This window comes from Pelmatolapia mariae, linkage group LG7 (genome assembly GCF_036321145.2).
Source record: "Pelmatolapia mariae isolate MD_Pm_ZW linkage group LG7, Pm_UMD_F_2, whole genome shotgun sequence".
Classification (NCBI taxonomy): domain Eukaryota; kingdom Metazoa; phylum Chordata; class Actinopteri; order Cichliformes; family Cichlidae; genus Pelmatolapia; species Pelmatolapia mariae.
This window is the reverse complement of record NC_086233.1, coordinates 34,990,385-35,062,182: the sequence shown is the minus strand read 5'-3', so window position 1 is coordinate 35,062,182 and position 71,798 is coordinate 34,990,385. Positions and strand designations below refer to the sequence as shown.

Sequence of the window (71,798 nt, the reverse complement as noted above, 5' to 3'; positions counted from 1 at the left end):
GCACTATGCAATGATCTAGAGATTTCAGACCTACCATTTATCAGCTCAAACATCAAAAGATATGAATGCTTCAAAAGTGTTAACATCAGCTCTTCTCTGACAGCATGGTGGGAGTTTCTAAAAATAACGGAGTCTTCATTAATCCCATGCAAACGTACACCTATCTGGAATAACCCTGACATATTACAAAACAATAATATGATTAATTTTCCAGAATGGAGTTGTAAAGGAATTAAATACTTAGAACATATATTAGAGGGAACAGAATTTATTTCATTTGACAGACTAGTTGCACAATATGGGATCAACAAGAAAAGGTTTTTAGAATATCAACAAATTAAATCCATAGTAAAAAAGAAATTTTACCCCAGTCAAGCTGAATTACAAACACCACCAAGTGTGGTACATTTTCTTACTCTTAAATCCCCCAAATTATTATCTAAAATATACAGAACACTTTCTAAAATAGATGAATCAGTATCCCTTCCTATTGCAAAGTGGGAAGCAGATTTATCAGTAAGCTTAGACCAAAACTTCTGGTCTCAGGTATGCTTAAAAACCTTTAAATTGATTAAAAATCCCAGTCTGCAATTAATACAATACAAAATACTACATAGAGTGCACTATACTGGTCATCGGATGTTCAAGATGGGCTTTACATCTTCCAACAACTGCTCACACTGTCAAGGCAATACACCAGACAATTACATCCACGCTCTTTGGTTCTGTTCACCAGTTCAGAAGTTTTGGCGTGAGATATGTGAAGACTTATCAAAGTGTCTGAAATGTAAAATTCCAGCCTCCCCTTTAGTGTGCTTGTTGGGAAAATTGGATGATGTCACTACAGAAACTAATACAGTCCACATGGTTTTTACTGCCCTATGCATCGCCAAGAAAACGATCCTCATGAACTGGAAAAATAAAAATAATCTTAATTCTAGCCAATATAGAAACCATCTAATAGATCACATTAGTCTTGATACAGCCTCTGCCACCACATTAGATCAATCCCTCTGGGCTCCTTTGATCGGCTCCGTCACCTAGAGGGGGTGGGGGGTCGTGGTTTGGTCCCGTCTTAGCTATTGTGGTTGATGTGGAGGTTGGGACGGGCTTAGGGCGCCTGGAGGACCCCTAGAGACGTTATCCCGGGAGGGCTCAACCCGGGGGGCTGTGGTCACAACCTGGTCAGTGGCTCTGGTCGCTCTTAGAGGGTGTTCTCCTCGTGGCTGCGTGCAGCGGGGGTTGGGGGATGGTCTGTGCTGGCGGACGTAGGTTACTGGCCTGGTGGCCTGGCTGCCCCTGAGTGGATCCGGGGCAGGCGGGGGGGCTTGGGGTTCGGGGGTGCTTCGTCTCCGTGATGGGGCTCTGGCTGGGCCTTGGGGCTTCGGTCCTAGTCGGTGTGTCGCCGAGGTTGTGGGCGGGTGGGTGCACGGGGGCTCAGCCCTGGCGCAGGGGGCCTCTGGTGCATCGGCCTAACTGGGGGGCTCTTTAACTGGCGGGGAGGTTGTTCCATCCTTGCAGAAGTCCACTCTGCAGGTGGGGGAGAGACATAGGAGAGGTGGAGAATAAACCTAACCTGGGTGTCTGTTGTCTTGTGTAGTCTGGGAGATGATTGAATGTTAGGGTGGGTACAGTTTCCTCTGCGGTGGGGTAGGGTGGGCTTCCCTGGGTCCTGTGGGGCTTGGCGGTGCTGCTGCCGTAGGCCCCGGTCTGGATGGGCCTGGACTCCCTTGCCTTGGTGGGTGCCAGAGGACGGGGGTGCCTACTGGGGTCAGCGGGGGAGCTGGCCCTAGGGAGGAGCATCTTGCCCCTCCTTTCTTTTCCTCCCCATCCCCGGCCGCCTCCCTCTTCCCGCTCCACCACACCCACCCACACAGGTAGGGCCTTGGGGTGTGGGTGTGTCACCAGGGTGCAGGGGAGACATCCCCCCCCTCTGTCCCCTTCTGGCCACCTGTGCCTCAATTTTATTCCACAACTTAGACATCCACATTATTCACACTGTCATAACACACACATATATATAGGGCCTTGAGGGTGACCACGCCAACGGCGTCCAGTGAATGGTCTGAGTATTCAACCCTACCTCTGGCGCCGGTGCCCACCTCTCAATTTTAAATCCATGTAGACATTGAGGGTTCTCGGGAGGGGCCGTGCTAACACCTGCTGCTCTCCGGCAGCAGCACCATGCCCTCCCCTGTTTTAAATGCACTTTAGAACAACACGCAGCAACACTACACATGAGCGGGAGGAGGGAGGTATGGGGTCTTCACACACCCCCGTTCTCTGCCAGCCATCGGGGGGGGGGGCTGGGAGGAGGTGTTGGCTGACAGATTGGCCTCCCTGCTTCCGCGAGGCCTGGGGCGGTCTGCTTGCCTCCACCCCGGGGGGAAAGGGTCACATCTCTTGGGTCTGGGTGCCGTTTCCCCCTCTGGGGGCGAGGGTACCTGGACCCGGGGTATAGAGTATGTTTGGGGAGTGCGATTGTGTGTACATGTGCATATATGTCTATTCCTACGTTGGATGAGTGCTGAGTGTTTGTATATGTGTGCATGAGGGTGGGAATGCATGTTTGTGTCTGTGTGTGCCTGTTTGTCTGTGTCTATATGTCAGGTCGGGTCTTAGACTCCACCTCCCTGGGAACACCCAGGCCCTCCAAAGTGTGGAGGCCTATCTCCCCTCACCACACTCCCTGCCGGTAACTGATGCACTCAGGGGTCGGTGCATTGGTGGTTCTTGGTGTCCGGGGCTGGGCGCTCAGGTATACACCAGCTCACTCCCGGTGGCTACTTGGCGGGGCCTGGTGCCTGTCGCTCGGTCAGGCCTCTTCCGGGGCAAAGGGGGCCCTCGAACCTCCGGCCTCGGGGCCTGCAGCTCGGTTCACTCTGGCACAGCTGGCTGCCGGCAGAGCCGGCGGGCGCGCCAGTGCAGCCCCCTCTGGCTTCTGCTCCGTGGCTACTGGGTGACCCCTCGTCTGGGGATCTCCTCAGCCCTTCCCAGGAGGGTGGCACGGATGCCCCTCCGGTGGTACTCCTTGGGCTCTCGCACTCTGGGGTCCCTGGATGTCTGGAGCCTGGATCTCCTCCATGCCTGCTTCATGCCCTGGGGGACGGGGCTATGGCCCTCCACACCCTCTAGCAGACCGTTACATGGGGAAACCTTCTGTATACAAGTGCGCTGATCCACACGGGTGTGCACATGGGTGTTCACTGTTCGTAGACATAAACTACACCTTTCTTAGCTGCTACTTCAAAGCACATTGTGCGCTGTCTGTGCTGCACAACAACATTCAATATTTAGTATTTATTGCTGTTTACACTTAGCTAGATTAACATGATGGTGTTGTGTTTAGTATGTTACTTTGTTTTTTTTTTTGCTTGTTTTCTATTCTTTTTCTCTCAACAGGTGATCCAGGAGATTTTTTTTTTTCTCTTTGTCTTTGTAAGTGCCCTTTCTCACTGTCCCTTTTCCCTTCTGTTTTTCTTTTCCTTCCTCTTTCTTTCTCCCTTTCCTATCCCCCAATCATGTCTGTCTCATCTGTAACTACTGAAAATAAAATAAATAATAACAACAAAAGTTGATCAAATGGACCAATACGGCAATGCCATGATGATCCATTTGGCAAAATAAATCCATTTGGTATCCTTGTTGGTCTTCAGACAACAATTCTGACGGCTAAAGAACCAAATGGGACAGACAAAAAAAAAAAAAAAAAAAAAGATTAGGCTTAAAACTTTCCTTTTTGCTAAAGCATATAGTTAGGGCTGGACCAGGTGACCCTGAATCCTCCCTTAGTTATGCTGCAGTAGGTGTAGGCTGCTGGGGGACTCCCATGATGCATTGAATATTTCTTCCTCAGTCACCTTTCTCACTCACTATGTGTTAATAGACCTCTCTGCACTGAATCATACTTGTTATTAACAGTGTTGGGGAGTAACGGGATACATGTACCGCCGTTACGTATTTAAAATACAAAATATGAGTAACTGTATTCCGTTACAGTTACCGTTTAAAAAGGTGGTATTTAGAATACAGTTACTTTGTTGAAATAAATGGATTACACGGCGGTACTTTCCTGTTTCATATTGTGGCGGGTCAGGACTGTTTGGGTTTTGTTTGACAGCTACGTTCTGTTGCTCCAGGCGGCAGCGTTACGGTTGCCATGGTTACAGGGTGACGCTCTCTCTCTGCGTGTTTCCTGGGTGAGAGAGCGCCTTTTTGTTGTTGTTGTGCTAAGCTAATAGGCAGAATGCTACAGGTATAGCTCTAAAGAATGTAGCATCATGGGCAGTGTAGTCCGTGCTGCAGGGAGAATGGACTGCCATACTCGTTATGTGTCTGTGAGCGAGGGAGGGAGAAAAAGGCGAGTGGAAAAGTACGAGCTGTCATCAAGCAAAAACGGGAGCTGGAAGCATGTAAATATAATAATAACCACTGCAGCCAAGAAGAGTGCCTGACGAGCCCAGTTGTAAGTACGCTATTAAGACTCGACTGTACACTGTGTTCGTGTTTTCCTCCGAAACAATAAGTTCCGTTGGAGCAGCTTTTCAACACCTCTCTTTGTCTCTCGCTAGCAAAGTTGACCCACACAACAAAGTAAAGCTATTTTTCGGCTACGAGCCGCCCGCTGTATTAGCCAGAGGTCCCTTTACTACGGTTCGGAGCCGAGGACCTTCAGTAACAGTAATAAATCACAGCAATAGTACATTCACGTAGTTGTAAAAAGCATGATAATATATTAAGTAATCCAAAGTATTCAGAATACGTTACTCTCATTGAGTAACGTAACGGAATACGTTACAGAATACATTTTGGGGCATGTATTCTGTAATCTGTAATGGAATACATTTTAAAAGTAACCTTCCCAACACTGGTTATTAATTTCTGGCTCTCTTCCACAGCATGTCTTCTATCCGGTCTTCCTTCTCTCTCCCCAACCTGTCGCGGCAAATTGCCGCCCTTCCCTGAGCCCGGTTCTGCCGGAGGTTTCTTCCTGTTAAAAGGGAGTTATTCCTTCCCACTGTCGCCAAAGTGCTTGCTCATAGGGGGTCATATGATTATTGTGTTTTTCTCTGTATGTATTATTGTAGGGTCTATCTTACAATATAAACCACCTTGAGGCGACTGTTGTGATTTGGCGCTGTATAAAACTGAATTGAACTCAATGCCAAACCACCACCTAACCTAGTTCTGCTAGGAAAAGGGAAACTATTCAGAGAGGCCAAAACTATATTTTGTACTAGGTTTAAACATACTTTTTAATTCTGTAATGTTGGATATTTTAATATGACACCATTAACATTTGGCCCCAAGTGGCCATTAGGTGAACTGCAGTTTTAGACACCTACACTTTATTTTTCAACCCCAGAGGCGTCGTTTGTTTCAGCACAATTGTACTTCATCATATCAAATGTGGAAAGTTGTTCAGAAACATTTGAAATACCCATAAATAATACAAGCAGGGCAGTGGTAATATTGCTTAAGAGTATAACCCAGAAAGTGATGTTTTTTAAGCCTAAACAAGTAGTTTTAGTGCCAAAACATAAATATTCCAAAACATTTTGACAAGCTCTTGTCTTCTTTGAATGTTTGATTTACACTACTACCACCACTTCTCCTTACTTTTTAAAAATGACCATTTTCTCTACAAGTCAATTGTTATAATAGAACATGTGCAACTTTCTGAAACACCTTTTTGTTTTTTGGGGGGTTTTGTTTTGTTTTGGGTTGTTTTGTTTTTTTTTAAAACTAAAGTATCTGAAGCCACATCATTCATGCAGTTGACTGGTGGAGCATTTCTGCAATCCAACACCTTAGGTTCAGCCTCTGACTGGCACTTTAGACTGTGACTGAACTTCTGCTTGCCTTCCCTACAGTCTCTCCTTTTTCATGTTCTCAGAAAACAAAACAAAAGCCTGAGACAGATTTTTTTTTTTTTTGGTCTCAAATTGAAACAGTTTTAAACTGCATCAGTTTGCACTAAATTTAACCTGAGAGGTCATCAGGCACAATAGACACAAAGAGATGACCAGACCTGACTGATATGCTTTCAAGTAGCACTGATTTCCTCAGGACTTTCTAACACGGATAGAACACACACACAGTTCCACAGTGAAAAATTGGGTTCACGGTGACACAGAGGAGTCTAAATCATCAATATGTGATAAGCTGGGACTGCAACTATAAGATTTTCTGCTTTCGAAGAAGTCCAAATAAGAAGTGCTGAGTTTTTGTGATGTCTTGATACCAAAACCACTACGTATCTAGGCAGACATATAAGTGAAGTCCAGGCAGTTGAGTGCTTAAGAAAAAATGTAAGCAAAAATGTTGGAGGCTACAGTTTCACATGGGAAACATAGGATGATTCAATAGCATGTTTACAGTTTCATACAAGTGAAGTTCTTTGTTCTTTTTCTTTTGACAAGCCCAGATATTTATAAATTCTCTTTGCACTTTTGGGCCATTTTTCTTCTTCCATCACTGAAGATAAAACCATGCAACACTCAACCTTAATATTCCTGCTCAGGATCAGCGGCGCCTCGCCACTCTCCTCCGTGAGCTTCCTCGTGTCCATGGCAACACCTCAGTTTAATATTGATTTTACCATTTGAACACTTTGCAGATCTTGTTATGCCTTATTATCGCTGAAGCAGAATGTCTTTCTCCAGCCACTGGACTGCGATTTCGGTTTAGAGCCGCACAGGCTCCATTAAAAGCAGGCCTCAGCCTATTTGGGCCCCAATGAAACACTCTAATGGTACCATTAGAGCAGGTAGATTAGTCACACATGCAGGCACGCTACATGCGCTCACAGTGAGCTCCCAGCTCATGCTGTGAATGCAGTCAGAAAAAGCAAGAAAAGGAAAATGTAAAGTTGGATAAAGTTTGAAAGTGAGTCTTGATTCTGAGGTTGTGGGACAAAAAAATTGATCTGTGTCTGTTTTCATGTCCTAATATGGCACGTATATAGTAAAACAAGTGAACCTGACAAAACCACATGATTAAGAAAAGGCTTTTCTATTAACTGAGCCTGAAGCGATCGAACAGTTGAAGCAGCGGAAACAAATAACAAGAAGAATCAAGAGGAAGAGAACACAGAGGAACTTTATTAACAACAGGGGAGATAGAAACATAATTAAATAAACGGAGACAGGTCTTACTAAGCAATTTGGAAGACGATAGTGATTCTGCAGGCCTCTGCTCCTGTGGGAACCCACTATGAACATGCTCAGGAAGGGGCCAAAAGCCAAACGTGCTTTCATTTACTCTCTATTTTTAGAACTGATGAAATGTACAGACTTGTTTTTGTGTGAAACACCAACGAACATGAAAGGTATGATTGTAATGCTGTAACTGGAATACTTTTATGGGTCAAAGACTGGCTTGCCCTGGCCTCTGAAAACCATTTCAGGACATTATAAAGGATTATGAGAGCCATCAAATGTCTATCATGGTCAGTAAAAAAAAATGGAAGCAGATGTAAGAAAAAGTGTTTGGACATTTCTGTGGATGCCTGAATGTGGCAGCCATGGTTCTTATTTTAGCTCATATTATGGATTATAAAAAACATATCACAAAATGCTGCAATTTGTTGTATGTGCTGTAAGAATTCTTTTGACTAAACATTAAATTTGATGTCGTCAACAAACATCACCGTTTAAGTATTTAAGAGCAAATATTTTATCATTCTGGATCTTGATCTGTTAAAGCAAATATGCTGTCAGTGCTCACTACATTAATTTTTATTTCTCATGGGTATTTCTTACAATTTACTCTTTACTTCACAATAAATCACTTAGTTTGTTTATTTTGACCACAATCAGACCAAAGAAACAGTGTAAACCATTTGAGAGAATGAATTCAGTTTGCTGGCATGTAAACATGGTGATAAAACGGCAATACGATGGAGACAGTCTGTTACCAGTTTGCAACTGAATGGAGCCACGTTGGGAATTGCATGCAGAATGTAACCAGAATACAACCAGTTGGCAACCAGCTGATTCAAGTCCTCTGTTGCAAAGAGGTGTGTCACAGACAATGTGTTTATAAATTAGACGGCAGTTATTTGCAAACGTTCTGTCTGAAAGTGATTGTAGTGACTCTGAACTGGGATGCAACTGTTTGGAGACAGATTGCTTCCCACCAGGCAACCAGTGCAATCACTTTGTGATTGAAAAGTATCGCCCAGAGGTAGAACTTGCAACACCCTTAACCTCTGGGCAACCAGTTACCATAGTTATTTGCAATTGTGAATCTGAAAAAATCTATTCCAATGACTAGGAAACCACTGATTTTTACTAGTTCCAAGAAGTTGCAGTCCTATTTTTACTCTAGTGTGACTGAGCCTTAACTAATAAAATCAAAGATAAAATAATTTGTTTTAATTCTAGAATCTATTGTAAACTGCTTTGACACAGTCCTGTTTAAGGGTTTGCGTATAGCAGTCACACAGTGTATATGTGTAAGATTTTTTTTGTTAAAGTCATACATACACAAAGCAAATCAGGATTGGGCAGAGGGTAGTGTTTTTGCTTGAAATACAGATTCCTAGCACCTATGCAGCTTTGAAGAGCTTCTAGCATGGTTGTAATCTTTTTGTATTGTTGACTCTTCCATCTCCAAATTTCATGACATTTGTATGTTATAAATGAAATATCTTGTTTTTTATGTAATTTTTTTATAAGAGTTTGAATCAATCAGGTTTTTAATGCCATTTACTACAATTTGCATTGGCTATGTATTTGTCCATTATAAATATTTCATGAGCCAAGATTTAAAACTAACCCAGCATTATTTTTTCTGTAATGAGGCCTTTCTTCAATCATTAATAGTGTATTTGCGTGCATAGTAGATGAGATGTCTTCCACAGGTAGGAGGGAATATAAGCCAACTGGGAATTCAGCTAAATGACAGTGAGAATGTCAGATTTGATCCCTCTCCGGCTCTCGTTTCTAAGTGAACTTTTTTAATTTTTTTTTTCTCCTCTTCTCCTGTCAGCTGGGTCTCCGTTCCCAATAGGCTCCAGTTAGAGGCAATGTTTTGATTTCTTCACATGAAATATCACTCCATCTTTAAAAGCCCATAGGGTGGTGGTGTTCCCCCACTCTGACCTTTACCTGTCAATCAATAAAAGCAACCCTCCTTTCATCCGGAGACCCGACAGGAAAAATGAATACATCATTTGCTACTGCATATTTGCCGTCAAGCCATTGATTGTGGGCCACTTAATTAAAGTTACTAATTAGTTATTGCTTATAAACTTTGCACTAAACTGCTGTTTGCACATCAGCACCACCAGGTGAGCATGTTCACAGTTTACACGTTTAATGTGGAATGCTAATTTTGAAAATGTGAACAAAGGCACCCATTTAAAATGTTGTCACCCACTTGAAAAGTTGGTGTCACCACCAACATTATTGGCACTACATGACCTCCTACAGCAACTAGGGTTGGTCAAGAAATCCTCTAAAAGAATGTCACTGCTCGTTTGTTCCAACTGTCCTAAACAATCCATGTAAGCATTCCTGAAATGAAATATACACATTTAAATTTTGAAGGCACCTGCTGGCCTTATCTATGGCAGTGATTACAACTGATAACATCCATTCAGTCATGATTACAGTATTTGAAGCTGGTGAGAAACATTGCAGGAAAACCCTTTGTTGCAGCTAGAAGAGGTCTTTCTTTGTTCAGCCTTATTTCCTTCTATTTTGATCTCTGATTTGTTTATTACTAGAATTAGAACATGTCTACTCTCTGGACGACTGCTAGTCCAGTAGAGCTGTGTTTTCCCATATGTTAAATAGTGCCTAAAGAGAAGTACTGTGTGCATACCTTTTTTTTTTAGACTACATGCTTTATAGGTCCAACCTCCCATTTGATTGATTGTCTCACTTCCTGAAGGCTCAGCATTGATTTAAAGTGTGGGAGCAGGGAGTCCACATCATCACTGACAGCCCCGACCTCACCCTGATGTTTACAATTTAAGCCGCATATGTTTGCTAATGCAGCATTACTTGGTGGTGTAAGCATGCTGAATGCTCACATTATCCTACTCACTACTGACAACCGCCTGCTGCTTCTGACTGATGGGCCATCCACGTGAGGTGGAGCGGTGAGTGATAAAGAGCTCAACAGAGTTTTAATTAATGGTGTCTAGCCAAGGTCAGAGTCATCATGTCAGTGAGCTGTGGCCCCAGATTTGATTGATCACATTCTGCTCTAAAGCAGTCAGGTGACAAACATTGATCTGGCTCTGTGGTCTGTTCCAGTACTCCAAATACAACATCTACCCATAAATCCATCCTTTTACATATCCTTTATTCATCCATCCAATGCTTCCTCTGATCTTTTTACCTATCCTAGCATTTATCCAGCTACAAACCATCTACCAGTCCAATCTTACATGCATCTATAGACAAACGTTGAACCATCCACCCTTTACCCATCTGACCATATACTCATCCACGAACTATCAATCTATCTGGCATCATTCATCAACCACCTACCACTTTACTGTCCAACCATTTATAAATCTACAAACCTTTCATTCATTGAACTATCCACAATTCATCCATTCTTTATTGCTTTACTCATCCTACCATTTAGGTCCCATTGATCTGTGGATACTTCAAACCATCCTACATTCCTTTTTCCATCTAACTGTACATCCACCCTTCCATCCTTCTATGGATCCATTAAACCAGCGGTCCCCAACCCCCGGGCCATGGACCGGTACCGGGCCATGAGTCATTGGGTACCGGGCCGTGAGAGTTGAGGCTCGGGTGTGAAATTTATGGTTTTCAGGGTTTTTATCGTTATTTTTTTTAAATCATTTTTATAGTCAACTCAGTTTCCCTGGGTCTTTTCCCATGTGTTATGAATAAATCTTCTTTTTTTGGTACCAGTACTGGTTTTATTTTGTTGTATTTATTTGCAACACCTTAAAAGCCGGTCTGTGACAATATTGTCGGGCATAAACCTGTCCGTGGTGCAAAAAAGGTTGAGGACCGCTGCATTAAACTATTCAAAATGTGTCCAACCATCCATTGCATTACCCCATTGTTTCTTTTAACCGCCATCCTCCATTTACCCGTTTGCCCTTAGCACAATTTTAAAATCTATGAACCTTCCATTCCTCCTTTAAATCCTTCTAAATTTTAATTGTTTTATCCAGCCTACCATTTATCTCTCAGTGACTCAGCCAAACTTTTACCCATTCTACCATATTTATATCTGTGAATCTTCATCTTTTTTTAAACCATCCAAAATTTATCAGCCTTTATTTTGTGCAGATCCTAAGACTTATCTCTCAATGGCCCATCAGTCCCTTAAACTATCTTATCCTAAATTCATGCTCATCCTACTATTATCCATCCACCCTTATTAGCCATCCTACCATTTACAGATCTTGAAACCTTTCATCAGTCCTTTATAAACTTATTCAACCCTCAATAATTCTTTAACAGAGCCTACAATTTATCTCTCAGAGATCCAGCCATCCTTTTGATACATCCTACATTCAGTTTTCAGTTCCATCATTATCCTACCTTTATCCATCTTTTCTATCTTTTATCCTAAAATCATCCATCCACCCTTTTACCCATCATGCAGTGCATTTCTAAATGTGTAAATCCATCCATCTGTTAAACTCAAATTAATTCTTCCAACCATTTATTATTCTTTTGTCTACACTACTAATTCTCTCAATTACCAGTTCAGTTTTTTCCCCATCTTAAATTAATTTTCCATCCAACTGTCCATCTGTCACACCCTTACATCCATCCACACACAGACTTTTTATTTACCCAGTCATTTGTTTATGTATCCAGTCAATCACTTACTCAACCCTTCATCCATGACTGAGTTTTTAAATTAAGCTCAACCGAAGAAACCACCTTTTCTCTCTTCTTATCTGTAGATGGGTCCCTCCAAAATGCTGCTCTGATAGTGAAGGTATGATAACCTGTTACTAAATCTGGACCTCGGATCAAATGATCGGGAGGAAAGCACCTCTCCCTGCATGCTGATGGCCTGTTCTGTCCCAACAGTTCATCACTCTGAAGTCAGTGACACAACCACATGGCTTCAGCTAACTGTCAGGGTAGTGACCCCTGAAACCGCCTACCATTAATCACAGTTAGACAGCACATAGGGAGCCACAGTGGGCAAGAAATGAAGGTTGCTGGAGGTCAATCTGGCAGACAGCATCATTTCAAATTATCGGTTATTGCTGTATATTGGACTGTATATAAAAGATGAACATAGACCCTGAGTCTAAACCAAGATGACAGTCTAGAAGTGCCTGAAACCTGCATTATTTCTCCTGACCAGCTGGAGCAGAAAAAACCCAAAACAAAAGATAACGGTTATAGAAAGTTAGCCTACTTATTGTTTGATTTATCTCTTCAGTAAAAATTGTGCTAGTAAGTTTATGGTCTCTGTCACTAGTTTTAAATCACTTGCACAATGCTACTGACAAACCTCAATCTTCAAAACAGTATTCCACAAATCAGTGTGTGAAATCACAGTGACTTTGTACTTCTTTTACAAGGCTAAAAGATAAGGTTATTTACAGTGGTATTTACAAGTCTTACCAAATCAAATACACAGCTAGGCATGTAAGTAAACATTTTAAATTACTTTAATTAATACAACCACTTAAGAAAACTGCAGTTCCCCAAATGGCCACTCGAGGCCGACTACAAAACTGAGTGAATTTCCACTGACTGTCATGTTAAAATGCACAACTTTACAGTATAAATAAACAATTAATTTTCTATTCATGACAACTGGGTATATTTTTACTATAACTTGTATGACTGTTCATGGCCCAAAAGGCCCAGAACCTGGTTACTGACTGAGTAGTTGGCATGGAAGATGCTGACTTCTCTCCAAACATTTGCCATTTACTTTCTGAGTTCCAGTGAAATCTGAAGCAGTCCGGTGCAAACTGGAAAAGGAGCATATTTTCCTTCAAGGTAAAAGCTTTGGGTTTTTTAAAGGAGCTGGTTTTGGTAGTAGCTAGGTGGTTAGTTCACCCACTAACAGCCAGAAACAACTCACCAACTGGCCACACAATACAGATTTTTCCCTAGTAACTTGGTAACCAAACTAGCTAGCCAGTGCTAGTCTTGACTAATAACTGACCAGGTCAACCATCTCATCTAAATTGTGTTTAATGGGGAATAAATCCTATCTTGCCACTTGTCACTGTAGGTGATGCTGTTTTTGCAGTATGCTACAGTTACAGTTTTACATTAAGCCATTATTCTTATTTTATTAATCGTTTAATCCAGGGATTTCTAACTCATTTTACATCGAGTGTAAAGAAGTTTAATTGCACATTTAATCCCTGATATATCTTAATACAAGAAAAAGAAGTTGAGCTTTAATAGTACAGTCTCAGTTTTTCTACATAATAAAGAAATGTTGCTGTTGTCACAATCTGGGAGGCAGATCGTCTGGAGGAGGAGGATTTGGACCCAAACACAAGCACGGACGACAGCGTAGCTATTAACTATGAAAGGCAAAATATAAACCAAAGCAGAGCATTGCAGGGAACTACGCTAACAAAAACCTAAACTGGGAACAGCTACAAAATAATAATGAAAGGAACAAAAACCTGCAACGAGAAACCTGAAATATGAAAACCTGAGACGTGGAACCTGGAACATGGAGAAACACACAACAGAAATACAGGGGTAGACACGCGGACGAACCAGCCACTAACAGAGGGAAACGCAAGGCTTAAATACACGAGGGACGAGGGAATGAGACACAGAAGGGGAACACAGCTGGGAGGAATAAGACCTAACGAGACAGGGGGAGCGAAGCTAGAAACACTGACATAAGACATAACCCTTCAAGATAAAACAGGAAACAATTCACAAGGACGCAGAATAAGAAACACGGATTTTACACAGAGGGAACACACGGGCAGAGAAGACTAAGCACAGAACTAAACCTAAACTAAACATGAGGGCATAAGAACAACACCTAAGAACTAAACCCTAAAACAGAATAAACTGAAACATAGAATTCTAATAATAATCAACAAGGCACAACAGTCAGAATATAATACAAAATACAAAATTAAACCAAAACATGAGAACTCAAAATACTGGGTCAAAATGACCCAGAACCGTGACAGCTGTAGTAAATAAAAGGAGAAATAAATGTGTAAAAGTACGAAAAAAGTTCTGGTAGCTTGTTTACCAAACTGTCGTATATTATAAAGCACAAAGTTCTTGTTATTCACATTGTTTTTTTTGTTTGTTTTTAACTTTTTTTTTTAAACTGTGGACCTATTATGTGGAAAAAAAAAACACAAAAAACTAAATTTATATAGTTACAGTGAAAAAACAGAACCTTTCAGTAGTTTAAGTGATATATTTTTGGTAGTCTAAGAATTTGACACATTTATTTGAAGCAATGCCACTAACCCAAAAACAAATGTGTTCATACATTTTGCTGTCAGCATAAAAACACTGATTACAGCCACTGTTTAACACTAAATCCAGCACATGAAATTTATCCTAAAAGATTAAAATGTGCGGCACAAACAGCAAAGTAATACTTTAAAATTAGTAACTATTGGATAGTTAGCTAGGCATGTTTTAACTAAAACACTTTTTTGAGCATATGAATGAATTCCTTCACATTTAACTTTACTAAATGCGCTGAATCAAAAGTACTACTGCCATAGTCACCACTGTCCAGCAGCTGTCAGACAGTAGTTGGTCTTTAATATATATAATATCCATAACTTACATACGTATATTTTTTTTTTTTTTGCATAATCATTATTCAGTTGTTCAGATAATAAACTAAATGAGGAACACTGTGTGTCTTACATTTCCTTTAAACACACGTCCTGCTAAGAGAACTTCACCTCTGAGCCAGTGGGAGTTTAATCTCTGTGAAAACACTGAATTCTTAGCCGCATTAAGCAGAGCTCTCAGAAAGGTTAGACTAAATGCAATAAACTGGTATTAGAAGCGTGTGACCCGCTTAGTGCAGGACTCACACAGGGAAATACTCAACGCTGTTCCAGCCACGAGAAACCAGAATTCTGCACTGTTTTTCATGTTTTCAAGAAATCAAGTTTCTTCTGGCAGCAACCTTTCAGACTATTGAATGCATCTGTTATCTGTTATTCAAGAGATTAATCTTCAATTGACCTAAAAAGAAAAAGTTTTGAATTTCTGTGTTTTTGCCTTTACCTTGAAATATTTGAAAGAGAAGACATAAACAAAAGTGATAAACGTTAAAATAGCTGCAAGAAGAAAACAAAGATAATAAACAACTAGAAAGTCCCAAGTTCTTTAACTCAAACACAGATTTTACAGCTGGACAGGTTTCATAGATTTCTAATAGATTCATTGCCAAGGTAAAGCTGCTAAAGGTCACTGTGTAGCAATATGTTAGAGACTATCAACAGATAATCATACAGTCTCTGAAGGACCATCATGTTGCACCTTAGTGGAGCTGAATGTTACTGCTGTAGCTTCTTGTGTTGAGCCTCTACCTCCATCTAGTGGATGACATAACAGAGCACAGTGACTCACTTTAATAGGTCTGGATTCAGTGACACTCATTTAAATATTTCTAAACAACATAATTACTATTCTTAGCTCCGTGTAATCAGCAATGATCATAAAAATATTAAATATGAAGATGTAAATATTAGGGAAGGTCACACATTTACATTATTTTTCAATGTATTTCTTCAAAAATGCATCTAAAAATACACAAATATGTGGCTTGAGGAATTTTGTCACTGTTAGATTGTATTATATGATGATTTTTTTAGCCATTATAGAGATTCACACTTGAAGATTAAACAAAAAGGGGAAGATTTAAATTGTTCGTAACCGGGCTAGCTATACTAGTAACCTAGTGAAGTGCAGTTGATTCTCTTTTCCTATATCTTCATTAATCCTCCTTCATGGCTTTCTTTGACCTTATGACATTTTTCATTCAGATGAAGGTAAAGAGTCCACATTGTGTGGATTATCCAACAGCAGTCTGAGTCTGTGCATTATGAATCCAGGTTGCTGGAGTTAGCAAATAACTTCAGCACTTTGACCTCTTGTAGATAAGTATGCTCACTTCTTGCTCCAAAAACAAAAAAGTGGTTCCGATGTATCTTTTATACAGTCTATGGCTTAAGCATCATATGTATTTAACTTCATCTCCACCAGGAAGCCATCCTCTTCATCCAAAGCTATGCTGCTCTGGACCAACTGCAGTATGTTTGCCACCTTCACAAGACCTAAAGAAGCTTCAACTCTTCTTTGAAGCTTTGCCACACGGTTTAGGAGTGTTTATGGGAATTTCTGACTGTTCTTCTAGAAGTGCATTTATGAGGTCAGACATTGATGCTGGACAGAAGACCTGGCTCGCAGTATCCACTGTAACTCAGCTCAAAGGTGTTCAAAGTTGTCAGCTTGAGGTAGAACTCTGTGCAGGCCAGTCAAGTTCTTCCCCACCAAACTCGCTCATCTATGTCTTTATGGACCTCGCTTTATGCATCGATCTGTAGTCATGGTAGAGGAGGAAGGGGCCATCCCCAGACTGTTCCAGAAAGTTAGGAAAATTAAATTGTCTAAAATGAGTTGGAGCTAAGGGGCCGAGCCCAACTCCTGAAAAACAACCCCACAACATAATCACCCCTCCACCAAACTTTACACTTGGCACAATGCAGTTAGACAAGTACGGTCTCCTGGCAACAACCGAACCCAGACTTGTCCATCAGATTGTCAGATGGAGAAGCGTGATTTGTTACTCCAAAGAACACATCTCCATTGCCCTACAGTACAGTGGCAGCGTGGTTTACTCCACTGCAACCACTTTATCCAACGCTTTGCATTTGGTTTTGGTGATGTAACGCTTGGATCACTTCCACTTTGTTATAATACCACTAACAGTGGACTGTGAGGAAAATTTCACAACAGCACAAAAAACTGAAACTAAAAAACTGAAGTGTAACTATTATTGAGTTAAAAGCCACCAAATGTCAAGACTCCCCCCTCAGGCTTGTGTATCTTCCTGATAGTTTTTTTTATAAGGTTTCAGGCACAATGAAGAAGTGCTAATTAGCTTCAGTTATCTGTTTTCTTTATTTTCCCCATTTTCCCTATTTACTCCCTCCTTTGTTTAATGACAAAGGAAATTACCAACATGTAAGTAATTCGTGTAATTCCAGTAAAACCGATCGAGTGAAAAAAATATATTAAACTGAGAGCGAGCTCTGCTTTAAAAGGAAACTTAGAGTCAGCAGCTGCTAATGAAGACGTACCACTCGTTAAAAAATGTTTAACTTTGAAGAAGTTAATTTGAACAAAGTGGGTACTTTAATGATTCTCTGTAGGCAGACAGAAATCAAATTACTTCATTTGTGAATATAAGCTTTCATTTAATTATACAGTAAAAGTATTTTCACCAAAATCGTCATGCCCAAGTTTAAGAGTTAACTTTAACCCCCCCAACCTTTGTTAGGTTCTCTAACACAGTCCTTCTGATGAAGCATCTGTGTCGTCAATCAGTGATGAAGCTTTGGCTTGATCTCACATTTACCTGCTCTCTTCTGTTTGGGTTGTTTGCCACTTCGATACCGTCAAACTCTCCTCATTCTCACTTTTATCGTTACTACTCTGATCAGGTGACCTTTGTGCCAACTGTCTCTGAGCTGGTCAGTCGTTGCAATTCTTTCCTTCGTCCTTTTCGGAACATCATCTCAACTTTTTCGAAATGTTGGCCTTACTGAAATGCAACTGCAGCAACCAAAAACCTCAACCAAAGAAAGATTGTGTATTAAATGACAGACACCTCTGGACAACTGTAAAATCTCATTTGTCTCAGTTTTTATTATTCAAGCTAGAAGTGTCAGATACTGAGATATTTAAAATCTGAAAACATTGAATAATTTAAAACTGAAAAATAATCATATTATCATATCTGAAACAATCTCTGAGCTGCTGCACTTACACAGCCCTTCCTAGTTGCTCTCATCAGCTCATCAACTCTCTCCTGGATGTACCGAGGACGGAGCGGAGGCTCAAAGGGGACAGGGTTTTGGCCGTAGTGGCACCCAAATTGTGTAATTCATTGCCGTTTCACATTAGACAGGCCTCAGTTGATATTGCTGATATCTCAAACAGCCCATAAGTTTCTGCATTACCTTTGCTCACACATGGAGATGGCCTCGCTGCCAACAAAACACCTCCTCCATCAGCCTTAGTCAATCAGACAGGTGCAGTTAGGGCTCACTCACCCAGTTCCTGTTACACCCCACCCCAAATCTCCACACTAGAAAACACTACAATATATAAAAATGAAGAAGAGCATTTTATTTTTCACATTTTCTATAAATATCTACAAATTATATTGATATTAAAGTCTTTGGTAAACATTTTTTATACTCATTTAGAGTCTAAAAGATTAATACAGCTGCCATAACATCACCTGTTGGTTAGTGGAGTTGTGCTACGAAATCTGAATGTTTTCACATCAGCGACTCAGTGCTTTAAAACTGGAAGTCAGGACTGAGGGGTGAATCTACCTGTGAAGCTTCACCTTAATTGGTTAATTACTTGGGACTGACAAAGAACATGTCCTAGATTATCATCCTTTCTGACTCTAATAATGACCGTAGTTAACAGAAGTAGGTTCATGCTTTATTCAGTATGACCTGAAACTATTAAACTCCTATTAAACTGGATGGCTTCCTACAACCAGAGGAGTCGCCCCCTGCTGGCCATTAGAAAGAGTTTAAACCAATAACGAGTACAAGAAGTGACCTCACAGAGTGTTTTAGATTTTCACTGCAGTTTTTCCAGTCTGCCCCTGTCCTGCCTCCTGCAGGTGAACCTTCTGATGGGTCCTGAACACGCTGTTGGTTATGAAAGTTTTCCCACAGACAACGCAGTGATACGGCCGTTCTCCCGCGTGCACCTGCCTGTGCAGCTTCAGGCTGTAGAGCTGCGTGAACTTCCTGCCACAGATGCTGCAGCTGTGCATCTTTTCCTCTGAGTGCGTCATCATGTGTATCTTCAGATTGCTCGGGTTGCTGAATCTCTTGTCACACTGATCGCAGGCGTACGGCCTTTCCCCCGTATGCACGCTCGTGTGATACTTGAGATTGACCATGCAGCGGAATTTCTTGCCGCACACGTTGCAGACGGGCTTCTCTCCTGGTTTCTTGCCCGTGTGGATCCTCATGTGGTTCTGAAGCGCACTGGCGTGTCCACAGCGTTTGCCGCAGGTCTCGCAGACGTATGGCCTCTCACCCGTGTGGGTCAGCATGTGATGCTTCAGGGCGCTCCTGTGACTGCATCCTTTGCCACAGACCTCGCAGGTGAAAAGCTTTTCTCCGGCGTTTTTGCTCGTGTCACTGAAACCAAGGCTGAGCAGCTCGCAGTTTTCCTTTTGTGTGTGGGTAACTCGGTGAGCGGCCAAAGATGCGGACGAGAAGAAGGTCTTGCCGCACATTTCGCAGATGAAATCTCTGTTTCCTGAATGAAGATTCTCATGATCGTCCAAGCTCTGCCTGCACTCGAAGGTCTCTGGGCAAAGTGAGCAAACAAATGTCTTCTTCAACGCACAACAAATGTGTCGCTGAAACGCCTGTTTCCCCGTGAACTGCTCCTCGCACAGGGAGCACGTGTGGGTGATCGGTTTGTTTAGGTTGTGCTGACGCATGTGCCTGTGGAAGGTCGATTTGTACGCGAATTCTGTCCCGCACTTGGAGCATTTGTAAAGCTTCTCCCCGGTGTGTTTTCTCGAATGTGCAATGAGCCCGCGGAGTCCGGCAAAGCGTTTGCCGCACTCAGAGCAAAGGTGAGGCTTGGAGTGAGTCAGGCAGTGTCTGTTCATCAAGCACTTCAGAGCAAATGCTTTGCCACACGTAGGACATGTGAAGTCCTTGGTGGGCTGCTTCCTTCTGATTTTCACAGCAGTGCATTCATGCTCAGCGTCTTTTTGGACGCCATTTTCCTCAATGACACTGGAGGCTGGTTCAGGATCTGCTATTGTGACTTCAGGTTCAGAGAGGACTTCAGAGCTATTTTCCTCATGTGATGCTGGATCAGCTGAAACAAAAACAACACTAGAACTAACAAGAGAGTAACACCAACCTATCCATTTGAAAGACTTTAATGCCACACTGCAAACATGCTACTTTAGTAATACTGCTGTTGTAAAAAGTCAAACTCCTAAACAGAGGATCCCACTGTGTTTAAATGTATAACTTGATTCATTTATCTGGACACTGCAGCTAGTTTTGCTATTACAGTTGTGTGCTACACATATGTTAGATTGCAGTTACATCATGATTATGTGCTTAAAGTTCTGATAATGCTTGCATTTTTATAACGTAAATATTGGAAAAATACAGCCATAATTACTGCACAGTCCTGTTTTCAGGGACTCAAATACAAAGCCATAATTCAGTCAGTTGTTTTACAGTCAAGCATGAGCAGTTCTTCATTAAAGCTTCATAAATAAAGAAGGTAAAAGAAAGTATGAATATCAAAAATCATACACCAGATTCAGCTGAGCACAGCAAAACTAACTGGATATTGCTTCACAAGCAGATGGAAAATAGCCCAAAACATCATGAGAACAAGACGCAACCTATTGAAATGTAAAGATGTGGAATATTTTGCAGCGGCTAAGTGAATCAACCTTCTCTGAGCCCAGTGGCTTTTTCCACTTGCTGAAAACTAAAGAGCAGAAAAAAAACACCAACGACTGACACCTGAAGACTGCTTAAGTAAAGGCCTGATAAAGCCTCACAAAGGAGGAAACTCATTATCTGATGATGTCCGAGGGCTCCAGATTTCAGGATTGTCCACAAAATATTAAAAATGTGCATTTTTAAAATTATTTTATATTCTTTTAATTTTATTTGAGCCCTAAAATAGTAAAGAGTGTATAAAAACAGCTGCAGTAACTTGTAAAGAAAACATATTTACCAGGTTCTATCACAGATTCTGGGTCAGCTTCTTCTGTTGACTGTTCGATCTGTTCCTCCTCTGAAAACACACAAAAAATTCCAAACTGTTTTCAAAATTTAATTTTAAAAAAGTGGGTTTTTTTATTGGTTACTGGCTGAATACCTCTACAGTATAAGTGATCACTCATCTGTCTTGTTGCTGGTTGCGATCCTTGCATGTTATTTCTCTTTCTGGACACAGATTCTGTTTTTGCACAACAAAAGTTAAAAGCCTAGTTTAATATACAAAGAAATCCCAGAGTGAGAACATTGAAAGCCTCATAAACCATCAGCTTATTTACTTTTTCTGCACCCAGTATCGATCTGCCCTGCTCTGGGTTTCTCTGCAGCAGGAGCATCTCTGGCGTCACTCATGGACACACTGAAAATTAAGGAGATTTTCTCCACAGCAACTTCAGACCACTTTTTCATCAGGGAAGCAAACTGGTTCTGTACAATCACAGGAAAGACAGAATGATATTGCAAATATATAGTCAGCCAATCACATAACAGTATTGCGTTAAAGTTAGGGATTTAGACATGATGAATACAATCTGCTGAAGTTCAAACAGATCACCAGAATGAGGAAGAAAGGTGATTTAAGCAAAGCTGCAAGGTTGTTGGTGCCACACAGGCTGGCCTGAGTACTTAAGAAAATGCTGATCTACTGGGGTTTTGCACATGACCATCTCTAGGAGGATGGGCAGGATAGGACGGTAACAGTTGCTCAAATAACCACTTTTTACAACTAATGTGTGCAGAAGAGCATCTCTGAGCATGAGTTCACTGTACTCAAATGGCCTCAACAGTCACCACCTCTCAATCCAATCGAGAACCTTCCAAAGGTTGTGCCATCATGTCAACACGGACCAAAAACTCTAAGGGATTTTTCCAGCAACTTCATGAAGCTATGAGATGAGGAATTAAGATATTTCTACAGGGAAAATGGGTTCCAACCCACTATTAGTAAGCTGTACCTAATAAATTGTCCAGGGAGTGAACATGAGCTTGTAGTTCGTTGTAGTTTAACAAAATGTGCGGCAAAGTTTCATTCATTCATCTGCCCTGACAGGCTGAAGAAGCTAACTCATGATTAGCTTCTAAGCTGGGATTTCTGTTGGAGTGGTCGCCATGGAAACAAACGATTGGACTTTTGGGTGACGTAGTGCTCATTTGTGCCACTTATACGGTGTACATTTTAGGACACCGTACACTTAAGCTAAGAAGGGTAAGTGGAACTAGTGGAAAGTAAATTTCCTGTCATCAGTGAGACCGCACACATTTCCCGTGCGCGCGTGACCGCAGGGTTACCGTGACATCCTCGTGAAGGAGTTGCCTGCGTAGCGTCACCTCCCTCTCCTCATCCTCGCGCTTCACGGCGACTACGGAAGCCGCATTTAAGCGCTGCTGAGCGGCCACAACCGGAGCCGAGCTCCTCTCCAGAAGTCTCCCGAGTTCTGTCACGGCCGCCTCCACAAGAGTCTCCATCACAGACGACAACTGACTCTCAAATGTTTCCAGCCTGAACATGTCTGACTGTGATTTTGTTTTTAGTACTCATAAAACCAGACTTTATCCTCTGCTGCTGAAGTTCAGCAGCTCATGTTTGTTTCCTCTTTTTACTTCTTCGACTGATTTCCCAGAGAGAGTAAATGCATTTCACTGCTGCCCTCTATTGGCCACAAAGCGGTACTACTTCTTTACAGACTAGATTTTTGTGTTAAACTGGTCGAGCCTCTAAATACTAAGAAAATGTATTGTTTCATTACCTCGTTTTGCAGAGGATATACTGGCTCATGTTTTATAAAACGAACAAAATAACATCATCCCAATCCAAACAGACAAACAGCAAAACTGACAAAACAAGTAGGTCATGTGTCTTTAAATTTCCCAGATTAGACCATAATCCATAAGTCTATTAACCTAACATTATGCAGTTGTGCAAAATCTGTTTATAAAGTTTTAAATGTGCTTAAACAAGTACAAAGTGAAATTTTACATTTAATAGAATCTGGTCATAAAGGGCATAAACCATAAATGACTTTGCACTGTTTAAGACACCTTCCCCTGATTTAGCTGGGGACTGTTTCCAGAAAAGCCATGAAAAGATACAAGGTGTTTGTTTTTTCACCATTTGACCAAACCTTCCCACCAGACTAAGTGTGGTACACATTACAAATGTACCTCTGATGGGGAAATATTTTTTTAAATGTCATTTTCCCCTCCAAATCCAGGAAGTATAGACAAGAAATCAGATCTTCAAAAATGGAAAAAAAAAAATAAATAGCCTTAATACTTTAAAACATGCTGTTTTATGGACGTTCGTGGCTTCATTTGTTGAGGTACTTCACAGGTCTTCCAACTGCAATTTCCGCTGTCATGAAGCAATCGGCAGGTCCTCCATCGCTCCATCATGACCTTCCAGCAGTTTTTAAAATTGTCATTTTGTGACTTGCACAGGACAAATGTCTTGTTTGTGACCCAAAATGCAGACAGAGGGCTGGCAGGTAGAAGAATAAAGATATTTATTGGCACTTACTGATGGCACAGGTGGAGAAAATCTGGCAAATTGCAGACATGGGAAAAGAAAAGTCGTTAAAAGGAAATTGACTCCTTTCAGGAAAAGGGTAAACACCAAGATGTCAAACTGAAGATTTGGAAAAACAAACACTTCCAATTCTTTGTGGACAAATTTGCTCATCTGGCATTAAGATGATGCCCGCTGACTAAACTCTCGTTCCTGCTGAACTGAGCCAGTGTGTTTGATCAAACTGCTGTCAGCTCAGAAAGCACGAGGGGGAGGCCAGATGTTTTCTCAGGGGATCGTGAAGATGGTAAAGAGACTCCACATGTGACCCTCTGATAGTCACAGGGTGAAATTCTGCATAATGAATAAAACATGGCAGGAGTGTAATGTCCTCATAAAACAGTCTTCAACAGAGCCAGTCGCCAAGTTAAAAAAAAAAAAAAAAAAAAACTTAGACTCCACAAGATTCCTCATTACATCTTAAGCCCAGAATCTGAGTTTCTGCATGCCAATTGACTGAATAACAGCTTTATTAAGCAGACTTCATGTCCCGATCGTCTCTGTATGAGTGACGAACTTAGCCACTGTGAACAAATATTCAAGACTCCCTGTTCAGCAGTCAACTAAGCTCTACACCCAATCAGACACTGTACACATGACACAGCTAGCACCAATCCACTGACCGTGCCTCGGATGAGCTCTTTCAGACTGGTTGCTTGAAGAACCTCCAGTACACAGGTATATGCATGCCCTCCAGGAACAGTCGGAGACTCCGTAGCAGTGTAGTAATCTCTGGCAATGTGATTTCAACTTTGTGGCCCAAATCATCTTGCCAGAGACACACACAGCCACAGAAAATGAGTCGTTTCTCCGGAGAAATCCCCCACTGCTCTGCCTCCCTGTGTGGTTAGTAGTCTTTCTCCTGATACTCCAGTCCACCTTCCCCTGACAGGCTTCCATGCTCTATTTAACTTGGGGCATTTCCCTGATTAACAGTGACTCCAGAGGCCTGAGGAATTCCTAACATGACAGTGTGTTCCTCTGACGGTAACCGATCGCCCCTTTGTGTCTTAAGGTGAGCAGGTGTGAGGGCTTGGGTGGCACATTAATCCGATGGTTTGGGTATCCTCCCCCAGGAAAAGACAAGTGTCAGCCTCAATTTTTCCTGGTGGATTTAGTGGGTTTTCTGCAACATTCATGATGGAAATTCCTGCCTTCAAGTAAAGAAATCGGTCTCTAGTGACCGATTTGCTCCTTTCATATATTACCAGAGGGACAAAGGCACAGTCTAAATATTAGGGATAGCATGTCCCCTGCATTCAACCTGAAGTCAGGAGGTGCAACTCTTTTGTTCATCATGTCTACACAGCAAGAATTTTTCTGTATTTTTCGGATCATAAGGCGCACCGTCGATGAATGGGTCTGTTTTCATACACAAGGTGTCACGGTTCTGGGTCATTTGAACCAGCTTTTTCGGTTTCTTGTATTTTGGTGTTTTTCTAGATTATGTTCATTATATTTATGTTCTGATTCTTTAGCTATCCTGTGTTGATTATTATAATTATTCTGGTTTAGGTTTTGTTCTCTTGCCCTCTTGTTTAGTATAGGTTTAGTTCTGTGCTTAGTTCTGCTCGTGTGTCCCTCTGTGTAAAGTCCATGTTTCTCAGTCCGCATCTTTGTGAATTGTTTCTGGTTTCCTGTTTTACTTTGAAAGTTCATGTCTCATGTCAGTGTGTTCAGTTTTACTTCTGCCTTGTCTCGTCAGCCTAATTTCTCCCAGCTGTGTCTCCCTCCTGTTTCTCATTCCCTGATTACTTCCCTGTGTATATAAGCGCTGTGTTTTCCTGTGCGCTCTGTCGTGTTGTACCCTCAACATGCTGTGTGTTTGTTATGTCCAGTTTTCCTGCACCTCAGTTCTAAGTCTTGTTTTTGCTTTGCTTTTGTGAGTTTTATTTTATGAGAAAGTTTTGCCAGCATTAAAGCTGCATTTTGAGTTCCAGTCCCGTTTTGAGAGTCCTGTATTTTGGGTCCTTTTTTCTGCCTGCCTGCTTGCCACACAGCCAACCATGACACAAGGCACACTGGATTATAAGGTGCATTAAGCGAAACAAAACAGTCAGATAGGTCAAACTTTACTCAACTCATTCTTCTTGCTTCCTCCACTTCCGTACTATTGATTCATTAAGGCTGAATTCTCTCACAGCTGCTCTATTACTATGTTGTTGCAGTATATTAATGACTAACCTTGTATTGTAGATGAATTATCTCAGTTGTTCTCCTGACTGAAGTTTGGTCCATTTACAGCATCCTGCCACATGGGGTGCCGTTTGTAAAGTGAAACATGCTGAAATTAACGGTAACATTTTTCCACATTTAGCTCAAAACCTTACAAAAACATGTTTTTTTCGAGTCATTTTTTACAACATTTAGTAAAATATTTGTAACTTTTCATATTTAAAACACAATTTTAAATGTTAAATCTAAATGTTAAATCTAAATGTTTAATCTAAATGTTAAATCTAAATCTAAATGTTAAATGTTAAATCTAAATATTGTATTTAAATCTAAATGTCCAGCTAAATCGCTGGACATGTGCTGCAGCGATTGTGAAGTGGAGACTGCAGCTGCTGAGAGTGCACTACTGCTGAACCTTTGGATGGCCGACAAAACGGATCTTCCGATGTTTTCAGCTAAATCGCTGGACGTGCTGGTAGCCAAGAAGTGAAGCCGCTTATGGCGTTGAGAAGTGACCATCAGGGGAGAGCAGACACAATCTGACCACTACAGGCACACTTTTGCACCGGAGGTTTTCGTAAAGCTTTTATTTGGGTATTTCCGTTGAGCCACACAATTAATTTGCATGTTAGCTAAATATTTAGTTTCCTGTAACATTTAGATTTAACATTTAACATTTAGATTTAACATTTAACATTTAGATTTAAATATAATATTTAGATTTAACATTTAGATTTAGATTTAATATAATAATTAGATTTAACATTTAGATTTAATATTTAACATTTAAAATTGTGTTTTAAATATGAAAAGTTACAAATATTTTACTAAATGTTGTAAAAAATGGCTTGAAAAAACATGTTTTTGTATGGTTTTGAGCTAAATGTGGAAAAATGTTGTCGTTAATTTCAGCATGTTTCACTTTACAAACGGCCCATACTGCCAAGCAATTGCGTTTGTCCCTAACCATCGGGAACCCTCACTTTAACTTTTATCGAGTGGAAAAAAGTTAGCATTCATCTAGCTTCACTGTGTTTGTTATGCTAAAATAGCTGTGTCGCTAGCGATCACTTAGCACATCATTGTATACCAGCTAGACCAACTTCAGTAACCCTACAAGCATCACTGCTGTTTAGTTTTCTGTCTTCATTTATGTTGGAAGTGATAGCAGAGCTGTACATTTTAATTTTTTCAGAAATCCCTCAGTCAGAACATGCTATATCATGTTTAGGTGGAAACTAGCGAGCTAACTTCCTGCTAACTTCTAACTCCATTAAATTTAGTAAATTCTGTTTTCATGGATGCCTGGATGTTAGACTTGTTACATCTGGTAAAGCAGCAATGCTGATCATTTTATTAAAGGTGAAAGAATTCAGACAGTGATGCTGCAGTGTTCGTTTGACTTTGGGACCTGAAGCGGACGGAGTTTTGGACACAGATTACTCCGCGAGGCTCCTGACTATGGTGGCCGTAATGCTCCAACAATCCATCAAGCAGTGCAGCTTCGTAGCTTACCAAAGTCGTACTACAACATTTTTTGACAGATAAAATCGGTTCGAGGTCAGTAAGCACAACTGGAATTCATACATAAGGCACATAGGATTATAAGATGCACTGTCGATGTTGAGAAAATTAAAAGGATTTATAGTGCGCCTTATAGCCCGAAAAATACGGTAGACCCAAAACAGTCTTAACTTTTTTCCTTTTTTCTTTTTTTCTTTAAAGTACTCATTTCTGTTAAATTCTGTACACATTAATCTGGTCATGATGAGATGTCTTGCAGAAAATGGGCTCTTGCAAATAAGCAAAAAACCCCACATGGAGACAAATCCAGCGATGTGTCTTCCTGGAGATTGACCAGTTCGCAAGGCCAAGTGAATGAGTTATAGCAGATCTTTAATATACACTTGAGTATTACAGGCTTTGATTTTATTGCAATTTTCCACTTACAAAAAAATTGTACATTTAGTGCTTTGCACTGCACCAGACCAGCAGGATTTCTTCCTGCAGAAACCCCCTAGGCAGACACTAAACACCTAACCTGACAGAAATAATTCAGATTAACTCTTTCTGGCATTAAAATGATTAGAAAATCACAATTGTTATACAGCAAGTCAAAAGAACAGACTCTTAATGTTTTAAAAAAACAAAATAAAACACACTTGACAATAAAAACTGTAGATTTAAAATTAAAATAGACATTCTGTATTCAGAATTCATAAAACTAACAAGTTTACAAAAAACTAATTACAAGGAAACAAAAGGAAAAAAAAATTGTGCAAGCATAAATCTGCCCAGCATACCTGTTACACAATAAATGTGTCTTTTGCAGTTGAAAGACTGTAAAACTTTCTTTCAGTCCCGTGTGACTCCCTGACTCTTCCCACTTCCAAGAAAGGCCACTCGCACAGCACGAAAACTTGAAAAAAAGCCAACTAATCAACCATCCACGTTCACAGCAATAAGGCAAAAATGTTCACTCACCAGTTAAAGTGTAATTTTCACTAAGGATAAACTAAACTGCAAACTGAGGTTTTGTCTACCTACAGACCAAGCAGCCTAATTGTTGAAGGAGGTGCAATTGTTGAAGGAAGGGGAAAGGAGAGGTTGGTGTTGAGTTTGAAGAAGTTGCTGTCATCTTTTTATCCAATAAAGAGGCAGCAATTCTTCGAATGGACCAATCACAGGGTCCCACCTGTTTCAGTATGACACCCACACCTGCAGGATTCAAGTAAGGTGTAGTGAAGAGGTTTAGTCACCCAGTCCCCTCAGGGTGATTATTTTTTTCCAACTGTTTGGATTTTTAAGACTTAAATTTCAGGGTGTGGTCAGTTTGATAGACAGGTGTGTCTACACAGGCAGCTGCAGCTGATTGCTGTTTGAAAGGCAAGTCTCACCTCAGCCTCTTCAAAGTTGCTGCTTAGGAACTGCTTGAGGTCCCACATGAGTTCCAGGGCCCCTGAGGGGTACCCGGGAATACCCAGAAATGGGCACACCCAACAGTAGACCGAGAACCTGTTGGAGAGATTATACCCGTGGGAAGTGTGGCATCTAAAATATAGTGGTGGTGCTGCCATGACCCAGCTGATAATTTTTGTTCTCAAACTGTTCTGATTCTGATGATTCTGATAACAGATGAGCAAAGATGATGGGTGGACAGATCAATCGAAACTTTTTCTGTGCTATTAATTCATGAGGAAAAATTCATACAAAGGTCTCCTATAGGGTAGAGTTATTTGATTTAACCAGCTGTAAAAGCTGAATATACAAAGGGCGTTTCCTTTACACTGAAAATGTTTGAAACCAAAGAATATCTGAACAACTTAAACTTTTGTGGATGTTTGCTTTTTCAATTTAATGCTTGAATTGTAAGGAATTTAATTGTATTTAGTTTAATTACTACAAATAATACACTGGATTACAGTATTTCAAGCATTTTTATACATTTTGACATTTTAAAGTTATGCTAGCATTATGTTGCCTGTTTTTTTTGTGTTTTGTTTTGTTTTTTTGTTTTTCTATTTTAATAATAAAATGACTCATACAGAGACCAATAAGTAGAAACATATGCATTGTGTTCACAGGTTACGTGAACACAACTTCCTGCAGGTAAGTTAATGAATTCATTGACTCTAATATTAGTCTGAGCCTCAAGGTAAACATCAAACACTACATGCATATCACATGAACAGGCTTGTGCTCAGAATCTTGTTAAGCCCTTCTCTTCTTTCTCTGAAGACAAAGTAAAACTGCATATGTATGACTGTTAGGATGTTTGACACGCAGTGCCAACAGTGACTAAATGACCTCCTCAGCCATTTAGCAATGATTTACAATTTGTGGCCACACTCCACAGCTGCCTCTTAAACCCGTCACTCATCCCACTTTCTCATGTCACGTAAACCATTTTTGCTATAAATTCTCCGCTCTTACTCAATTGCACTCATTCACTTTCAAAAGTGAACACAATGTGCTCAGGTTCATGCCAAACTTTAACAGTATGCTGGAATAAGTTGAGCAGTTAGCAGTGCGAATAACAATTTCAGTAACTACAATAAGTCGTTTGAGCCTCCCTGCTGGATTTTGGTTTTTACATATTTGATGATCTTGGGATGTGGTCCTGCCAGCTGTTCAGGCATCCTTTCTTTGAAATCCAGTAACATTAAGAGCCACTTGGGGGTAGTTCTTAAGTTGGGGGGGGGGATTATAAAGCTGCATCATAAAAATAATGCATTAAAAGTACTGCCCTGGAAATGTTTCAATATTTTGCATTGTAGCTTTTACATATGGCAACATTTGAACAGCTCCACTTCACAGGCATTTCGTACTGAACAACTGTTTTCCACAATAGAGGGAAAAATATTACATACCTACTTAAAGGTTATTTGCATAACAACAACAACACTTCAGTAGGTCACATGTAGCAGGGAAAGGTATCACAGTGGTTTCACCCAAAACCTTTGGTGGTAATGACCCACGCCTTTTTCACACAGATGATGATGCATGATGATAGTGGGTCACTGACCACCCCCTAAGTGACAACACCCACTAGGTTTTAAATACCTGGGAATCTCCACCTTTTTGTTTGAGAACTGAAGAAACCTTTGGGATAAGAGTTGAAATGTCTTTTAAAAGGTTAAAGGCATTTTGCCTTCTGTAACACGCACATTAGTCTACCATGTTACACCTTCTTTTCAAGCTCTTAAGACCTACCAAAAACACAGATGCTATTCTGAGAACTGGGGTTACACAAATAACCAAAAGTCACTGGCAGTTAACAAGTAGCCCCCTTATCCCAGTAAGGATCTAACTGTTCCTTTCTTAAACAGCAGGGATAGTCTCTTCTGCAGTAGATTACACTAGCAGCTTTGTGCTGTGAAATACCTTTGTGCACACACCCTGTTGTCACTCTGTCAGTCACCAGCGTCTTGTGTAATTTCACAACTTGCCAAAGGCTTTTTGTTTAACAAGAGGTAATTTGATGTGCCTCAGTGGGAAAAGTGCAGGTGTAATGACTTCATTATGCCTGAAATGTATTTTTCTGTTCTCTCTCTCTTTCTTTCTCACAAGTCTTGATACAACACAGTTATAAGTGGTGGCTGTGCTTGGACAAGTCAAAAGGGCTGTTCCTTTTCTTGTACTGCAACAGTTCTTAATATTTACAGCTTCTCGCCTGCCTGTTTCTCCTTTCAGTTATGTTTACCAAAGCCTGTTTGACAGGCTTATCTGTACAGTCTTCTCAGTCCCCCCATCGCACATAACATTCCTTTTTTTAGTGTGAAAGTCTCAGGGGAAACACAGTCTGCCATGCAGCCCAAAAAGTTGTGAAACTTGCGTTTGTAGATACTAAAATAGATGTGTTTTAGCTCTCATATGCACGGACCTATTTTGCAGACAGAGGTTAATTTAAGCATAGATTATTTTAGATTGTAGCTGAAGCACATGAAACAAGAACTGAAACCTATAACATGATCAAATATTGTATAGAGCTGCAGACTATATGATCATTTCACCATGTAAATCCAAAAATAAAACATGCAGAAACAAAGGGGGCGAAAAGAGAATCTATTTTTCTCAAAAAATCTTTTTCACTTACTGCAAAGTGTCAGTCACAGATGCTCCAGATGCACTTCTTCATACTCTTCAAAGCTTCTTTCTTACAGACTTTCTGAAAAGCTATGGAGTTATAGTCCAGCCTCCTCAGACAAACACAGACACACACACCCCAGACACATGCTCTTGGCTCCTCACCCTTACACTTCTAATGGTGTTTAAGTCAAAAGCCACTATAGAAGAGTTTATATCAGGAATGTCAAACTCATTTGACAGCTCACTTTGATCTTAAATGGACCAGTGAATGACATTTCCTAAACATTTAGCCCCTGAGATTTCTTAATATAAGAAAAAGAAGTGCATGTTAAACACCGTGTCTTAGTTACATGATGAATCTCCAGAAAGTTGATTCTGTTCATCTGGACGTAGCGTTTTGTGGGAGAAACGTTTCGTCACTCATCCAAGTGACTTCTTCAGTCTCAGCTGACTGCAGGTTTCCCCAATCTTATAAACAGTACATTTGCATAATGACTGAAACCAGCCCACTGAAGGAACAATGGGCTGGGAGGTCAGTTCCTTAATCTTAATTATGCAAATTCTCATGACCATTGATCAACAACCACTGACCAAAACCCACTGATCAAAGACCACTGATCAATGGCCATGAGTACCATTCACAGAGAGTTGGGGAATGGCTGCAATCACAGCATTGTAAGATGGCGAAAGATGTACCCTTAGGCCCCCTCCTCAATTCAGAGATGGTCTTTCCCTTTTTACATAAATGGCCTCCTTGACTCCGCGCTCAAACCAGCGTTCCTCCCTGTCCAAGATGTGGACAGGGAATGTGTGAAATTACAGAAAATGTTCTCGTAGCTCATTGCTCACACTGTCCTGTATTTATAAAACATAACGTTTTTCTTAATTCACGGATTTAAAAAAAAACAAAAAAACATAGCAATAGTAGTAGTAGTGGTGATGGGGAGTGAAAAACTTTTCTGTCATTTAGTTGTTTATCTATTACTTAACTACTTTGTAGTTAAGTAATAGATAAACATCATGCTATTACTTAACTACTTTGTAGTTAAGTAATAGCATGAATGGGAATTGAGGGAGGGCTTTATCAGTAGGAAAACCTGTACACGTTATAAAAACACAGTTTAAAGTTCAAAATCTAAGCATTTCTTGGCATTTTCCAAAGCCTTCAAGTGGGCCGGATTGGAGTCTTTGCCGGGCTGATTCTGGCCCACAGGCTTTATGTTTGATCTGGTATTATATGATTAATAAGTAATTCCATTTAAAAGTGCCAGTCCAACTGAACACAGGTGAACGCATCATACGTTTTGAATCAAGTAATTAGTGCACTTAACAGTTAAATGCTGCTGACCCGCCCAATACAAATGAGATAAACTAAATATTAATATTTTATTAATTTATCAATAAACACCAGTTAAATGTTGTTTCTGACTCTGTTTTCCACCAATCTCCCTATGAAGGAAGGATATGTAACCACACTCTGGACAGGAGGGTAGACTACAGTAGCTTCTGGGTCCGAGAAAAACAAGCTAATGAGGCTACAAAAAGCATTCTGAGAGTTAATGGGCTCAGTGCAACTTAAGATTTACAGCTTAAAAACACTTCTGATCTCCATGTCACTTTTCATAATTTTATTTTAAAGAGCCCTCAGTTAAGTCTTTCATTAGGTTGACAAGGCAATACAAGATATAAAAATTTTCTATGAAGCTTTGGTTTACTAAAATCTCTCCTATAAGACAACCTCACCTTTTAAATTTCGACATATAGAGCTTTATTATCATTAAGGATCAAAGCATTATTTATTGTATATTATTCACAGAAATCATTCATACATATTAATAACAAAGACACGCTGCCTTACTTTGTAGCCTGTCCTCTTGCTCATGTAGTGACCCGGTGACTCTGCTGCCCTGCAGCTTTTTTCTGCACAATGCCAGGAGGAAGCAGTGGGCTGAGGCTGACTCTTTTCTCTCCTTTTATAAATCGGGCTTTATGAGCTTACATAGTGCCATTTGTGCATGAGGCCTGTCCCTGCTCCAAAACAATTCAAAGAACAGTTTGTTGGTCTGCCTCTTTTTGACAAAGCCACTCTTTCAGCCTGCATCTGAGTGCAGGAAGTCTTATTCTCTTAATTCAGTTCACTGCAGAAAACCTTAACTGGCACAAAGAGGCCAAACAAGAAGGTTTGAAAATAATGTTTTCATCAGCTTTCTGGCATTAACAACCCACATCGGAGTAAATCAGTTTCATTCTTTTTCCTGTCTCTTTTTATCCAATAAAATAAAACATTTTAGTGCAGGTTTCATCTTTTGTGTTTTATAACATGAAATCAAAACAAGCCTGTCTGAGTTTACTTGATCACATCACTAGCACCCACGTCCAGCAGATACGAGGAAACATTATCATTCAGCTGTGTGTTATATTTCTGTCCAGCTGAACACTGTATCTCCAATATTTGCTCTGTTTTCGGTCTTTACCCCCACATGGAGGATATCTGGCTGTTTAGCAGGTAAATGCTCCAGAATGTTCTTTATGTCCATACTTTGTCTGTATGTAACCTAGGTAGGTAGTATACGCTTTCTTTGTTTTTGTAGAAAGTCAATGTTTTAAAAGTGTCATGCTGTAAGTGTAAGTTGTTATTAAATGCAGATAAATCAAAAATGATGTTATTTTTTAGAATGGCAAACAGTTAATCTTCTAAGATCAAAACTGCTCAAAGGGATTAATACTGAAATGATCACAACATATAAGTACTAGGCATTATTATAGATGATAATTTTCCTTTAATACACACATTGAAAAGCTTACTTAAAGGTAACACTTTACATGACTCACAACTAAAGGTTTAATTCTCCTGTAATTAAATGTAATTTTAATCTATTTTATTTGTAATTACAATGTTATTATATTTGCATGCAATACAGGTATAGAATACACTAGAATAAGGGTAACAAGTCAGGTTTTTACAGGAAACAAAGAAATAATTATACTCTAAGTAAATTTAAGTAATGCATAAGTAATTTTAGTAATTTTAAGAATCAGATAACTTCAGGTATTTTGCAGAAAAGGAGACAAAAATTATTCTGTAAGTTATTTTTAAGTACTGGTAATTAAGTACTGTAAGTTATTTTTAAGTACTGCATATTTTCTTGGTAATTTTACAGAAAAAACAAACAATATTTCTCCATCTTACACTGTAAGTACACTGTACTTTTCAGGGCATGGGCCATATTACAGAGTAGTTTAACCTTACCTAACTTCCTGGTATTTTACTGGAAAGTGCTTTCTGTACACTCCTTTTTACAGTTATGTTTGAACAGTCATTGTGACAGAAAAAAAAGTTAGACGTTAGACTTGGCTCCATTATTATAAGGATACAATGGCCTGCAAATTTTAATGGTATTTATCTTTTTCTTATAAGTTATTATAATTATCTTGATAAAATAAAAGGACAGTTGAATAAAAGAACATCCTTCATGTACATGAACATAGTGACTATTAAATAAAGATGTAAAAACATAAAGGCGTAAAGACAAAATATTAAAATATAAACCCTGAATCCTGAAAAGTACAGCATATTTACAATGTAAGTTATTCTAGTGTGCCTTTAAGCATTTGTATGTAAAATATAATTACACTGTAACTTAAAATAAAATACCTTGAATGTCCAATTAAATACAGGAGAATTACACCCTTATTTACATGCTGTATTATAAAGCATCACCCTGACCCGTACCCAAAAATGTTAGATAGTGCATGCAGTTGTGCTTTTTGTCTTATTACTGGCTGAGGGGATCATGAACACCTGTTAAGTAGATATCCCTGTACATCTGTAGAGTTTCCCATTAGATGCATTTTTTTGTTTTTAAATAAAAATCTCTCCTTAAGCTCATTCTGATCTCTGCACATACATATGCAAAAACCATCATCACTATGGCCTTGGGTCAGTATTTTACCATCGTTTGTCCCCAGAGTCAGAAGAGAATATGGGCAACAATTAAATATGGTGCCTATGTTTCCCCAACACGAGGATCTGAAACTGTTAGAGCTGGTACTGTGTGAGAGTCAGAAAATATTACTCCTGATCAGTGTGGCTGATCTTGGAGTTGCACTTTACTTCATTAGTAACAATATTGTTGTCGTTGATGTTATTTTTGCATATGATTTAAACATAGTGTTCCCTCTAACCAACCACAGACTTAGCTTGGAGGAAGAAATAAATATCCTGTATATCCAGTTCACTTTGTAGAAGTACAGAGCTCATCGCAGCTCCTGAAACAACCAGCAGGCGTCTCTCTTTCTCTCTTTCTTTCATGTATAAATGCAACACTGGCTCTTTCACATAGGGAAAAATGTGTTCAAAGTTCAGCAAAGTGTTGGCTTTAGTTTAAACTATTAAACATTGCAAACGTTTGTTATTGTTCGTCTTTCTTTAAGGAGTTATTAAACAATTTTCCGTGTGCAAACAATGTGTGATGTGCACATGTGAAAGAAATGTATTAGTGTATTGATCACTTAAAATTCATACAATGAATATATATTACAAGCCAGCCTGTGATGTTAAATATAATATTCAAACTTGTGGTTAAATTCTCCTATTTTATAATTCATACGTCAGACTGGGAACACCCCTTCTTGCCTCCATGTGGCTCTCCACCCTCTCCTCATCCCTCTATCCTTCACCATACAGAGCTCCAGACCTCCTCTGGGAACATCCGAGACATATCAGTACACTACAGGCCCTGCAGACGTTTAGTCACCTCTCGACAGCTCAACAGCTGCTGGTACTCTGGTATTTAATCAGATGTGCTTCTGAGTTGTCAGTAGACTTGAATAGAGGGATTTAAAGCCGCTAACTGATGAAGTTTTGGAGCATGAGGGTGAGCCAAGTGTTGCAGTTGTCCACTTTACTGGTAGGACTTCACCATGTCTGGTGTTCACCTGCACTAGGTCAGGTCCCTGTGTCTCAGGTGAAGATGCTCTCGCTGGGTCTGGCTCACCTGCTGGAAGAGGTGAGTGAGAACGTGGAGCGACTGGAGCAGCACGGCGAAATGATGGGAAGAGAGATGGACGGGGCAACAAAGCGTTTGGAGAGCCTTCGTAAGAAAAATATACAAGTTGGACGGACTCACAAACAGGTGAGTGAGAGCTCTGTAAATTACTTTTCACAGCAAATCAGACAACCTAGTGTGCAATCTTTGTCCCAAAATCGCCAGCATATGCTTCAGATTATATATTTTGGATGTTTTTTAAAGCTACAACTAACAACTTTGAAGAAAACAGTTCATTTTGGAGTCTAAAATTTTGGAGTCTACACTAGTGTGTTAGTGTAGTGTTATTTGATTAAAAATAACACTACTCTAACACACTAGCTACTAATTTACTGATTGTTATATTATTATTATATTATATATTTGTGCTGTCCTTTGTAAGCTGGGTAAAATATAACACTGAATATGGCAGCTTTGTTAAGCTGAAATTATTGATAAAATTACAGGTCTTCTACTTTTTATTAATCAAAATCACCTAAAATGGCATAAAATATTAGATTTCAAGCCCATAGCTCTGTATCTTCCTTGGTGGTTTGGCTGATTTAAATGTGTTTCTCTCTCAGGTGAGGAAGGTCCTGCAGACATTGTCTGCCAGGAGGGACAGACAATGGAGGACAGTCAGAGACCTGCAGAAGGAGTCGGAGGATCTGGAGACTGAACAGGCAGCCATTCAATGCCGCATGAACCGGATCCTCCAGAGTATGAAGAGCCTGACTGAGGCAAGGTCAGGGGGTGGGGCTTGCACTGGCATCAGCTCCATGAAGGTGAGCAAAAACCAGGAAGTTAACCAATAAATTATCAGGAATCATGAAGAGACCAAGTCATCAGTCACACTCGTGTTTGTTGCAAAAAAATGTTTTGCAAAGTATCTTGATGACTCACATATGAGGGGGTGGTAAATAAATTAGCACATTACTTAAGCAACTGGAGCTGGAAATGGCCACTACCAAGCGATCTCTTTATATGTGGGCAGGTTTCAGCCAACATTACCTTACCAACATTAACAGAGCTACTGAGGCAAGGAAGTCAAATGTGAGGGTGTTAAAAACATGACAAACTTTCCAAATGCTGCATAAATATCAACAGCTGCTGTACCATTAGCACTGGAGCTGTCCTGGATCAGGAGCTGTGCATGCTGACTGAACCTTACAAAGAAGAAAGCTTCAGCAGTTGCTTCGATGCATTTATCAGTGAAGTTCAGAGATCTTCTTCTTACACTTTAACATCTTTGCTGTGTTGCAGGTTCTCGTTGATAAACAGGCCCGACGACTTGCCAGCCTGACCTCTGAGGTCTCTGCGTGGGAGAGAATGATCGACAGACGCCAGCAGTACATCGAACATCTGGAGAAACAGCTGTCTTCAGGTTTAATGCTAACATTTTATACTTTTTTCATATCATGATTTTGATTCTGTCTTTTCTACCTTTATAACTAAATATTTTACCTGTCTTGTGTATGTCACAAGGGAGGGCAAAGTCAGGCCTGCTGGTTGACCCAGTATGAAACTTCTCATTAGTTTCTTTTTAAAAACACAGTTTTTTACCCATTATCTAATTTGCCACATTTACATTAAATATCTCCAGATATACTTGATAAATAGCCTCAAAGTTTTGTACAGACATGTGGTGCCTTTTGATCACCAAACTACTGAATATTGCATCGATTGCTGAATAATGTGACACAGATGAGCATGTTTTGTTTTTTTTTTACTTTTGGCTGCAGATGTACTTTATGATTGGTGCTTACTGGATACTTTGAGCTCAGCAGTGTAGCATGGTTGACTATCTTGTCTGTCACTCTAAATGTGTCTCTGTATTTTCTTTTCTCTGTTAATTACTTGGGTTTTGCTTGGGTTTGCTTTCTACCTGCTCTTCTCCTCTCTGTCTAGTGCAAATAACTGTGAAAGCCCTGCACTGGCTGTGCTGTGTTGTTCATTAAAAATGCTCAGGAGTTTGTTTTCATCTCCGGCGTATCTTTGTGTGTTTGTTTTAGATGCCTAAAAGCCTCCCAGCAGCGCAGAGGGCAGAGGTTCACCCAGACTGTGACCGATGAGCACAGCTGCATCAACACTGTGACTCTGACCAACTTACAGGCTGAGACTGATGCTGCAAAACTGACAAGGCAAACAGCTCTGACAGTCAGCCATGTGAGACGTCAGTGCCTCTTTAAACGTGTGTGCCATCTGCATCTCACAAGGACGTATTGTTTTTTTACAGCATAAAGCAAATATTTTTACCCAAAACATAATAAAACATCTCAATTTCAACAGAATTAACTATAAATATATATATTAAAGATCAAACCTCTTTTTACCAATTTTTGAGCTTTGGAACCTAATGCAAAAAGCTGTTTGGATTCCTCATCTAGTATTTATAAATCAAAATCATCTCACCACTCCTCAGATTTATATGGTGGCCTCTTAGATAGGCCGGACTCTCAAGCTGGGCACCAGTGATGAAACTAGCTAACTATAGTTCAAGTAATTAAATCAATAACACCGCGTCTGTTCTGTGAAACTTCTTTTACTTTACAGGAGTTTCTTGTGTTATTCAGAGTGCTTTAAAGCAGGGCTTTTACTTCTAATAGAGCATTTTTCTATGTTATTTAGAGTTCGTCTGTGTCAAATATGTTGTGGAAGTGTTCTGTCCTCAGTAAGAGCTGCCTGTTTCTAAAGGTTTGAAAACACTACTCGACTTGTTCCTGAGTCATCACGTTGTGGCTCTGGCTTTCACAATGTTGTGGTGATGATGAAACGACTCACGAAGATAGTTTGCTCACACTCACTGAAATAAACATGAGCGTAGTGAGACGGTTGTTCAGCACACCCACCGATAAAACAACATCCAGTTGAGTCACACTGAAATTTTTAAGAACTAAAAACTGAAAAGGCAAAGTTAGACTTGGTCATGCTTTTAGACTTTATTTAACTAACAAGTTACACATAAGAACACATAAATTAAACGACTGTGCTAGAATATTGAGCTAAGACTATATTCTGAGATCCAGCAACTATCGCACAGCTCCTTTATGAGTAACAGAGAAAACAGTGTTTGTCATTGATGTCACTGGCCAGAAATTTGTTAGAAATTGTTCGTGTTTTGACCTTGATCCTACATTACAGATGATCTGGATGTTGGTTTTATGTGTTTGTGTTGTGGCTGGGTCATTCTTGAAAATGAGATTTTTGATCTCAGTTATACTTTTACCTGGATACGTAATGGACATATACTGCCTGGCTTAAAGAAGAAGAAGAAGAAGAAAAAGAAGAAGCCTCCACCTGGATTTAACTAAGCAAACAGGTAAACCAAGAAAACAGTTGAGATTACTGAAGCTGCTGAAACTAGGTTAAGAACTGTCCGATGCATTATTAAAACCTGTGATAGTGGTCAAACATCAAACTGCAGTTATAAACTCAGAGTTTTGAATTCTGTGGGTTCATGATTTTTGGTTTTAGTTTCATATTGTTTACGGTCTTCAGTTATTCTGGTACTTTTGTGTCTTTTTGTCATTTGTGCCTTTAGTTTGTTGCTTAGGATGGCTATAGATGTGTGAGCTCCCTTTGATGATCCCATTCTGTTCCTTCAGTCCTGTCTCTATGGTTGTCTTGCTGCATCAAATTTGTATGTTTAAGTCTTTAGGGGTGTCCAAATTCATGGGCTGCATCCTCCTGAGGACCCGGCCTTCACGGTCTACGTAGGCCAGGTCCTCAGAAGGTCGGGTAGGCCGGAAGTAAACGGCTGTGAAATTGGACGGTCTAGCCTTCAGATTTGCGTCACCGCTGTCTCGGTGGAGTTTAATAAACTCGGCCGTCTGCTCCTTGCTATCTAAAATATAACAGGACACTGGTGTAAATTCTCGACCATCTCACACTTTAATTAGTTTTCTGTTTGACATTTATTCAGCTGTGTGAAAACCACCCGGGGGATTAATAAAGTTTTATTTTATCTAATCTAATCTAATAACTTTGATCTCAGCCAAACCAATTTACTCACGAACAAATAAAACACTGAAAAAAGCCAAACAATAACATTTTTAGGTTATCTAAGTGACTTATATATTACGTTTAACCTGAGTAGCGAAAGTCCGCGGTGATCTGAAAATGATGTGCTGGGAGTTGTGCCGTTTTCGGCGGCTCCAGTGACCCTCGAGCTCCCGGCTAGCTATCGAGCTGGTGGGTAACAGACGTCTCAGAAAACGTCAGAGCACTTTTGCAAATATGCGATATCTTGATAAACCGAGCAGATATTTGAAGTTTACACGGCTACTTTCTTGCCTGAAAATATGTTAAAAGTTTATTTTGTGACCCAGAAAGAGTAATAAGAGTAATTTTAAAACTTAGTAGCGGCCGCCATTGTTGGAAACTTGAATTGGCTGGGCCACGCTATGAATTCTGGGATATGGTGGGCAACGAAGGACACACCCGACCCATCCTTCAAATTCGGGGAAAAGGAGGACGCATTTGTTGGCTGCATTCGGATGAGGATGCAACCCATGAATTTGGACACCCCCTTTGTCTCACCTTAAGTTATTTCCTGTTTTATTTTGATAGTCTATCATCTCGTGTGCCTTGTGTTGAGTTTAACTTCCCTTGTCTTGTTATTCCTGATTTGTTCCTGCTGTGTTTCCCACCTTACCTTTTGTATGCATTGCGTCTCCCCTTGCCCTTTGTCGTGTCCTCTCCTCCTTTCCCTGTGTTTCATGACAGTCATTTTTATATTTGGATGTTCTATATTCCTCTGAGTTATGGTGTTAAAAAAACGCCACAGGCTGTAATCAAAGCTAAAGGTGGTCTAATGCGGTCTTTGTTTGTTGTTGTTTTTTAAATTGTATTGTGCATAATATTACACAACACTGCATAACCATTACATAACTGTGACATTTTCTGGACATGTTACTCAAACCCACAATGCAGACTTGGAATTGGGGGTTTTTGCCAACATGTTCTCAGAACTGACTTAAAATGCAATTTCAACTGCAAACAAAGGGCCTCTGCAGATTTCTGTGGTTATACTTACACCACATAAAAAACAGCAAGACTTCCTGTATTTTGTTTTATGTTTACTTGTTTTCACCTCAGGCTTAAGACTTCCTTTTTAGATAACACCAAATTTTTTTACATGAATATTTAAAACATTTTTCATGAAAGTGGGACAAAAAAAACCAATGGCAATAGAGAGAGGACAAAACAGTTTCCTGTATTCAGCATTGAATGAATCTCTCTATTAATGACCATCTGCTGGAGTCAAATCAAACTTAAAGCCAGCAGCAAACCAGCAGCTGTGAAGCCTCATGACTGACTAGCAGGCAAATGTGACAAAAGTTGTGTGTTCAACCTTGGTGGACTGAGCTGATATACGATCGCCTCTAGTCACCGTCTTGATGTTTAAGGAGTGTGCAATCTGTCCCCTATAGTGTTCCCAAACGAACTTCAGACAAGCAGACCTCTGGCCCACTTAGAGGACAAAGGGGAGACGAAAGAAGGGCTGGAGAGAGAAAAAAAGAGGAAGACAGACAGAAAGGGAGAGTAAGCGATGGAGAACTGCTTTTAGGCGTAAACAATAACAATATAAAATCAGCATAAAAAAGAGGAAGGAGCAAGATTAAAGGAAACAAAAGAAAGGGAGGAGACAAGTATAAATATGACAAACAACAGGAAAAGCTTCGATAAATAACTATCATTACTGGCAATGGGAGGGTATGTGCCAGAGCTGCAACTGCTCCCCCTAGAGGACACATAGAAGCTCCTAAAGAAAGAAACACTGACATCAGTGCCTTAAAGTGTATCTGAGAAGGCACTTTTATGTCAGGGTGTAGAAAACTTCCCCTTCCCTGTCTGTGCTCAGTCAGAGGAAATGCTTTGTGGTGGAAATTTACTCATTTTCTTTGGTACTATTCCACCAAAGACCTTTAATTAAAATGAATTTAAACTTTAACCCTCATCCAATAAGGAGACTACTGACTCAGAGCCAAATTTTATTTTAGGAAACATGAATTCATACATGATCTTTTCATGCATGAAAAAGCTTCAGTAATTTCATGTAACAACTCGTAAGCCATCTGGAACTTACCGGGACCATATGATATCGTGCAGACATGAGCAATGCATACATTTATGCAAAACTAAGGTTATTTAAACGTCATAGTCAGTTCTACGTTTATGGCAGGGGAAGGGCTAAAAAACTGACAGGAAGTGAGTGTTTATTCTGCAGAATGATACTGATGCAATCGCGATTAACCAAGAATAACTTCTTCATGACTGCATCATGTTTGTGGCCTCTTAGATGCGGTGCCTCTTTAACACCAAAGATTAAATGATTAATGGTGGAAGGTTATTAAACATATACAGAAATAAAGAACTGTCAATAGACTTCAAACTGGTTGGTGAAAATGGACAAACAAACAGGCTAATAATGATAATAAACCAACTTTCTTCCAGTTTGTACACAATACAAAATGACGGTGTTTACATAGTAGTACCGTATGAATGCTGCACTTTACAGGAAGTTAACGCACCTCATTTGGTTCATGCTGTGATCAGGTTAACTGTGTCTGCCCACCTGACAATGTGTGATACGTTAAATTAGGAACCATGGCAAACAAAAAGCCAACAAATACTTCCATCAAATATAAAAGTCAATGTGGAAGTAGGTGCCTTTCACTACATGTTCCATGAGGCCCGTCCACTGAATTAATGATAGACGTAGCATCCGTGAAGTCCATCTATTGGTTTTGGGCTCTGCATTTTGAAGTCTCAAAGTCTGGCTCTATAAAGCCTCTATCTTGGCTTTTCACACCTCTAAGGCATAGTGTGAAATACTACACCCCGTGATTCAGTGGCTTGTAGAGTCACTTAAAGCAGCACTTACTTCAAATCATGATTTATCAGCTTTCTCAGTCTCTGATGTTGTTATAGGAGGATTTTAGCCCACTCTTCTTTACATTGCTTCAGTTTATTGCAGTTTGCAGACATTAGTTTATCCACAGCTCTCTTTATGTCCCCCACACCATTTCACTCACGTTTAGGTCTGGATTCTGACCAGGCCATTGCAACACTAGGATTTTTCTATTTTTCAGTCATTCTGTTGTAGATTTGATAGTGTGCTTGAGATCATGGTCCTGTTCCCAGGCTTTACTCGTCGAGCAGCCGACCTTATGTTTGAGACAGGAATACATCAGTGTTCATGTGTTCAGTGTTACTCATGAGTAACTCATGAGTTCATGCTTAACTTAATGACCACAAGGTGCTCAGGTCCTGTGGCCGCAAAACAAGCCCAAATTATAACCCCTCCACCACCGTGTTTGACACTTGGTATAAGGTGTTTTTATATGCTGTTTTTGGTTTTCACCAAGTGTATCACTGTGCATTATGACCACACATGTCCACTTTGGTCTTGTCTGGCTAAATGACATTGTTCCAGAAGTCTTGCAATTTGTTTAGTCCTAAGATGTCCTGCCATGTGGTTTGTAAAGAGAAGAGGCTTTCTCCTGACAGTCCTTCCAAACAGGCAATATTTGTGCAGACCAACAAACTGCCCAAATTTCTGTTGGTCACACTTCCTAATGATAATTTGTTTGTTTTGTTTGTTTGTTTTGTTAATTTATTTCAAACATGTAAACAATATACAGGTACATTTAGTGAAAAATATTTAATCAAGTGCATTTGCTAAGTGGAACCAGGCTGCCACTTACCTTCTTCAATCCTGTTGAAGCTGTAAGGGTGCACTTAGTTTAGGGCTGCACAGAGTCCTGTGAACTTCATTTTCACATGAAAGCATGTGAAAATGAATGCTTACACTTTGACCTTTTAATACATTTATAATAATGTGTTGAATCTACCTCTAAGACATTCCAACTTCTGTTTACTTTCGATCACAAGAGTATCAGAACACTAGGCTGTGTGGGGGTGTTGATCAAGTGGGACAAAGGTAAAGGTGCTGCTAAGACAGTCCATCCTGCTGTTTCTTTTTGCAAAGATAAAACCACTACCACATAACAACCCCTGACTTCATAAAAAAAAAAAAAAAAGACTTGCATTTGCACTTTTGAAACAATGATTGGGTCGCTCAGTAGGTTATAGTGAACTTGTGTTGACATTAGGTGGAATTCAAAATAGTATCATTCTGAAAAGGCCACTTGATTTCATTAATTTTATCAATTTAATTTAGACATCAAGGGACACTTTTTAAAGGCCACTGGATGACCAGATTTAAACAAAAACAAAGTGCATTTATATTTGATGTCCGGTGCTGTGGTAACAGTTACTCTGTGACAAGTGACTTGGCTTCTTCTCAAAAGCCCAAAAGGTTTTTTAATGCGTTTGAAGTTATTGAGGAAGACGGGGGATGGCTTTACCGACAACAGGAAGGAAACAAAGGCAGAGAGACTGGGTCACCTAGACGGAAATGAGACCGTGGACACGGTTGTTTCAGATGCTGCAATAGCAGAACATACGCCGTCGCCTCACAGTAACAAGGTTTTGGGTTCAGATCTGCTGGTCGGTCCCTTTCTGTGTGAAGTTTATGTTCTTCTTGTTCCGGCTGAAGTCCAGAGACATCCCTGTTAGGTAGCCTGGGGATTCTAAACTGGCCAGGCAGGTGAGGTAAATAAGGTGCTGTATTGAATGTATAGGTTTTGAGTGGTCAAACCTATTTTTAAAAAACCTTTATAAAATGTAAAATCTTATTCCAGAAAGAAACCAGGAAATATGAATTTCAGATCAAGGTAGAGTATCTCAAATATGTAACTCTTAAGGAGTTCTTGATCCTTGCACCATGTCATTTCCTGTGTCTTTCCCCTCATTTCCTGTCAACCAACTTTTGTGCTTTTTCCAATTTCATATCTTAATAAAAATCTCCTTCTAAGCTCATATATTAATATTAGAACATAACCCTATGAGCTAGCTTTATACCATTACTGTAAACAATATTTATGTGACCAAATTTGTGGTAGAAAGCTTTTAAAAGCTGTCATGCACTTTATTTATTTTCAAGACTTTTTCCTACATTGATATTTTAACATCTTGCACTTTTAAACCTTTCACAACTACAACTCAGAGTGAGTCATGTATGTGCTGGGAAATAATAGGTAGGCGGGGGGACAAACAGACAGAGCGAGAGAGAGAGAGAGGGAGAGAAAGAGAGGAAGTGGTGAGGATGCTCTACAGTCGCTGCAGCACTTGGCTCCTCATTTCACCACAGTCAGCCTAAGAGCTGATATCACACAGTATTTGTCTGCCACTGCCTTTTCCCAGACACGCATTGGTCAGTTTCTTCACAGCACCATGCCGATCAAGGTGAGTGAGAATCTCTTCTTCTTTCCGCCTCTCCACTTTGTGTTAAGGGGGACAAGGGGTCAACTTTTCCATCTTAATCTGTGCCATCTTAGCTGTGAATGTGTCACTGTTTTAGCCTGTGTGGGTCATTCGTGTGCCTCTTTAGAGGGAAGACGTGCTGGCGATGGTATCACAAGAGGAAATCAGCTCCACTTCCTTTTCGTCAGAGAAAAATAAAATAAAATGTGCCATAGCCAGCTGGCGAGGAGTTGCCATCATTTACATGCATGCAAAACAGCTGCCGTGTGCGTGCTGTGTGAGGAGGGTGCAGGTTTAAACATTCACATGAAGTGACTGAGTTAAATATAGGCCTTCAGTGAAAGCACCCAGCTAAAAGTAGACATCAATTCAGAGGTCTTTTATAAAAAGCAGTGTAAAGGACCGGTGTTGAGTTCCTGTTCGAAATTACAGAGTTGTAAAGAAGTGATCACTCAGATGTGCATGAGTTTGGAGGATGTTAGCAATACTGCTGACGTTTGTTGCATCATAATGAAATGTGTTTCTAGTCTAGACTATATTGAGATGAGGGCCTGTGGGCTCCACTCAGGGTGGAATGTTTAATATTTTCTCAACTTTTATGGACAATATATGACAATACCAAAAGATCCATCTGTGCATGTTCAAGCAAGAATGTCATACTTAGTTATACAGTATAGCGTCAGAAAGTGCTTTATAACCCAGTACATGGTATATAAATGAAGGACATAACAGCAGCACAACGTTTCAAGAAAGGAAAGAAACAACACTAAAATGTGCAAACATTTAAGATGTTTAAAGATTTAACAATGGAATGAAACAAAATTTTAGCTTCACATATCAAACATTTTTCAAGATATTTTATTGAAAAATGCTCCATTGACACACTTTCAGGCCCCTTTTCTCACACATAGAAATCTGTGGCAATGTTTAAATGTGAATAAATGAAAAAGCTTTTATTAACTTGCATAACTGTAGTTAGCTCTGTACACCAATTGCTTCGAGGCTTTAGAGCTGTGAAAGGCCAACATGGAGGCTTTATAGAGACTAAAGACAAAATGCAGAGCCCAAAAGCGATGGATGACTTCATGGAGGCTACATCTACCTTTAACAACATTTCTCTCTATATAATCTCTGAGCTTCTGTACCAATGTGTCATTGAAACGGTGGTAAACTCTGACAGTCGTACACTCGCTTCTTCAACCCAGCTGCATCAGGTTACAAAAATCAGAAGGTGCACAGCCAGCAGAAACTGCAGCTGGTGACAGTGGGTGTGACATTGTCGAACAGTTCACAAAGTGCTGGGTATAAAATAGCCCTAAGATCTTGGGCACCACTGAAAAGAAGTGGAAATATAATTAACGAGGTATGAGAGCATCAGTTTTAACAAGCAGCCCAGCAGCAGCAAAGCTTGTGTGGTACCCTAAACTTATGAAGTGAAGAGAAGAGTGCAAATGCAGCCCTTACTCTTCTTCTGAAACCATAGAATTCAGCTTTTAGGTTCATAGGTGGAGAAAATAAGTTCTAGAGAACTGTTTAACATGTGTTTCAAAAGGAATTTAACACAAATTACACATCACATCACCACAGAGACATCAACCTCTGTGTTTTGTAATGTCCCTTTGTAAAGCTTCAGATTAAACATTTTGAATTGTGTCATTATTAAACCAGAGGTGAAAAGGTGAATCTGACTGAGGACACTGCTTACAACAAAAACAAGCACTTGGCAATGGTGGGAATTCCCTTAGGAAGAGCTCTACGATGGCCATAAGCACACTTTCACTATTGGGATGGGGCCAGGACTGTTTATGTGAGGAAAAGGATCTTAAATTCAATTTTGGACTTCACAGGGAATCAGTAAAAAGAAGCCAGCATAGAAGAAAATTATCTCTCATTCTAGTATGTATTAGTATTTTTATAACAGCCTGTTAACAATAGAAACTTAGAATATTCCAGCTCAGAAGTAACAAATGCATCAACAGCATCAACAGTAGTAAGTTAGTACAAAGTAGCTTGACTTATACTAAATAATATTGTAATTTACAAAATGAGCCTCAAATTCCATAAAAAAAAAGAGTGGAAACATGCTTATATTAATGGATCTTCTTTATATAAGCAGAGAAGTCACCACCTGTTGACTGTTAGAAAAAGATTCAGGTTTAAGGCGTGATCACATTAGCTTTGCCTTTCAGCACTTTAAGGAACATCCAGCTTTTATATACAGTAAATGGGTCACTACTGGCCCCTTTTAAGCCATCCAGGCATGAATATAGAGATAACTCCTAAATGTAAATAAATCCTTTTTTTGATGGACTGAATTGTTTTAACAATCCTTCAGTAGCTGTTTGGGTTGGCGATGACTTGCTGTACCAAAGCTGAGGAATTCAAATATCTTGGGCTCTCAATTGGCTCAATTTTGGCTCTCCCTTAGATATAGGGTTAGTAGCTGGGTCATTTCTGACAAGCTAAGAGTGGAGCAACTAATCCTCCACATCGAAAGGAGCCAGCTCATTTGGTTCAGGTATCTGACTAGCATGACTCCTAGGTGAGGGGTTTTATGTCTTATCGGGAGCAAACCCAGTTGAGTTTGCATTGCATTACTAGCTTGGCAAAGCCTCAGTGTCCCCTCTGAAGAGTTGGAGGCGGTGGCCAGAGAGAGGGAGAGGTCTGGCATCCATTTGATCTATCTAACTAGCCTGGAGACAAATTAATGCAAATTAGTTCATGTTTTGGCTTTTTTTGCCACATGGTACTGTTACATCACTTAGCGTTTTTTTCAATATGTAAAGTGTTGCAAAGGCAAACCAAAAATAATCTACCAAAGAGTTTATGTCCATACAATTAACCTCATTCACTGATCTGACCACTAGGTCAGTGTTTAATAATCTTTAGCAAGGTTTTTATATCTGTTCAGCTTCTAATTTAAACATGCAAAGGAGAGCTGCATGTGAGATCCTTGAAAAAACAAGTTTTGTCGTCACGACCCCCTGAAAAGACAGTTGCACTCTCTTCGAGTCAGACCGCAAAACCACATCCTGAAACAGTGCTTAAATTAGACGGGGGCTTGTCTGCCAGGATAGATTTTTCAAATTTGCTCATTACACAAGATGATGTTACTAGAAGAAAAGTAACTTGTGTTTCCTAATGTTGGTTAAAATGCTGGTGCAGTTGCAAACTGAATCACAGAATACCTCCAGCTGATGCCTTTATGTACACAGGTAAGTCAACTGTGTTAGTGTTAGTGCATCTGCCCATTTTCTGGCACAAATATAAGGCAGCTGTAACCTATATGGACTTGTTGCCAGGTTTCCAGATTATAGATTTTGCATAAATAATCATCTACTCATCCATTATTCTGATGAATCATGCTTCTCATGTGTTTAGTTACTGATTAAAGGTGTATAATTTATTTGTTACACTTTCGTAATGCTTGAATCTCCAATACTGCTTATGTGCAGATTAATTTTTTCAATTGTTTCCATATTTGTTTGTTTGAAGTTTAAGTGCTTGTGTATGTTTTGAATGCACATTTGCATGAAAATATGAGGTACTGAATATGTTGTAATTTAATTATAAATCTTCCTGAGTTTCATCCATGATAAAGAATGATATAAAAATGTGGTTATGGGGAATTGCTGAAGTTAATTTTCACAGTTTTAAAACTGCATATATTTTCACAAGGTTGAAAGTAACACCTCACAATACAGCCCTCAACTTTCCACATCATATTCCTGCGGTTATTTTCAGCATCTAAAATTAGAACTTATGCAGAGTACAAGAAGGGAGTTTTTTCAGGATATTTTAAAGAAAGGCAGGGTTCAATATATCTAGTGGCACAATGGCTCAGGGCCAGAAAAAAAGTATGCAGGCAAATTGGTTGGACTTCTGTTCAAGCCAAAGAAGGTCACCTGTGAATTGTTTCACATTAAAATACCAATACATGTCCTTTATCATGCCACCTGTTTGGATAGTTTGAAACAGTCTTTTTAGTTATTCAAATCCAGCAGTGGTTTGTTGTACTCGGTTATAGTGCAACTAAATTAAACAGAAAGCAAAGTGAAATCTGTCTGTGTTCAGATAAGCTTTTAGATCTTTAGATTTTGCACAGATGTCTATGCTGCAAGCTGACAGCAACCACCCAGTCTCTTTTTAGCAGCAACACCACAGAAGGCAGTTCAGGTGAGTTTAAAGTGGGGTGCATGATTTACTCTACTATATTTACTACAAAGCTTCAGATTTATGAAATTAAATTAGCAAATATATTTGGTGGTATATGAGGGGAAGGGAAAACTTAATTTTGCAGTTTCTTACACTGGTAATTACACATGGGTGCAGGCTGTATTATAGAGTATCCCCTCTTGCCTTTTCACATTAATTACCCTTAGCTGGGGTGGGCTGTATTTTTTGTAATTTCAGGAGAATTACATTGGAAATAAACCATAATCTAAAGCCCATGCAACTGAAATGAACAGGTCTTGGTATATGGCTTCATTTTGCTAATCACTGTGTCCTTTTTTGGAAGCTGATGATCGCATAATCAAGAAAACACTGTGCACTGTTATAACACGGGGGGATTGAACATGTAATAGTTCCCAATCCTTCTTAATTGGGATCAAGGGTTGTTGTGAAGTATTCTGGAGTTAAAAGACTAACACATTCACCAAAAGGTCCTCAAAGTCCAGACGTACCCCAGACAGAAAGATTATTGCAAGCCCAGGATATACTGTAAGTAACAGGAAAGACAACTAGACAAGACTGATAGGGAAGTATTTCACTAGCGTGTGTGCACTTTGCATTGACATTCATGCAAATGCAACACATTGTGTAACTCCTTTTTTCTTTACCTCATCCACAGGAGCAGCCTACCTGGAAAATGCACTTTCTGTAAATTGTTGTGTTTGTGCATTTACCACTGAGGGGAAAAAAGGAACTCGGGCAGAATCAAAGTTGGAGGAAGGACAGCCGAGCTTCCCTCTAGTCCAGTTCTCTCTGTCCAAAAGATGTCAGCATCCCCTGCCAGCACCCTAGGAAGGGGAACCAAAACCTCTAAAGCGTCAAAGGATCATAAAAAGGTGAGTGGATCATTTCAAGCAAGCAATGGAAAAATCTTCAGGTAGGAACAAAGTTACTCCCACTTCAAGTCATTGCTGATGTCAAAACAGAAAATATCTGCGGTCAAACAGAACACTGAAACCAAAGGTTGTTTTTTTATTTGGGAGTCTAAATGTGAAACTTATTATTTTCTTTCCTGAGTTGTTTATTTTAATTATTGACTACACCATGATCTTGGGAAAAATAATTTGTAGCTTAAAGTTTCTGGCACCCACGGGTCATAAAAATTCAAAAAGTCATACAGAAAGTCATGTGCAATATTACTTTAAGTAAAATGAAGTGCAATAACATGAGTGCAGCTACTCTTTCATCAGCTGTGTTATGTAACAGAGCTGCTCTGTGAGGTAGGGAACAAGCGGTGGGAAAATGGTGTGATTAGGCTGATCAGCTTCACATTCTGGCTCACAGGAAAAAGCTCTAAATAAGTTCTAAAGTAAAATGTCTGTTTTTCTTTTAATTGGAAAAATTAATTTACAGGTATTAAGGCTTCGTTTAGTATTTGAGGCTGTCCTGAAGTGCCGGGAGCCTGTTCCAGACTTGCAATATAATCAAAGCAGTTTATTTTAAATGATTTGTTTATTTTAATTATTTTCTGATATAAATGAAGACAATTGTTTTAGTCACACTATATCGTTACATTTCTTCCACAATGAAATGCTGTGACTTACTGTAACACACTATGGCGTTTAACTGTGCCCATAATACAGCCTCACAGAGCACCAGGTGTCACTTTGAAAAAAATCCAGAATGAGCCCCTGTTAAAAACAACAGACATATTTTGTATCTGTTTGGTATCTTTGTATCCATACAGAGAATCTTACCAAAACAAAAACAAAAAGAAATGCTGACCATTAAAATCTGTAGGGATGATTATAATTTTGCATTTAGCACAATTTTATCACTGAAGACAGTGCTTTATCACAGGCAGTATAAAACATGGCCATAACACCCATGGCATCACCCATTGTTTTAGGTTTCTGCAGTTTTGAAGCCCCAGTGTTAGAATCTTTGGCCATATGTTTTGTTTTTTAGCATTAAGTGACCATAAGTGACAATGGGAATGCTAACTTTTCGGCTAATGCTAGCAAGGTGCATTCATTAACTGCATGTTACAACCACAGGCAGTATAAAAGATGGATACAGCTTCTATGTCTAAAAAGTAAAGTTTCTTAAACCCTTATTCTTTGGAGGTAACCACGCAGTTGAAAAGACTTCTGGACATAGGACCAATGCACTTGTAAGCATGTTTCAGCGATACAGGATTAGTCCTCTGCCCTGACCTAAATATACATTTTATCGGATTACTGTCTCATTTGGGTCATATTGAATAACTAATTAAATCTGTTTTGCAAATTTGGGGCATTTTAAATATCAGAAGGCTGGAGTACTAATTGTATTCTCATTGGCTAATCACTTGTTAGCTACATCCATGTTTTATGACTCTCTATGCATGCAACACACAGACACCCATGCATACTAATAACAGGGATACGTAACAGAGTAATAAAATACTAGAATGTTTCTTATCAAAATGAAAGCAATAAATTCTTGGAAAGTTCAAAGAGGAGATAATAACAGTGAGCTCCATGTTAGCAGAGGAGAGGCCTAGCAGAAATGTCTACAGCTACCTGAATCGGGAGATCTGTCAGCTCAATATACCAGAGAATAAAAATAACTCCCTCATAGAGAGCAAAATATTTTTGTGGTACCAGGTGATAAATCTGCCTTTTATTGCTGTAAACTTGTACATTTTGATACAAGAGCCAGGCTGAAGTGATCACTAGAGAAACTACAGTTTCTGGTTCTTCAGTGTTAGCTAAATTTTGTAGTTTGCTGTTTGTGTTTCACATGCTTCCCACATCAGAAAGTTTCAGCTTACTATCCTTTATATTAACACAATATCTAAAAATGATATATATCAGACCATTAATCTAGCTAATGCTGTCACTCACTGTGAGGCAACTGTAAGCACAGTTTTACTTTGAATTAAATGCTATCATGCTCATAGTTACAAAACAAACTAAAGGAGCCATTACTGGTGATGTCAGCATGCTAACAAGTACTGGAGATTAAAATTCCTTCTGAGAGAAGCTTGCCAATGCTATAGCTAATCCAGTGTTGAGGTATTTTTGCACCGGACAAAAGTGTTGAACAACGATAAACTATTTTACAAAGAAAGCAAGAAAATGTACAACTAAGTGCCACAAAAAAATTCCTAATTCTACGATGTCTAATTTGTTTGTTAGCCTACACCAGCTGCACTCAAAGGCGCCATCCAGCTGGGCATCGGTTATGCTGTGGGAAACCTCAGCTCGAAACCAGACAGAGATGTTCTCATGCAGGACTTTTCTGTGGTGGAGAGCGTCTTCCTGCCAAGGTACACTCACATTTGCACTGCAATCCTTTCAGAGAATGACCAATGCACATGCACATGCACAGGGATCCCCCCCCCCAATATATCTAGGATGTTTTCTATGCATGCTAGGTTTACTCTGAAATGTCAGGGAATTTAATTTTATCACTACCTACCAAGGAACTGAATGCATTTTTGGGAGATTTGAGTAAGCTTTAAATCCCAGATTGGCCTCATTACATAGCACATCAAGTCACAATCCAAGTACTAAGCCTAAACCCCAAAATTAACCAAAACTATGTAAGTCAGCTAAGTGTGGATATCGTCAGTCTTTTCCAGCCTACAAAAAATATAAGTTGACTACATATTGCCAACGAAAGAAAGAAATGCAAATTATTATTATGAGAAATCTTACTCTAAGTTATTTAAACCCACACAGTGGCAGCCAACCTGTATTGATGTTAAGAAAAGAGGGAAGTTACCTTTAGAAGTGTGCAAATAATCACTTGTGGGTTGACAGAAACCACATGTTTCAGCAACCACGTTATTTCTCAGCAGGCATTTGGCACTTGGTTGTTAGAGGAAGATAATACTGCAGCTGTTATGCTATCAGTAATTTTTAATAGTTGCACCTGTGCATTTCTAACCATGACCTGTTACGTGCTCATGTCACAGTGCTCCCAAATGTTGCAAATAGCTAGACTAATAAATATTTTGTATTTGTTCCAGTGAGGGTAGCAACCTGACCCCGGCACATCACTTCCCAGATTTCCGTCTGAAAACATACGCCCCACTGGCTTTTCGCTACTTCAGAGAGCTCTTTGGCATCAAACCAGACGACTATCTGGTGAGGGTGGAGACCCAAATTCACATTCTGGCTCAGGACAATGTGGTGTAAATTTCCCCTGAGTTGATTGCAAAACATTGTTCGCCTTAAACTGTTGCCTCACTTTGAATTTCAGTACTCCATATGCAAGGAGCCGCTGATAGAGCTGTCCAACCCCGGTGCTAGCAGTTCCTGGTTTTACCTCACCAGCGATGATGAGTTCATCATCAAGACAGTGCAGCCTAAAGAGGCAGAGTTCCTGCAGAAGCTGCTTCCTGGCTACTACATGGTGAGCTACTAAATAAACAAGTCTTACCACATTTGCATTAAAGCCATACAGCAACATATGTTTGCATTACTCAAAACAAGGTAAAGGGCGGGGGGGAGTAGTTTATTCTGGCCACACATGAAGTATTGTGTAAGTGCAACATACAGTTCCATACTACTAGTAATTACTTAAGTTTTAACAGTTCGCTCAAGCTGCTTTATATGCTAATGTAAAACACTCAACATTATTAGCGAGAACCCCACCTATTAAAATTAATTGGTGAAAGTGGTGAGAAAGAACAACGTTTTGACAGGAAGAAACACCCAGCAGAACCAGGTTCAGGGAGGTGCAGGAGTTAACAGATGGTCAGGATCACACAATCCATCCCTAATTATAGGCTTTATTAGAAAAGAAGATTTCTGTCGGCTGAACCTAAAATGAAACTGCTGTGCACATTCATCAGCACATGGACATGACTAGCTAAAATGTCACTTTTGGGGAAAGGGAACTGACTACTATATCACCTTTTAATATGCCACTGATATAATCTACAGTTCCCAAAATGACCTGTTTACATGTGTATGTTCACATTTCTTCTCCGACCACTTATTTTGGACTAATTCCTATTTGAAAGTTGCAGTTTCAGTCTTTCTCTTCTTAAATGGACTTAAAATGGACAATAAAATGATTCATTTGGACCAATATTATCAGGGATATTTTCTCCTTCTCTGTTTATCACTTAAAAAAAAACATTATGTTTGTTATTGTAGAATCTCAATCAGAACCCAAGGACATTACTGCCCAAGTTCTACGGCCTCTACTGCATCCAGTGTGGAGGCATCACCGTTCGAGTGGTGGTCATGAACAATGTGCTGCCGCGAGCAATGAAGATGCACTACAAGTACGACCTGAAGGGATCCTCGTACAAACGCCGCGCCTCACGCAAAGAGCGTGCCAAGCCCTCACCCACATTCAAAGACCTGGACTTCCAGGACATGCACGAGGGCCTGGTCTTTGACCCAGACACATATAGTGCCTTGATGAAGACCTTGCAGAGGGACTGTCGGGTATGTTTACATAAGGATGTTACATCCATTAGCAACTATGTGTTGCATTCAATAGATAAATATTGAATGCAACACCTTTAAGATTTGCATTTTTAATTGTCAGATATATCAACTGCTAACATTTTCAAAGAATACAAATCAAAAATGTACTTTTTCCGTGATACTTGAAACAACATAGTCTAATAACTGCAAACTTAGATCCATTTATTTTAATTTAAAAAAAAAGATTGCCTTAAGAGGGTTGCTAGCTCATCATTTGGGGACCATTAAAACCTTAAACTTATAAATCCATCTAAACTACCATTTTTATGTTGTAAGCCACATCCACTAAACTGCTGGCTAGTGAAGCAGATTTAGTGTTTAGTGTAGCATGCCTTCAGCAATTCATTCTCATCCTGAGGGCTCACATAATGCGGGGTTATCTGATGCTGCTTGCATCTCACTTTTATGAACATCGTGTCTGTCAGGATGGCAAAGTTGGGAGCTGAGTTGTAATGCTCCCATTTTAGAGACACTGAAGGTTTTTTTAGTCAGGAGGCTATGTTTAACAGTCCGTTTATACCTTTTTATTTTGCTTTTTTCTTTTTTTGCACACTCGCTAATTTATTTTTTTTACGCGTTTTTTTTTTCTTAATTGTAGGAGTGTCCTGCTGTTTAGGCATGGCAGCAGGTTGTTGTCTGTTGTGGGCGCTGCACTTTGTGGTTGTGCATTGTCGCCCTTTTAACCTCACTGTTTACTGTCCAGTCAGACCTCTCATGTCATCAGTTGCAGATATTTTAACTGTTCCCAGAATTAGATCTAAGGGTGCCCAAGGTGCTTTCAGGTATTTGGAACAAGCTGCCTTCTGACCTGAGATCAATTACGTCTGTGCATAAATTTAAAAAACAGCCTAAAAACCTTTTTATTTACACAGGCCTGCATTCAGTAATGTTTTTGTTATTGGTTTTTGTTCTAATTTGTCTTGCTTTATTATAGTTTGCTGTTTTCACTGCCTTTGGCATTGTAAACCTACACTGGTTTTCATGTTCTCCTGTGCTGAGCACATTGAGTTTGCTTGTAATGAAATGTGCCATATAAATGAAATTGCCATTGCCCACATCATAGGGCGATGCACTGCTGGAGTTTCATGGGATTGCCTGATATGCACAGACACAGGGCTTTGCAAACAAACACAAACATGGGACCATAAATCCTACAATAGGCACTTAAAGGTGTTTGGTTGGGTTAATTACAACTACTTGGTTTGAGTTAGGATGATATCAGTGTTTGATTTACATTGCATGTACCTTGCTTGCAGCTCAGACATGCTAATAACTTTGACACAGTGAGAACATCCTGTTTTCATACATGAGCTTTTGACAGTGTTCAGAGATTCTGGTCGGTTGACCTTTTCCACATGTAGTGCAACAATAAGAGATGGTTTGTCTGACATGCCCAGAACTGATTTAGGCGATATGACACAGGACACCTGATGCTCACTAGCTGTAAATTCTCTCGCGGGTTTAATAGGGTGTTCCACAAAACTTGTTCTTAAGAATTTGGAAGGTAAGTGTTGCCCAAATTTCAAATGCTTAGCTACGCTCTCCAAAAGGAAAGGTCCCAGAAAATCAGAGTTATTCCAGAGCTCCAAACTAAATGGTCATGAGGATAAAACTTTTATCAGAAAAACATCACTCACTTGGTTTTTATGCCAAAAACTCCCAAAATAAACCCCAAATCCAGAGTTTATATTCAGCCAATGATAACTGCGCAATTCCCCTACTTTAATAACATCACACAGGCCAGCACCTGGAACTGTGCCCCTGTTTGTTATTCCCTGAGCTGTTTTGATGACTGCATTAGTGCGTGCCTGTTGTTTCATTAGCGAGAAACAATAGTGGTCACTTGATGAAGGATTAGCGTGCAGCAGCGCGAAACACCTGACTAATGGTCAGGCGGAGCAGCTGGACGCTAAAGCGCAAACTGGATGTAATACGCTCTTACTGGGCTGCTGTATATGACCTCAGTTAGTGCATTAGGTAACGCAGCACATTTTAAGGCCCGTTTTATTTACAAGAGGTACTTCATGACATCAGTGCTTGGTCAGAGGGATTGAGGCTTGTGCTTTACTGTATTTTTGCTTATAGATCCAGGGTTGATCTCTGGGAGTGGGACTTCCTTCAAAGTAAAACTTTTTATTTATTTATTTTTATAAAGAAAATTGAACTGTAGGTGATTTTTGTTTTGTTTTATTACTCAAATTATTATGTTGTTAAAACCACTGAGTAACAAATGTGGACATATATCAAAAAGGTGATATAATAAACAAAATAATGACTGGAAATTCTCTATTGCCTTTGTTTGGTGATCTGAAACATTTAAGTGTGACAAACATATAGAAAAAATAGGAAATCAGGAAGGTGATTGCAACTGATTGCTTGACAGATAAGCAAGCATTTGTGCAGCTCCGTGGGGGTTCATGTCCATATCAAGTAGCTTTCTTTAGCAGGCATGTCATTTGTAACCTCCACGTGGCTAACCTGTTAGCTGATAAATGCCAATAATGGAAGGGTTTAGGTATGAGGTCTAAGCCAAAGTAGGGAACAAATTAAAGTATTGACCTCTTTCTTTTTGGTAGATTAAACGTCAGAGGATCACCAGATCATTCTGAGGGATAAATAAATGTTTATTTGCTCAGACAAAATCTCATTAACGGTTGGCAAAATTTCCTGTTCAGCTCAGCTGTGGGATTTAAACGAAATATCTCTTGATTTAGGAATGTAGAGAGATATAGGCCTATGTAAGCAACTAGAAGCCTCAGACAGACATAACCACAAAATGTCTAATACCGCAGCCTCTGCTCTGTAGGCTCGATTGACCCTTTTAGTGGTTCATGTCTGTATTTTGTTACATGAGTTGCCTAAACAATGCCTGATGTGAACTTTACCTCATTTCAATGTTTTGATGATTTGATTTCAGCATGTCATAGCCACCATTACTTTATTCATTTTCCTGTACTGAAAATACAACACTAATTCAGATTTATTTAAATGAAGGTTAATGGATTATTTTAATCCCACAGCTGTTCTGTTAGCTTGGTTTATTTTTATAATGTAAATCTTTAATGGCCTACCTGCAGTGCATTCAAGGTCCACCAGAGGGTCTGTAGTGTGCAGGTCACACTGTGACATGCTTTTTGATGCTCTAAAGGTGGGCATTTCAGAATGGGAGTTTCTTATAAACAAAGTCACTGAAATAGTTGCAGGTTTTTTGTTTGGCCAGAACCTTATAGTGTCCCTGTAAATCAGTGGGCTCTGGGGAACTTGGTGTCATGGTTTCAGACCTGATAGCCACTAGCATGTGTAGTATTTAAACAGTTAAAAGAATGAAAGGTTAAAAATTTTAGCGCTGACAAACTAATTAAAGAAACTGGAGTCTAACATTAAAGAAAATGATTGAATTTTCAAAGGGGGTTCTTAAAATTTGATTCCCTGAGTTCAGTTTTGGTCTCTTATCAGGTCCTGGAAAGCTTTAAGATCATGGACTACAGTCTCCTGCTGGGGATTCACGTTCTGGATAGGAAGCCGCTGAGCAGAGGAAGCAGATGCGACAGCAGGAGAGGACAGAAAGTCCTCTACTCCACCGCCCTCGAGTCCATCCAGGGGAATGTCAAGGACCCAGAACCAGTGGCAGATGATGACACGTAAGTGGACACTTTGGACTAAGCAGCGCATATGATAGAGGAAACATTTTTTTAACATCTCAGATCACAAGTTATTTTTATCTTAAAATAAGTATTACCATATACTTTATACATACTAGTTTGCACACAGTCAAATCTAATAAGAACGGTTTGCTTCATACTAAAATGCCTGTTTTTAGGTCTTGTTTCCCTTATTTTTCTAGTGGCTTCTTTTTTTAAACCTCACTGCTCACTGATCTGGTCAAAAATGTAGAAAAGCTGGACATTCAAAAGCATAATTTCATTTAAAAAACTGTAAAATTATCATAATTTTTTTCCAGATTGGGTGGAATTCCTGCCAAACATAAAGACGAGAGTCTGCTCATCTTTTTAGGAATTATCGATATTCTTCAGTCTTACAGGTGAGCTCACAGCATTAACATGCACAAAAATAACATGCAGAAGACAAACTGTCTCATCATCCTTACTCGGCTGCACCTGGATCAATCATGCAGCATTACAGAAACATTTGTAGACTTTTTTTTTTTCAGATTCATTAAAATAGGCAAAGACATGCGACTCTTTTTTGTTTGTGACTCTTGTTTCCTTGGCATTATTATTAGTTTATATTTTATGATTCTCAGGTTTTCATCCTGTTTTCCTGCTTCAGAAACATTTAAATTAGTTTAAACACTCATTACTGGCTCAGTAAACACAGGCTATATTATTTGTTATTTATTATTTAAACCTGGAAAATCTACCAAAATGGGATCTGTCCCCATCTCTCATGGCCAGACTGCCACAGTCATGGCTGAGAGGCACGGCTGCAGCTCAGGCTCAACTTGGCTGAGGTGGCCTTCCAAGTCCAAAAACCCACAACTAAATTAAAGAGATGCATTGCAGCAAAGCCATCAGAAGCATAGAAGGCATGTAAAAGCTGGATTTGCAACAAAAAATGGATGGACGAATACCAACAGCTGTGACAGTAAATTGTGTTGAAAAGATATCGGCCCCTATAATTTCATGTAATACCACTTTGTACCACAAGATGGTGCAGTCAGGACAACCGTTATTCAACCAGGCAAGTCCTTAATAAGAGCACATTCTTATTTATAACTGCAGCCCCTAGAGCAGGGGTGTCGAACTCCAGGCCTCGAGGGCCGGTGTCCTGCAGGTTTTAGATATCACCCTGGGTCAACACACCTCAATCAAATGATTAGTTCATTGACAAGCCTCTGGAGAACTTCAAGACATGTTGAGGAGGTAATTTAGCCATTTAAATCAGCTGTGTTGGATCAAGGACACGTCTAAAACCTGCAGGACACCGGCCCTCGATGCCTGGAGTTCGACACCTGTCCCCTAGGGCAGTGCTTCCCAAACTTTTTCCAGCCACGTACCCCCTGAGACATGTCAGCCTCAGCCGCATATCCCCTGCTACGAACGACTCTTAATTAGTGTCTATAAATACATTGCAATACCGCATGCATAAAAAATAAATACTGCACAGTCGATTATTTCTCACCACCACATGAATTTATTAATATATTTTAGTAATGACAGAATTTTAATAACGAACTTTACTACTTAATACTAGCAGTGTATCAAAAGATTTATTAGAATTCACCGTTTTGTCGAGAGCATAAAGGGCAGATATGAACTTTCATTAAACAGAACTTTATTTAATGTGATGGATGTGCTTGAGCAGAGGCACACAGCTCTTCAATGTTTGGCTCAATTTGGGAAAGGCTGAGTCTTAAATCGTTTTCCACACAAAGTCTTGCTCTGTATTTTGTTTTCATGTTTGTTAAAGCAGAAAATCCCCTTTCGCATAAGTATGTGGTGGCGAAAGGCATCAGAGTCTTGACAGCGCGCTTAGCCAGCGCGGGCTGTTCAGTGCGCAGTCCTATCCAGAAATCCGCCAGGGTCTTTTGAGCGTGTTCAAGAGATCCATCTGTGGCGATCTCAATTAGGCTCTCCTGGTCAGACGGTGATAACGAAGTAGACACGGCGGTGAACGGGTGACGTATCCAATCATTTGAGCCGTCCGTCTCTGGGAAGTATCGGCGTAACTGCACCGCCAGCTCCTCAAGGTGCACGTTACATTCGCGCTTTACACTTTTTGATAGTGTGAGATCATTTGAGCACAGAAAATCATGCAGCACGGGAAAGACTTCAGTGTTGTTTGTATCCATGCAGTTCTTCCAAAGGTTTAACTTCTTTATCATGGCCTCAACTTTATCTTGAACATTGAATATAGTTGCAGAAACGCCTTGTAATCCGAGATTGAGCTCGTTCAGACGAGAAAATATATCACACAGATAAGCCAGGCACGTAAGGTACTCTTCATCATGCAAATGTTCAGACAGCTCAAAGGGATGGTTACTGAAGAAAACTTTAAGTTCATCCCTCAGCTCAAAGAAACGGGTCAGCACTTTCCCTCTAGATAGCCAGCGAACCTCTGTGTGGAGTAATAATGTCTCATGCTCGCTGCCCATCTCATTGCACAACGCAGCAAATAAGCGGGAATTCAGCGGCCTGGCTTTCACAAAGTTAACCATTTTTACACCCGTGTCCAAAACATGTTTCAAACGGACAGGTATTCCCTTTGCAGCAAGAGCCTCTCGGTGGATGCTGCAGTGTACCCAAGAGGCATCTGGTGCGACTGCTTGCACACGCGAAACCACACCTCCGTGTCTCCCAGTCATGGCCCGTGCGCCATCAGTACAGATGCCAACACATCTGTCCCACACGAGTCCATGTGTGTTCATGAATGTGTCCAGCTTTTGAAAAATATCTGCGGCAGTTGTCCTTTCTTCCAGCGGTTTACAGAACAGCATGTCCTCCTTGATGGTTCCTTCATGAATGTAGCGCACATATACGAGGAGATGCGCCAGGCCAGCCACATCCGTGGACTCATCTAGCTGTATTGCATAAAATTCACTGTGGCGTATGCGCAGAAGTAGCTGCTGTAAAACATTTTCTGACATTGCATTGATGCGCCGTGAGACAGTATTGTTTGATGATGGAATGGACTGTATCGTCTTTTTTGCCTTTTCCCCCAACATTGTCCCTACCATATCTAAAGCAGCAGGGAGAATGAGGTCCTCCACAATAGTCTGGGGTTTGTTGGTTTTAGCCACTCTGTAACTGACCATGTAAGATGCTTGTAGTCTGTTTTTATTCATAAGATCTGGCACTTGAATGCAGGTTTTACTTGTTGAAAGTGATTTTAGCTGTCGCTCAAAATATTCTCTTGGTTTATTTTTCAAATGGGGATGATTTGTCTCTAAATGTCTGCGCAAAGTGAAGGTTTGAGTTCTGAGACAATACTTTTGCACAAATAACACATTGTGGCCGGGAAAATCCACCAATATTTATACACGTGAACCCCAGCGAAATATAATTGTCATCATATTTGCCCTTCTTTGATGAGGTTGTGTTACAGTCCGACCTGTCATGCTTTCTCCCACTTTGACGCTCCGCATCCAAATCTGACGAACACATTGTTGTTGAACAATCACCTGTGCGGTCACTGGAAAATGCATCTTCAGATATGATCTGATTGGTTGTTGTGGCCGGTGTCTCTGTGGTAGGGCCTTTTTTTCTTGTTAACCACTTGTCCATTTTCGCGCTGCACTGAATGCTTGGAGGCAACGTCAACTGTTAGGTGTCAGTCATTTGGGCAAGTCACGCCCATGTATTTTGTCAGAGCTATTTTTTTGCTGAACACCAGAGGGTGGTATATAGTCATGTATTTGATAGCCATAAAACTGCATTAGCGCAAATTTCGGCTTTTAAAATTTGTGATCCCCACTCCAACCCCGACCCACGCGTACCCCCTACAGCCACTTGCGTACCCCCGAGGGTATGCGTACGCTAGTTTGGGAACTACTGCCCTAGGGGAAATAGAGGTATTTAAAAGGAAATCTAAAAAGCTAAACAGCTCACGTATATGTGAACATATACGGTTAACCACTGCCCCCTGGTGTTGAAAAGTAAGAACAAAAAAACAAAAACTTCAAGGCTGTGCAGCACAACCTTGCTAACCACAGTGGCTACCTCCATTTTATTATATACAGTCTATGGTCGAGAGCAAGCATAAATATTTACACAAGTAAAAATGTTACATAATGAACTCATTTGATTTTCAATTTTTAATCATTTTCAGGTTCGTTAAGAAGGTGGAACACTCCTGGAAGGCTCTTGTACATGACGGGGTCTGTAATACTTCTTACTTCTCCTTAACTCCAGGCTGTTTTATCCCTTATGTATGCAGCTGCTCACACGTGTGCCCTGTTTTCATTTCAGGACACAGTGTCAGTGCACAGGCCCAGTTTTTATGCAGACAGATTTCTGAAATTCATGGGCACGACTGTTTTCAAGAAGAGCCATCGTAAGTCATGCTAACCTGCCACCATTCTGTTTCCTGCATAAACACAGCTTTTGTTTTAAATTCTTTCTCTGTGTGTTTAAGCTTTAAGAGGAGCATCTTCAAAGAGGAAGAAGAACTCTCTTTATGCAAAGTCAGTCTCCCAGGAGATTCTGTCCCCGCTGAAGGAGAGGAAGGAGGAGAAGAAAGCCCAAAGCATGGACAACCTGGATGGAAACTGTAAGCTGTTTCTTTTGTTTATGTTTGGTTTATTAGAAGCTTTGCTTGACTTGTTCGCTGACGGTGTGTTTGTTTTTAACAGTTTACAGTTCCTCCAAACAGCCGGATCTTCTACCTGAGTCTGCCGTTTCTTTAAAATTGAGCGGAAAAGAGGAAGAAGACTATGAAAACAGGTACTTCACATGTACTGCTTTCAGATCAAAGCCCAGTTTTCAGAAGAGAAGTTGAAAAGTTGATATTTTGATCTGATTCACACTGACACAGACATGAAAGTGTGTAACCAAAATCCATCCATCAGTTCTTGAGATTATTTTTGTGGACATTGTTTAGCTTGCACATATTTGAAGCCTTGAAATTTGGCCGTTGCCATGTTGTTGGAGCCATAAAGGACCATATTTGGATGACAGGGTGGCGAACTATGTTATCAGGAAGCTGCTGAAAAAGGCTTTAGTGTATGGGGATCAACTTCCTTATGGAGCCAGCAATCAAGTGGCCATTTGAGGAATTGTGTGTTTTTAGGAGTTGCAGTTCATTTTCAGCTCCAAAGTTTGCTTCTTGTGGCTTGTGAGCTGCAGTTTTTTTTCCCTGCCACTGATGAAATGTTCCAAATAACTGTGTTTTTACTGTTTTCTAAAGAGCTAAAGCTACATCTTTCTTTTGATATTCATCAACATATTCTGAGAGGATGCTGAACGATGAATGATGATGTAGACATTAACTCGGCTCATACACACCTTTACACAACAGTAAATTGTATTTCTATGTTGCAGTGAAGACCGACGAGCCTCCAGTTCAACGATTGCTCTGGACGATCCACTGCCGCCCCTCAGCAGAAGCCAATCTGACTCTGAACTGGATGTCTACTTGGTAAGCCATGTAATTTCAATCCCAGAGTCTTAATGGGTTCTGTAATGCTATATTTAGCTTATCGTTAGAATACAAGCAACCCAGGCCCAGCACCGAAGACCAGTAAGCATTTAACAAGTCCTACATAATCCAGTCGGAGCCCTGCTGAATGAGGCTCAGACTGGCTCCTGAAAAGAAAGTGAACAAGATTATTTTTCAAGCTGAAGCTTTAACATCCGTCTGTGGTTGTACACCCCTCACTCAGTACAGCATCAAACTGAATTATTTAGCTACAGAACAGATCTCAGACTACATTCACTTGTCACACAAGGGGGAGGAGGGGAAAAATATTCAGGGAGGTCAAGCTCAGATGTTTCTATGTCCAGACACGACAGTTTAAATGTTATCAGCCCATTGAATTGCTTGAATAGTTCCATTCGTGTCACCTCATCTGTTTCATTCAGTCTTAGAAACAGAAAGTATACAGAGTATGTAGACATCTGGTGGTCATGCCAAGAAGTGACTGTAAAATCTCCAATTGCAGATACCGTAGCAATTAATTTATGCTTTTGGTGCCTAAAATAAACTACCTGCTTAGGTTTATTTTATTTTGGGGTTTACATCCAACCAAACAGCTCATAAAAATCAGTTTGTGCATAAAAGCTCCAAACTTTTCGATATATTCTCACATCCATATGGGGACACTTGCAACATTAATACATAACACTGAAGGATTTTAATTGTTTGTTTGGCACACGTCTTTCAAGACATTACTTTACCAAAGACCATGAAAGATAAAGCCACCCACACCCACAAACCCACCCATATTTTAACCATGCATTTTGAAGCTTTCATACTAGTGTTTTGGTTGCAACCATGTAGAGCCATTTTGGAGTCAGGTGGTTGGAGCGCTACGTAATCAGGTGCCAAGTATGGCTGGCAAGCCGATAAACTGTATATTCAGTTCAGTGCAGTGCAATTGAGTTTTATTTATATAAAGCAACAAATCACACCAACAGTCACCTAAAGGCGCTTTATTAACACCAACAATCAAACAACCCAATTTGATCCAGCACATGGAGAAAGTGGGAAGCAAAAACTCCATCTGAACTACAAGAAATCTCCAACAGAACCAGGCTCAGGGAGGGGCGGCCATCTGCTGCAACCGGTTGGGGATGAGTGGAGGAAGAGAGGACAAAAGACACTGTGGATGTATAGGTCTAAAGCACGGTCTGATATCTCTTCCAAGAGACAGAATAATATAAAACTCAAATAAAACCTTCTTGGATGACCCTTCCTTCACAGGAAGTTCCATTATTTGTCATATAATATCATTTTAAAAAGTATCCAAAAGTTCATATATGTTCTAGAGGTTTAGTTTAGTGACAGCAGCCTTTGCCAGTTGCAAACTTGCATTTTAATGCCGCAACGTTGTATGCTTTAAACATGAAAGTCTTTGGGGACTTGCTCACTTTTAGAGCCAACCTCAACTGGCCATGTTCGTGAAAAATCCCAATTAAATGAGGTGATCTCTGAGTAGACTTCGTAGGATGCCACCTTTTGGCCGTTTAGTGGGCTCATAATGTTTGAATGGATGCCTGAAACTATAGGCTTCAACTAGGGCTCATTAAGGGGCTCATTAAGACCCATTAAGACTACCTTATAAGACAAATGTCATGACAACAAGATCAACTCTGTTGTTGAGATATTATATTTGTCCTCATAAAATTACATAAAAGAAGCCATAGTTAGTTATAAAAAAAAAAATTGTTGTTCTGCTGTATTTGGGAACACTGTGCACAATGAACTCAGGGGTCACTGGGTGTCTCTGCATTTTCAGCCTCACACAGTCTCACCCAGGCGACCCAGCTGGAGCTGATCAGTCGTCAATAAAGTGTAAGCAGCAAATTACACCCATAATCCATTCTTTTAATTTGTACTGATCCTCTGATTGTGGCAAGAAGACATGGAGGCTCTCATGATGTCGTATTTTAGCCCCAATGAAGGCGCTCCATGAACAGAATAGAATCACGTAGTGACTCATGACCATAACAAACTGACCTTTATTCATAAGATGTTACTACCTAATACATACTAACATCTTCTTGCTCAACACTCACATGCAATTTATCTCATCTTGTTGGAACTCTCTTCTTTGATGGCGGTAGCCCCGGGGTCCTGAAGCCCCTCTGACGTCCACTCTGTGTGACTCAGCTGAGTCCAGTTCCCTCCTCCCTGCCCCTCGGTCCTTGTGTCAGCCTAAGAAACCTTCATGTATTCTTTTTTTTCCACAGCACTTCTCTTACATAACCACAAAATCCTCATTCGGGCTTATATGAAGCCGTTCTCCAGTCTACATTAAGCGGTCCCACTCAGGCTCTGCAGGAAGCCTGCAGACGTCCGAGTTAATCTGATCTCAAAGCCTCTGACATTAAGAGTGGGACTCAGAAACACTGAAAATACTGTAGGTTAAAAAAAAAAGGAAATCTGGGCCATGAACCTATCTGTCTCCTCAAGTAAAATTAAGTAAAATAAGTGTTTTGGCTTGGGTGCATGATAAGCATACTCCCAGCTGTTACCCTTAACCTCCTAAAAAAAAAAAGGCCTGACTTCAAAGACAATAGGCTTTTTTTACTGTGGGAATGCAGTAAAGAGTCTGCACTCAAAACATCAGTTCAAGCATGACAGAAATAAATGCAGCCTGACAGCTTCACTTTGATGGACAACCTCATCCTCTGTGGCAAAAAACCTGCTCACTGGAGGGTTGAATAAAATATACTGTACAGCCAAAAGTATTCACTCATCCATCCAAATCATTGAATTCAGATGTTCCATTCACTTCCATAACCACATGGTGTAATAAAATTAAGCACCTGACTTCAGACTGCTTCTACAAACACTTGTGAAAGAATGGGTCGCTCTCAGGAGCTCAGTGAATTCCAGCATAGTACTGTGATAGGATGCCACCTGTGCAACAAGTCCAGTCAGGAAATTTCCCTCGCTACTAAATACTCCACAGTCAACTGTTAGCAAAAGCATTTGGGAATAACAGCAACTCAGCCACGAAGTGGTAGGCCAGGTAAAATCACAGAGCAGGTCAGTAGACGCTGAGGCGCATAGTGCACAGGGGTCAACAGTTTTCTGCAGAGTTAATCACCACAGACCTCCAAACTTCATGTGACCTTCAGATTAGCTCAGGAACAGTCCACAGCTTCATGGAATGGGTGTCAATGGCTGAGCAGCTGCATGCAAGCCTTACATCACTGAGTGTAATGCAAAACATTGGTATAAAGCATGCCCCCACTGGACACTAGAGCAGTGGAGACTTCTCTGCAGTGACAAACTACTTCTCCATCTGGCAATTCAATGGATAAGTCTGGGTTTGGTGGTTGGCAGGAGAACAGTACTTGTCTGACTGCACTGTGCTAAGTGTAAAGTTTGGTGGAGGGGGGATTATAATGTGGGGTTGTTTTCCAGAAGTTGGGTTTTACCCCTTTGCTCCAGTGTAAGGAACTTTTAATGCTTCAGCATACTGAGACACTTTGGAAAATTTCATCTCCCAACTTTGTGGGAGCAGTTTGGGGACAGTCCCTTCTTGTTCCAACATGACTGCACACCAGTGCAGGTCTATAAAGACATGGATGGGTGAGTCTGGTGTTGAAAAACTTGACTGGCCTGCACAGAGTCCTGACCTCAACCTGAAGCAAGACCTTTGGGATGAATTAGTACAGAGACTGATTGGGATGTCACCCAAATTCATATCCCTGTGATGGCAGATGAGCAAATACTTTTGGCAATAGAGCGTACATAAGAAAATATAAAAGATGCCAGGATGTTTTTGAAAACTGCTCTTTTTTTTTAACTTAACACACCCAAGACTGCACAGATGTGTCTGTTGACCTTTGTCACCTGAAGGCAATTAAAATCTTCTCTTCTTGATTTCTAGTGATGAGAAACCGGGTTATTGCTCCTTTCCAACCACCTGCACTTGTGAACTTTGAAACACCAACCGCAGTCCAACAACATGAAGACATCAGGACTTCAGCAAACATGGCACAAACTACAAGAAGTAGCCTGTTCTTCTCATTTTCTCCACTGTGAGCATCACTATGATCCTTGTAGATGCGTAATGCAGTCACTCGAGAAAAAAAAGTCCCAGGTTTCAATCTCAGAAAAAATCTGCTCTGTTTTTCCAAAATAATGAGATGCCTCCTCCATGAATGTGGGAATGTTCTTCCTGCTTGCGCTGAGTAGGGCTTGTTACTTCTGCTGCCAGTTTTTAATCCATCTGTACTTCATTTGACTCCCAAATTTTCTAACAGCTTTTTACTTTTACTCTCTACACTTTAACCACTTTCTATACCTTACATTTAATAATCGTACTTTAGTTTTAAAACATTTGAAGTGTGTTATTATTTCACTGTGCACCTTCCAGACATCATAGCAATATGAATGTATATGTAGAGAAGGATAATACATAAAAGACAGTCCCACTGGTGTATCTACCAACTGATATGCAAGGTGTAGAGTTGAAAGATGCAAAAACAAAAAAAAAAACATGCACACATGCAGGGAAGATGAGTGTGAAGCAAAGACAGAGAAAAGTACAGCTGGTGATGTCATGACATGAAATCAAGACACTGGTCTGTTAGCGTTGCACAAAAATAGCTAGTGAAAAAAGAAATACTTTTTATTTGAAGGGTTAAAAATGACAAATTCTAGTAGAAACAAAGCAATTTCAACTTAGTTTGTATCTAATAAAATATATTTATACTAAAAATGAACAAATCTGAATAAACCTCAGTTTTCATAAGCCTAATAACATTATTTTCAGTGAATACTGTTTAGTAATTGAGTTAATTGTAAACCATGTAGGTTTTTGATGTTTGAATGGCCAAAAACATTTTTAGGTTGATTTGTTTCTACAAAGAAAAACAGCTGCTTATATATTGATTACAATATATCAATAAGATAAGTAGCTTCCTGTTCTTTACTTCTTTGTGTAATTTCATTCGATTTTAATGTTGATCTTAGTTCAAAGTAAAACATAAAACATACAGTGACAGTCAAAAGTCTGGACACATTTGAGGGCAGGGATGTTTGTTATTGTCTGAGACAATTTTAATTTAAAAAAAAAATTGCTGTGATAAATTAAGATTCCTAACAGATCACAAAGGCACATTTGTGGTTTAGCTTTCCTCTCACTGGGATATTATTGATTTCTTTATAAATAAAAAAAATATTTGGTAGTATGGCAAAGAAAGCTCAACTGACTGAAAGTCAGAAAAACAGGAACCCAGTTGAGACAGAAATCCCTTTGGGGAAGTGTCAGAAAGGCATCTGGTGTGAAAACCTACCAAATCAAACATATGCAGCACCTGCTGCGGCGACCCCTTGTGAAAGGGGGAGAAGCTCCACTTTGACTGAGCATGTCCAAACTTTTGACTGGTTCTATAAAAAATTAAACTGGACTAATCTAATTCAGGAAAACAGAGCAGTTTTTTATTACATGTTTTTGGAATTTCTAAGATAAGTATCCAAATTAATAATTCAGAAAAATATTTTTAATTTCAATAAAAGTTATATAGGAATTATTGCATGTACATCTTGTTCATTTAAAAAACATGGGGGCATTTGTTCTTGAAAAAAAGTGCATTAGGCTCTGTTGTTCCTCTTTCTTTTAATTTTAAGTGAAACTCGACTTTCCAAATCAATGGAAACACCTCTACAACTAGCAGATATGTTAATGTGTTAATGCGTATTAGTAGCACTGAACTACAGTGCTGACGTGCAGTAAAACACTACAAAGCTGCTTCTTTGCCTGTTATCGTTTACACTGCTGCTAGTAAATCCTTGTGTTTCTTTGCTAATATTTTCTGATTTTCTGTAAATGTTTAAATTTCTCAGTGGCTGGTTCCACGAGGAAGTAAACATATCAGCTCATCAGCTACAGAAATAGATCAGTGCTCGTTTGTATTGTATTTACGTAGAGCTATGTTCAAAGATCATTCAGGTTTTTCAGATGTATGTGTGAAAATCCACATTAGTTGTTCAGTTCAGTTCTGTTCATTTTTATTTCAAACATATACATTCACCAACATATCACAACACCAATGTACAACAACAGTTGTTGTACATTCACTCACATACATGCAACGTACCACAATAGCTTGCTAAAATTAGCACTCACGGAGCTGCTGGCATGGCTCTTACACCTGTTTAAACATGCAGAAGATTTTCTACTACGTAAGACTACGTAAGATTTTCTTCTACGTCATTTCACAAAGGTCAACTTTCATGCTAAATTAAAGGAAAAAACTGAACCCTTGCCCTCTGCAGTAAAGCAACACGGTCGGTGTTGTGGTTTCACTCCATTTGTCACAATGCTGTGGCTCTGGGTTATCACCTCTGTCCTCTGATGAAATGTTTCTTTGCTAATAAGAGTTCAAAGAATAATAAAAAGAGTGAAAATTTTGTGAAATGTATGACATTGCCTTTCAAACCCAACTGAACACCTACTGTAGAAGATTTTGTGTTTTAGTTTTATCCCCTGATGATGGACTGGGGTTTTAACGCTTTGTGAACCTAAGTGCTTAAGAAGATAAATGGATGGTGGATCCCTTCCACCAAAGTTTCTGAGACTACCCACCTTTTCTTTTTCTTCTTACATTTCTTAAAATCTAAATCAATACAAGATGATATAATAATAATAGTGTTGTTAAAACTAGACAAGGTGATATTCTGTTGTTTATAGTGTGTCATACCTCATTACACCCAGATTTTATCTGCACTGGCGTTTCATAAAACTATATCCTGTTACAAACTGTGTTGTACTCTGTAGTAAAAAGACACCATAGTGTGTACCATGTATATACTGTCTTCTTATCTTCCACATGCCTTAAAAACTTTAAAAATCAGTGCTTTAAGATGTTTTGTAGGCCTATAATTGTACTATAGCAATACTTTACACTTGTATCAGGGAAATAAATTATTTCAATATCCTTACTTTGATCTGTGTGTTCGTTTTTTGCTTCAAAATTATGTTGCTTTAATTTAAAATAGAAGGCAGTATCCATGGCTTCTGTTGATTAACCCATATTTCTATGTGTTGTTTAGTGGTGAGGTTGTGGTGTTTATTTCCCCTCTTCACTGAGTCAAGTTTCAGTCTTCTGATGATGTCTAACTGCTGATTGTCAACAGCTTGTTCATTGTTTTTCTGTTTACAAAGAGACTCTATTCAGGGCAGAGGGTCTGACCAGAGCAGGTTAAACCGGTCACACCAGTTTTATATCACCACACATTCACCGCACGAGTAGCAACAATAGGAGTGTGTACAGGTGGCAGCAACAGCCTGA

The 71,798-nt window shown here is 39.9% G+C and overlaps 3 protein-coding genes across 5 annotated transcripts; 2 read left to right on the top strand and 1 right to left on the bottom strand.

Annotated features, from left to right (window-relative positions):
• Nucleotides 1–17,490: 17,490 nt before the first annotated feature.
• On the bottom strand, nt 17,491–22,601 carry LOC134632209 (zinc finger protein 235-like). The gene is made up of 5 exons (XM_063480862.1): nt 22,307–22,601; nt 21,298–21,445; nt 21,120–21,200; nt 20,976–21,035; nt 17,491–20,090 (listed from the first exon to the last, which is right to left on the bottom strand). Exons 1-5 carry the CDS (start codon nt 22,523–22,525, stop codon nt 18,814–18,816), a joined length of 1,785 nt encoding a protein of 594 aa, XP_063336932.1. The 5' UTR covers nt 22,526–22,601; the 3' UTR covers nt 17,491–18,813.
• A 13,467-nt stretch (nt 22,602–36,068) lies between these two features.
• Nucleotides 36,069–38,628, top strand: LOC134632394 (uncharacterized). The gene is made up of 4 exons (XM_063481086.1): nt 36,069–36,481; nt 36,958–37,158; nt 37,637–37,757; nt 38,386–38,628. The coding sequence occupies exons 1-4, from the start codon at nt 36,203–36,205 to the stop codon at nt 38,391–38,393; spliced, it is 609 nt and encodes a 202-aa protein (XP_063337156.1). The 5' UTR covers nt 36,069–36,202; the 3' UTR covers nt 38,394–38,628.
• A 6,974-nt stretch (nt 38,629–45,602) lies between these two features.
• On the top strand, nt 45,603–71,442 carry pip5k1ba (phosphatidylinositol-4-phosphate 5-kinase, type I, beta a). 3 transcript variants are annotated; one of them, XM_063478903.1, is made up of 15 exons: nt 45,603–45,685; nt 50,556–50,772; nt 53,059–53,189; nt 53,895–54,012; nt 54,128–54,280; nt 55,030–55,326; nt 58,825–59,009; nt 59,330–59,410; nt 63,157–63,205; nt 63,297–63,381; nt 63,463–63,597; nt 63,680–63,770; nt 64,368–64,464; nt 66,284–66,339; nt 68,390–71,442. In XM_063478903.1, exons 2-14 carry the CDS (start codon nt 50,701–50,703, stop codon nt 66,320–66,322), a joined length of 1,533 nt encoding a protein of 510 aa, XP_063334973.1. In that variant the 5' UTR covers nt 45,603–45,685; nt 50,556–50,700; the 3' UTR covers nt 66,323–66,339; nt 68,390–71,442. The 3 variants fall into 3 exon arrangements, with proteins under 3 accessions (XP_063334973.1, XP_063334974.1, XP_065327630.1); XM_063478904.1 differs by lacking the exon at nt 45,603–45,685 and adding an exon at nt 50,345–50,425; XM_065471558.1 differs by lacking the exons at nt 45,603–45,685; nt 66,284–66,339 and adding an exon at nt 50,345–50,425.
• The last annotated feature ends 356 nt before the right edge of the window (nt 71,443–71,798 follow it).

What these genes read in the sequence shown, in the direction of transcription:
- LOC134632209 (XM_063480862.1), bottom strand. Translation starts at nt 22,525, where the DNA reads ATGTTCAGGCTGGAAACATTTGAGAGTCAGTTGTCGTCTGTGATGGAG. An exon ending in CGATACTGGGTGCAGAAAAA is followed by an intron (nt 21,201 to 21,297) that starts GTAAATAAGCTG and finishes GTGCAAAAACAG; the next exon opens with AATCTGTGTCCAGAAAGAGA. An exon ending in AGAATCTGTGATAGAACCTG is followed by an intron (nt 20,091 to 20,975) that starts GTAAATATGTTT and finishes TTTTTGTTTCAG; the next exon opens with CTGATCCAGCATCACATGAG.
- LOC134632394 (XM_063481086.1), top strand. Translation starts at nt 36,203, where the DNA reads ATGAAGTTTTGGAGCATGAGGGTGAGCCAAGTGTTGCAGTTGTCCACT. An exon ending in TTGGACGGACTCACAAACAG is followed by an intron (nt 36,482 to 36,957) that starts GTGAGTGAGAGC and finishes TTTCTCTCTCAG; the next exon opens with GTGAGGAAGGTCCTGCAGAC. An exon ending in CTGGCATCAGCTCCATGAAG is followed by an intron (nt 37,159 to 37,636) that starts GTGAGCAAAAAC and finishes GCTGTGTTGCAG; the next exon opens with GTTCTCGTTGATAAACAGGC.
- pip5k1ba (XM_063478903.1), top strand. Translation starts at nt 50,701, where the DNA reads ATGTCAGCATCCCCTGCCAGCACCCTAGGAAGGGGAACCAAAACCTCT. An exon ending in CGTCAAAGGATCATAAAAAG is followed by an intron (nt 50,773 to 53,058) that starts GTGAGTGGATCA and finishes TTTGTTTGTTAG; the next exon opens with CCTACACCAGCTGCACTCAA. An exon ending in TGCTTCCTGGCTACTACATG is followed by an intron (nt 54,281 to 55,029) that starts GTGAGCTACTAA and finishes TTGTTATTGTAG; the next exon opens with AATCTCAATCAGAACCCAAG.